Raw genomic sequence first — 72,089 nt, forward strand, 5'->3', positions numbered from 1 at the left:
TCAATTTCAAATTTCAAATTTTGTAATATGCATGTTTATATGTTATTTTAAATTTAAATTTATTATTATTTAGTATCATCAAAATTAGTTAGAATTTTACATTATATAATTTTTTTACTCAGATAAGCATTTAAGTTATCTTTAATATTTTCTAACCATGGCATTTACATAATAATATAATCGGATTGAATTTGAATCAACTTCATTTAAGAGATATGAATTGAATGAGAAATAATAATATTTCAAATCAAATTTTAACAACATATGATTAATAAAAAATATTGCATCATAGTTATTAATTTTGCAACAAGATTTATTTGATTTTTATCATATTAATGTTCTATAAATGTTTTTCATATTTTATGAATTTTATATACTTTTATATTTTACATAACTAAATTTTATTTAAACTAAAAAATGTGTGAAATTGTTACGAAAGATGTTGAAAATTTTGTCAAAAAGAATTAATGAGATTCTTTTTAGGGGTCTTTTCAAAAATATAACAAAGCGTCAAAATATTTACACTGTATAGAACATTTCCGAAAACGGAAAAAGCCCATAGGCCCACCGTGGAAAATATAAAAAATGTCTCGTCAACCATGTCGTCAACAACACGCGCGTAATATATTTGGTACACGATCGTTTAGATTTAACTATTGTTTGGTTCATGATCGTTTAGATTTGGCTACAATTTATTTTTTCAATTATATCGTTTAATTTTGTTACATGATTGTTTAATTTGGTTATGTTTAAATTTGGTTACACGATCGTTTAGATTTGGACCCAAATCTATACGATTTTTTTTCAAAATTTGATCCACGATCGTTTAGATTTATTTAAACAGTTTTTTTAAATTCTTTTTGTATACGATCGTTTTTTTTACACGATCGTTTATTGTTTCAAGCTTCTTTAGTATACAATCGTTTAGATTTGGCTAAACGATTTTTTAAATTCTTTTGATACATGATCGTTTAGATTTGTCTACATATGATTTTTTTTAACACAATTGTTTACTTTTTTTACACAATCGTGTACTTTTTTTACACGATTGTTTACATTTTGCTACTCCAATCTAAATAATTTTTTCAAGATTCTTTATACACGATCTTTTTGAATTTGCTATTTTTTGTACACGGTCGTTTAGATTTGGTTTCCCAAATTTAAACAATGTAAAAAAAAAAAGAGGAAAAGAAGAAAGTGGATGGAAAGAAACCGCAGCAAAAAAAAAAAAGAACAGGAAAAGAAGAAAGACAATGGAAAGAAATCGAAAAAAAAAAAAGAGGAAAAGAAGAAAGACGATGGAAAGATTAAACGACGTAAAAATGGAATAAAAAAAAAGAAAGACGATGAAAGAAACCGCATCGAGGAGGAGAAGAAAAATGGAAGGGCAAACCTGAAATATTTAAAAAATGGCTAACTTCATACGCTTTGTTACACGTGTTTTGTTACATAGGCGATCATTTAGATTTGGCTAAACGATTTTTTTTAATTCTTTTGGTACATGATAGTTTATTTTTTTACACGATCGTTAAGATTTGTCTACATGATCATTTATTTTTTCAAGCTTTTTAGTACACGATCATTTAGATTTGGATAAACGTCTTTTTTAATTATTTTGGTACGCGATCGTTTAGATTTATCTACACGTTTGTTTTTTTACATGATCGTTTACATTTTTTACACGATCGTTTACATTTGGCTACTTCAATCTAAATGATTTTTTTTCAAGATTCTTTATACACGATCTTTTAGATTCTGCTATTTTTTGTACACGATCGTTTAGATTTGGGTTGGTTACCCAAATTTAAACGACGTAAAAAAGAAGAAGAAAAGAAGAAAGACGATGGAAAGAAATCGCAGAGAAAAAAAACAGAAGAGAAAAAGAAGAAAGACGATGGAAAGTTTGAACGACGTAGAAGAGGAAAAGAAGAAAGACAATGGAAAGAAATCGCAACGGAAAAAAAAAAGAAGAAGAAAAGAAGAAAGACAATGGAAAGAAATCACAGCGAAAAAAAAAAAGAGGAAAAGAAGAAAGACGATGAAAGAAACCGCCGCGAGGAGGAGAATAAAGACGGAAGGGCAAACCTGGAATATTAAAAAAATGACTAATTTTATGGGCTTTGTTACACGAGCCATAAATAGTTTGGTGTTTTGTTACCTTCATGAAAATTTCCCTAATCAATTCACTATTATCTCTCAAATAAACCTCAAATTTTCCCAAAACTCTCTCAAACTCCATAAATTACTCCTCCATTCTCCCCTTTTTTTGTTTCTTCAATTAATTTTCAAAATTATTTTTTGATGGAAGGCTAATCACCAAGAGGTAAGTGGGCTTAGGACTTTTTAATTCTTGGAGAATTCTTCTCTTATTTTTCGTTATTAATTAGATATGATCAAATCTTTGAATTTCTTGTAGTTTCTGTTGAATCTCTAACTTTCTTGTAAAATAAGTCCTTTTAATTACAAGCATTCTTGTCGATTTAATTTTTGATATTGTTCTTGATTCACTATTTTGTATGCAAGATACTTTGGGTAAGAAAAACTAATGAAAGATTAATTTGATTACCTTTGTTTACACAAAAACTAAATCTAATTCTTGATCGCAACATGTCAAATCTTGAAATTGATTACTGCTAGATGAATCTTCCCTTGTTCTTCCCAATTTTTTAATTTGATTGCATCAATTTTATTGTGTCCAATTAAATCCAATTAATTCATTGATTGCAAATTATTTCAAAAAAAAAGTGTGAAAGATACTTTGATCTTCTTCAAAGAGAAAGATTAGGTTTTAGTTGTTATTGCAAGAATATACAATAAATACTTGAGGTGATTGTCTCTTTTCTTGAAATTTTGACCAAAGTTCTTACAAGATCAAGCAAGTTGATCTTGCAAGAATCTTGATCAAGAACCACTTTTAATTAAGCAAAAATCATTTCATAATCCTCTTAATTCAAATGACAACAATTAATTAGTGCCCTTTGCCCCTTCACTCATTTTTCTCATGAGAGTTCAATTTTTACTTTTTTTTTATTATTATAAATTAAGTTTACATCCTAAAGCACTCTTAATTCTTGATTCTACTTGATTTTTCCACTCTTCAATGCTTTTCTTTTGCTACAACATCATTTCTTTGAAGCTTAATTTTAAAAAACTTACTTAACCACAGTTCTCTTGGGTTTAACACCCGTACTACCCACCAAACTACGGTAAAAAGCAAGGGTAAAATTTAAATTCCTTTTGTCGAGGCAAATCTAGGTAAGTGCAACCTACCCTTACTAATAAATTTCATTTCAAAACATATTTGTGCTTGATTGTAATGACCTTAGTAATAAATTTCATTTCAAAACATAAGTACTTTGACACTTATTGATTTTCACTTGACAGGGAGCTTGAGTTTATCTTCAAGAAGATTCAATCACAACTTCAGGGGAGCCTGAAAGAGTTTAAGTTTTTGTTTTAAACTTAAGAGAGTTATTGTACAAGAAAGAATATCTTCCTTGTCTTGTTGATTTGTTCACTCTATTGAATCTTAATAATATTACTTATCTGAGCTAAAAAGCTCTCCAAACGTAAGTGGTATTCACAAACTAGGTTAACAAAGTCTTCTATGTTATTTTTCTTTATTGTATCTTTAACTATTCTTGCAGTTATTTACTTTAGAATTACCTAAAGAATATCTTGATTATCTCACTTATTTCAAAAAACAACACAAGAAACGAGAGACAATAAATGATTATCAAATAAATTTCTGTTTCTAATTCTTTTTTCAAGAAACAGGAAAGAAAATATTTATCAAACATAGTTTCGTTGATTGTTCTCAAAAATGAAGAAACGAGAAACGAGAAACAGGAAACAAGCAATAAAAAATGAGAAACGAGAACATTATCAAACGATCCCTTTCTGAACACCTCCAAGGATTCTTCATTTTTGCAAGCTTTCTTTTTCATAGGTGTCAACTTACGAGGTATGAAGCACTACAAGAGACGGAGGTACTCCCGACGCATAAAAACATCGGGAAAAGTGAAAAAATCGTCGGGGAAGGATATGCCGACCTTTTTCGCGACGTCGGGCCCTACATCACAAAAACTAAGTCGAGAGAGGCATTCCCGACGACGTCGACGGCGTCTGGAATACCTCTCTCGATGTCTTTTTTGCCGACTCATATCGTAGCGTTGGAAATGATATATTTCGACATTTTTGTGTGTCCTATTGCCCACGTTTTGTTGCATCGGGAATTCCTTTTTATATGTATTTTAAAAAATATATGTAATTTTTAATTTATTTTCCCTTAAATATTTTGCTCAAATAAGTTCTTTATTTTTGTTAACTAACGACATTCGGATTGCTCAAATATTTTTTGACGTTTTGGATTAAATTAAAATTATAAATTCAATATAAATTAATAAATTAAGAAATACAAACACAAATTTAAAAAAAAAAAGATAATTAATAAGTTAAAGAAAACATAATTGTTCATAATACAAAAAATGTAGTTCTCATAATACAAAAAACTGCAAACAAAGTCATACGTCTCCTAACGAGGCTCGTACGCGCCATTCTACACCTTGGGTCCTACAACGATACAAAAGTAAGTAAGTTTAGTACATATATTCATATGTTCATTGTATACTATCATTGCAAAAACTTAAGAATAACGAGAACATACATATGTACTGCAAAGCTAAGAATCATGTGGTGGTCCTTGCTGTGCCTGAGTCATGTCATGTATCAGCTTTCGCATTTCTTCCATTTCTAAAGCTAATGCTTGGAAATTTCTATCTTGAAATTCAATCTGTTCCAAAGTTTGATCAAGTTTAGCTTGTATTTGAATTTCTCTTTCTGTGGCCGACTGAGAACATGACATCATGGAACTGCTTGCACTCATCGTGTTGCGGGCCTTCGGCTTGGATCCCCAACCAAGGCCTTTTGAGCAGTGTACACGTTCTTCGGTAAGAATGCTTGGATACCAATGGGTAGCAGTCATGTAATAAAACATGACAATCATGCGTTTTGAGTCCTGATATTTTCCCCTCTTTAATGCACACATCTCGATATATTGGAAACAAATCCATCGGGAAACTTAACTGATTTCAGGAACTTGCAAAACTCCATTCGTTCACTATTAGTCAACGTGTAGCTCGCATGTTGCTTCACCAATCGGTTACCCACTTCTATAAGATGTAAATCCTATCTTAACTTCAGATCTTGTAGGTCCAATCGAGCATTCATGGTATCCTTCGTTTTTCCTTCGATGTTCAACAACGTACCAACCAAATTGTCACAAACATTCTTCTCAATGTGCATTACGTCAAGTTTGTGACGTAATAGTAGTCTCGACCAGTAAGAAAGTTCGAAAAAAATACTTCTCTTCGTCCAATTAAGAGCTCTATTTCTTTTTTTATCCTGTATTGAAGGATGTTTACTCATAACTAGAAACTCCAACTGATCTAGTTGTTCTAATATTTCATATCTATTCATCACCACTGGACGAGCCCTACGCTCTACCTTTCCATTGTGTAGCCTACTTCTACGCCACACATGGTTCTCTGGAAGATAGTGTCTATGTCTCATTAAAGATATTCTACCTCGTATCCCGAAGGACGATCTATCACCCATGCATATAGGACATGCCTGATACTCCTTTGTACTCCACCCTGATATACGCCAGGAAGTCATTAATCGTCTACAACAAGGCTGTATATAGCTGAAAGAACTTACCTGTAAGAGAGTCATACGTACGCACCCCAAAAGTCCATAACACTTTCAATTCCTCAATCAATGGTTGGAGATACACATCAATTTCCTTACCAGGAGATCTAGGACCGGGTATGAGTAGTGACATAAAGAAATTTATCTCTTTCATACATTTCCATGATGGCAAATTGTAAGGAAGTAACACAACAGGCCACATACTATACGACGTACTCATTTGACCAAATAGGTTAAGCCAAGCCCAAACACACGTTCCGTGGATCATAAGCAAAATTCAGATATTTAGAATCAAAGTGCTTCCACCCCTCTACATCAGCTGGATGTCTCAACAGATCATCTGTTTCAACACGTTTATCCATATGCCATCTCATGCTAGCAGACCTTTCCTGCGATATAAACAAGCCCTATAATCTCGGTACCAAAGGAAAATGGTGAAATACCTTATGCGGAATTTTTTTCCCTCTATTATGATGAACCTTGTATCTAGTCTCGCCACATATAGGACAATGTTGCAAATGAGCAAACTCTTTCCAATACAATACACAATCATACTTGCGCGCGTGAATAGTCTCGTATCCCAAGCCCAAGTCACAAAGTTTTTGTTTGGCTTCATAAAATGAACTAGGGATAGTAGTACTACACATTGGAAACGCTGCTCTTAAGAGTTCTAACAACATGTCGAACGACTTGTTACTCCAACCATTTAAAACCTTTACATGCATCAATTTAACCAAAATATTCAATGACAAAAATTCAGAACAATCGGGATACAACTCATTACGTGCTTCATTCAATAAGTCCTGAAATATATTGTTTATTCTATTTTCATCTATATCTACCCCAACATTCATCGGTATTTAATCTTCCAAACGAAGTTCCTCTGTTTCCTCTTCATGTTCAATAAGGACTTGTAAATCATTTAGCATACCAAACATATCACCTTCTTCATTAAATTAACTACTAGTTCATTCCTCAAAGTTTTCTGTACCTCTAAAGCATAATGACTTTCCATGATACACCCATTCTGTGTAGTAAGGGGATATTCCAATAGTCAGTAGAGATCGTTCCACACCCTCTAATGAGCTCCAATTTAAATTCAAAAATCTCTTGCATGGACACCTTAATCGTTCGTAGGCATCAACGTGAAACTTGGCAAATTCTAAAAATTGGGTCACTCCCTGTCTATACTCAAGGGAGAACTTACTTCTAAGCTTCATCCAACCCTTGTCCATCATTTAAGTCCCTAAAACATAAATATGTTTGATTATAAACATATCTCTCTCGCTCTCTCACATCTATAACTTACTCCCCTGAATTTTTACTATTTTTCAATAACTAACTTCAAACTACAGAGTCTACCATAACTGCAGGATATCCAACACAACCTAATTATTAACAACAAAATACTTCAAAATCTTCGCGTCTTCCAACAACGCTCCTTACAAGTTATCCTACTACCACCTCTTGAAACCATCCCAAACATAAACAAATTCAAAACAAAAAAGGCTACCATAATTGCAGGATAGCCATCTCAAATCAACAACAAAGTTATTCAACACAAACAGGCAACCATTACTGCAGGGTAGCCAAAACAAATCTTAACACATATATTACATTTTCAATTTAAAACATAAACCCCCCTTCAAATTTGAATGCAACCATAATCCCCCCCCCCCCCTTCAAATTTGAATTCAACCATAACTCCCACTACAAATTTCAATTTAGCTAGTAACCCCGCTTCAAATTTCAATTTAACTAAACCCCCCTTCAAATTTCAATTTAACTAAACCCCCCTTCAAATTTCAATTTAACTATAACCCCCCCCCTCCCCCCCCCCCCCCCCCCCGACAATTCAATTTTCAATTTAACTATAGACCCTAAACCCTAAACCCTTCAAATTTTAATTCAACCACAACAACATTACACACATTTTATACAAAAATACATTTAACAAACAAAAAATCTATTCCAAAACAAAATCCTAAAACAATTTTCTTAAAAACAAACCCTAAAACTTATATTTAAACCTAACCAAACTTATATTTAAACTTACCTAAGGTGGCATATGGCAGCGAACGACGATGGACGGCGGCGAGGGATGGCAACGGCGAAGGAACAAACGGCAACAGCGGACGACGGGGCGACGATGGATTGTTTCTCTCTAACTCTTTTCCCTTTCGATTTTAGTTTTGTGTAAAACAGAACTGAAATGAATATATAGGGGATCTCCCGACGCATCACAAAAACGTTGGGAGATCCCACTTACGGTGTCAGGAATACACTTATTCCTGACGCTTATTAAACACATTCCTGACGCACCATAAACACGTCAGGAATACCCTTTATCCCCGACGCCTTTCCCGACGCACTGTGCATGGCGTCGGCAATAAGGGGTATTCCGTATTTAATATGGCCTTATTCTCGACGTCGTTTGGCTGACGCATGCTATATGCGTCAGGAATACACTTTTTTTCCGATGCAAGGCCCGATGCATTGTGCTTGGTTTCGGGAATAGTATTTTCTCTGACACGTCTTTCACGATGTGTCTGTCCAGCGTCGGGGATACCTATTTCTCCCGACATCCTATCATGTGCGTCGAAAGATTGGCTTATTCCCGATGTCCTTTTTTTCGATGTCTGTTTTGGCGTCGGGAAAACCCCGATTCCTTGTAGTGAAGCTTTAGGTACATAATGTGAAATTGAAGGCAAGGGATTTTCACATACCTTTTGAGTTGATAGTTGGTCTTGTGTTTCATTTTTTTACATCATTCTTTACCTCAACTTGAATTTTTGAAAGAGGAGGATCGGGATTCACATTCGGCACTTGAGTGGTGGAAGTTAGGATTTTTCCACTTTTAAGTGTTATGACACTTATGTTGCATATTTCGATTGAGTTGGGAGCTTACCTCTATTTTCGAGTTTTCTCACTACCGTTGCCAACTATGTAATTTGGTTGTTGATAACTTGTAGAAATACCCAAACATATTTTAGAGTGGTTGTTGAAGAAAATTATTTTATGCTCTCTTTTTTTTTTTTTTTAGTTTATTCTTTCTCTAAGACAAATTTCAGTTTAATTAAGCTACCAAAGATAAACGGAAAAAATTAATTAAAATAATTCCAATAGATTTCATTTGTTAAGAATCTACGATAAAAAAGAATGACTTTACAACCTTTATAAGATACTTAAATAGAGGCTCTTCTTAGGTTTCTTAGGTTAATTAATTGTGTATGCTCTTCGTAGTTATTTAATTTTGCAATGAAACTCATTTTATTTAATATCCATGGAACTTAAAGAAAGTGAAAGAATAATTGTTAAACTTGACGTAAATATTCCTTTTTAATTGGTTTGAAGTCCCAATTAAAGCCTCAAACTAAAAGTGTGATAGATATTAATCTAACTATGGTAGAAAACATATGATATATGATCTTGTAACAAATGTGTGCAAGTGTGCATGTAAGGGTGTTTATGTGTCTAAAGATGGACTTAGATACAAAACGCCTTGCCATAAAAATGCTTTCAATATTCACTCTACGAGGAATGTGAGTCATATTTGAATACTTTAATTTTGGCGTCAAACTCATCACATTTAATTAAAAGTTTAATATAAAACAATAAATATATAGATTACTTATATTACTCTAAATCTAAGAGAATTGTCTAAAATGGAAAATTTGACAAAATATAACAATATTTTAGATTCTAACAATGATAGACATTATAGTCATTGATATGCTTCTATCAGTCATATTGATAGACAGTAATAATGTTGAAATTTATGTCCTAAAACTTGTATTTTGTAATCATATTCTGTTCAATAAAGTCGTTATTGAGAAATAGAATACGATAATCTTAAATACAGTAAACTAAGGTCCCAAGGTTATTTTGAGGAAATTTAAACTTTATGTAGAGACATAAACATCGATTAAGTTCGAGTATATAGCCTAAAAAGGTCTATAGTATATGAATAAAGGTTGGGCACCCTATTCTGAGACATTATGGATGCATCCCACTTTGTAGTTAGTACAAATAATGTGATCCAGAATCATTCATGTAAAGACATGAAAATGAGGGCATTCTATGAAAGGAGTTTACATAAGACTGAACCGTGAAATAGTCACTTTTACGTTATAACGTCATTTACTGTTTAAAACTGACTATTTCAATTATTAATAACCTAGGTAACTTAATTTTAATCATGAGCTAACTATGAACTCCTGTTCACACGAAATTACCTTTGGAACTATATAGGTGAGGCAAACTCTTTCACACTGGCCCAATAAGCCTCCCATTTTAGGAATAAGACCAGGTGAATAGCTCAAGACATAGGGTGCAAGACGGAATTCACTCTTGCCCGTTTTAGGGTTAGTAGATAGATTGTTCCCTTAAAGACTGAATCCAACTCTTGAACAAGGGGCCCCACCCTCTCATTGGCCCGAGAGGGATTCGATTTATAGGTTAGACCTTAAATCAATTGTTCTTAAATCAATTGTTCAATAGTGGATCAGTAGGACTTAAGGAGCAAGATGAAGTCTCGGGGGTAAAACTATAATTTTACCCAGTTGAAGTTATGAACAACCTGTGAAAGATTAACTTACTGATATCATGGTTATATCGAATGGACATAAATATATCTATAGTGAGGGAAGTGCAACTATGGGACTTTAATGGAATGACTCGTTAATCTTGGAATGTTGATTAGCTCAGTCTAAAAGAGATTAGCCAGTTAATCTTGGATCGATTGAGCCCATGATCTATAGTTCTATTAGGTTCCTCTGCTAGCTCATATCGAATAAACTTAAAATAGTATGATGGAATGAATCGAATTGTTCGATTTAGGTGATGAGAGAGAAACCGATAAGTATATGTGATATAGTCATTGGTTATCAGATTAAAGATAGAGATTTATGTTTAAATGAGATTTAAATATTAAAGATATGAATTTGGATTCATACTTGGAAGCTCAAAAATGATGGAAATAGTCAAAGTTATAAAAAGTCTAAATGTTAAATTTTGACTTTGAAAAGTCCAAATTTGACCGCAATATACTAAAATGTGATTGAATCTTTTGAAAATGAATGTAGATTCGTGCTCAGGAGGTCAAAATTAGTCAAGACAGAAAAAATTGTAAAAAGTCAAAATGTTAACTTTTTTATTTGAAAAGTCAAAGTTTGACTTTTACCAAATGACCTTTTTGCCCTTTGACTAAAGCTAGTGGAAAAATCCAATATTTACTATAGTGGATTAAGTGTTGCCATTTGATAAAGATAAAAAACCCACAAGAGAAAGTGGATTGTGAGATTTTGGACCATAATGAATTTGAGACATGCAATTTGCATGAGATTTCATTGTAAATATGGGCCTTCATTTGATAAAGAGGACTTTTGGAATTTTAATGAATTTGGACTTCTGGTTTGAAAAAAAAAAAATCCCTCTCAACCCCTAAAAGTCCAATCTCTCATATCCATTTTATTTCTTATTTTCAATCTCTTTCTCTCTCCTGGTTTCTTCCATCTAACTGGTCCCACAACCCGGTTCAAAGTCCGAAGGATAGCAGGTCAACCTTAGTGGTAGTTCAAACCACAATTGAAGTTTCAAACATAAGTATCCTGAAAGCTGTAATTTCAATTTATTTTACGGTTTAAGTATAATTAAGGTAGTATTTCGATCTAGTTTTCATCGTGACATGTTAATTTCTATCAAATATTTTAATTTATTTTACTATATTAAAAAATGTCCTAAAAGAGATCAAACAATACATTTTGTCCCATAAACAATAAATATATAGATGCACATTATTCCAAATCTATAAAATTAATATGTAAATAAAAGGAAAATTACAGGTTTTAGGTCCAATTTCATTTAGTTTGAAAATGTTACGCTTCTAGTAATTTATTTTGTAGGTTGATTCAAAATAACTCAAACTTCGAAAGGTTATAATTTTATAATTTTAATTTTAAACCGAACTCACTCGTTATCAGCCAATAAATGCAAAAATGTTTCCAACCGCTCTCCTTCCTTTGACCATGGGTTTAGATTTGGAACGGACTACCTAAATCCAAACCCCTCCAAAACAAACTTTAAGAGAGCGTATAGTACGGAGGTTCAGAATTAAATTACCTTATCTAATTGGATTATGATGCTTGGGAATCACATATATCAATATTTGGGGTGCAAGATTTGGAAATTTTGATTTTTTATGCCTGTGTTTTGGGTGTTGGTTTTGAATTCTTGAGTTTAGCTAATCTATTTAGTTTTTTTTTCCTAAATTTATCATGTATCAAATTTTCAATTGATTTTTTTTCATATTTTGTATCTCTAATTCAATTTATTGACTCTATTGATTTTTATGACAATGAGAAATTTTAATATTCAATAACAATAATTTTGACTACACTTGCATGAATGGTCTAATTAGGAATATTACAAATCATTTACAAAATATAATACGTCATATAATTATTTCCAACATTAAAAGAGGTCTAATAGGTCTGAAAATTTAGTCATAGTTATGGTTGTCCTATGATACACAACATTGTATTTTAAACTACTTTGATGAGAAGAGCTTAAATAAATAAATATATATATATATATATATTTATTTTTTTTATTTTTTTTTTACAAACACTTTTTTCTTAAGTCAATCCCAATAAGTTTTAAGTCTTATAGTTAAATTGACGAACGAAAAAAATGAAAAATGTTATTAAACTAAAAATAAACGAGGGTATATATGATATCTATTTACAATTTCTTGTATATTACCAATATATTAAAATTTGATTTATACTTGAGATCACAATAAATAGGTCATCGATTTTCAACTAAAAAAATATAACAAAATAAAGAAAATCTCCTAAAATGAGGAAAGATTAATTTTAAACAAAGAAGAAAAAAGAGGTAATTAAAAGATATGATCTAATTATAATTATTTTAAAAAAAAAGCTCGAGAAGGAAAGAAAATAGAAGGAAAAAATGCATATTATAAAAAGTATTATTGTGATTAAATCAAATGTGAATTCGGAATGACTTAGAAAATAAATTTTCAAAAATTTATTTTTGTTAATTTTCAAGGTTTGCAGCAATTGCCGGAGTTGGTGGCTGAAAGTTCGAATGGCGCAGTTGTCAAAAATGACATCCAATGATAGGCCGACAATGGTCATGGGAATGGTGTTCGGAGTTGGCCGACGAATTTCCTATATTGAATTAGGAAAAAAATGGTAATTTATGGCTTTGAATAGTGTTTTAGTATTCAAACTCGTGGGAAAGATGTTTAAGACGATTGTGTTTTTGACCATCATGACAATCGGTCGTCAAGGGTCATGACTATTTGTCATTGACCATCACTACGATCGTTTGTTAATAGGCACGACATCAATGATTAACGACAATGATTGATCACCATCGATCAAAATGTTCACTCGACAATAGTAACATCTAAAATTGTAGGTCACCATGATTGATCACCGACGATCGATAATCGACGGTCAAGAAAAGTCGAAGGCAGCGATCAAGATGATCTGGAGCCGACGGTTATGATGATCAGTTGTCGGGATTGTCGATTGATCATGTTCAATCATCATCGTCGATCGTGAAGTTGGCTAACATTTGTTGTCAATGGTCATCAATGATCGTAATAAGAGGTTGAAGTGAAAATTATTCTAAAACATCACATTCAATAAAAAGAAAAACATATCCAAAATCTATGTATTTGGTTTTTTAATCTAGAAATTTTATTCCAATAGTCCAAACATGCCAAACCTCCTAATTCCAAACCCATGAATCAAATACCTCTTAAAATTTTCCGTCTAGCCTAGCATTGCCAGCCACTAGCAACCATCCACAAATCAGATCAGACTCCAATGCTGATCCTTCGTGGTGGACTAAGTCCATGGCAACCGATAAACCCCTCTTACGAACCCCTTCTTCCTCCAATTTCTTACATTAATGGCTCCACCATCACTCACAACCATAAATTGTCCATATATCATGCAGGAATAGACGCAGAAAGTTACAAAAGAAAAAAAAAAAGAGAAAAGAAAAAAAAAAAAAAAAAAAAAAAAAAAAAAGAGGCTTTTTTGTATTTGGAAGCGTATTTCAACCTTAAGTTTCAATACTATTACATATTAGTACTGTTTTATAAACTTTATCATAAAAAAATCGTGTTCAACGTGTGTGTATTGATTGTGTCTGTCCTATATCTGTGCTTCTTTCTTAGAGTAGCAAGTTCATACCACATATCATCGATTGTTCTAGTTCTTGAAACTTCATCCCTATTGTGAATTTCCAATCAAAATAATAATCCCAACACATTAAACCGAATCAATAATAACTATAATACCCAATGTTATGGTTTTCAGTACAAGTTAGGCTTTTTTCTTATGGGTCAGCCAGCAGCTGCAGCAGCATCATTTTCACTTCCAACAACTTTGATTATCAACCCTTTCTTTATCTCTCTTTAAAGTTTCGCATTACTAGCTCAAGCAACAGCATCACTTGATGCAACACTGCCATTTGATGTTTCATGTTCATCGATTCGATTTCTTAATCTACCGCCAAACTCCAAGTTGTAGACATGCCCCATTTTGGCGCGCTTCGTCTCTAGGTATCTCTTGTTGTCCTTTGTAATTGGTGTTATCAGGGGAACTCTACCTGAGACTTCTAAGCCATACCCCTTTAGGCCTTTGTACTTCGTCGGGTTGTTTGTCATCAGCTTCATTGTTCTCACCCCAAGATCCCTTAGAATCTGCACGAAACAAAGAGATTAGATTGTTATAAAAGCCAAAAAGAATGTACTCATGTGATCTAATAAAAAGTTGTTTCGTCTTCAGGTTAAATCCATATGCACCTGTGCACCAATGCCATATTCGCGAGAATCCACAGGCAGTCCTAGATCCTCATTGGCTTCGACAGTATCCCGCCCAGCATCTTGCAAGTTATATGCACGAAGTTTGTGGCCCAAACCTATGCCTCGTCCTTCGTGACCACGAAGATAAACTAAGACTCCCCTGCCTTCAGCCTCAATCATCTGCATTGCTAGCGCAAGCTGGTTTCCGCAGTCGCATCTAGCTGATCCAAAAATATCTCCAGTGAGGCATTCTGAGTGTACCCTCACCAGAATATCTTGTCCATCACCAATATCACCCTGCCAAAAGCAAGTAGTCCGTAAATTTGTAATCAAGTCTTGATCTCATTACGACACTGATATTTCACCTAAGAGCACACCATCATGCTCAGTACTCGGCAGAATTTAGGAACTAAAAGGAAGACCATCTCAAGAGAAATTCGAATAAAATAGTTTCTTCAGACTGGGGCAGGCTCATCATGTAACACTAACGAAAGGGGCTAAATATAGTAGCACCAGTAATAGCAAATGCTTTTACAAAGCTTTGCACTATGAACAAAAGTAGTTACCTTAACCATTGCAATATGCTCAATTCCATCTAAAATAGATCTGTAGCAATATGCCTGAAATGGTCCCCATTTAGTCGGCATACGAGCAGCATCTCCAGCACATTCAACTAATCTATCCCTCTTCCTCCTATACCTGTCGTCCATACCTTCATTTGTTAGAACTAAACCATGGGGAACAAGAAATGAAATATAATAACAATACTGTCTTAAAGCTGAAATGAAGTTCTAGTCATGATACAAGCAAGAAACTCGTTTCATATAAAGGGTATTTCCAGATATAAATGAAAAATTAGTATGAAGAGCTAACACAATCAAACCTTTAACAAGAAAGATATCCACTTACCTGACTAAATCAGCAATGGAAATGATTTTTATGTTTTCCCGTTTGGCAAATTCACGGAGTTTTGGTAACCTAGCCATGGAACCATCTTCATCAACTACCTCACAAAGGATTCCAACCGGGGCTAATCCAGCAAGCACCGCAAGATCAACAGACGCTTCAGTATGTCCAGCTCTCTTCAAAACACCACCTTCCCTGTACTTGAGGGGAAAAATATGGCCTGGCCGCTTAAAATCATAAGGTTTTGAATTTCTTGACGCAAGTGCCAATACTGTTGCTGCCCTATCGCTAGCTGAGACTCCAGTGGTTGTACCTTCTCTTGCATCCTGAAGAAATAATTGTAAAAAATTGCATTATTTATCATACGAAATTGCCCTGCTACAAAGACAAACAGATTTGAAAAAAATATTAAGAAGAAAGTGTCAATAAAACTGTAATTATGAGCACTCTTACAGGATTACCGACTACATTTATTAAATTGAATAATAATCTAAAATGCCAAGTGAAGAATTCATACCACTGTCACCGTAAATGCAGTACAAAGTTTCTCCTCGTTCTCCTTTTCATTTACCATAAGTGGAATCTGTAACCTCTCCAGGTCTTCACCTTTCATGGCCACACAAACAATACCTGTTCCATGCTTTACAATAAAAGCCATGGCTTCCGGAGTTGCAGCTTGTGCAGCCATGATTAAATCTCCCTCGTTTTCTCTATCTTCATCATCAACAACAAGCACCATCTGAAACATCAAAATCCTTGTAACTAAGATGAGGTGAAATTCAGGGCAGAAAAATAGATGCTCTCATGTCAAATGACGTCCCAAAAAGTTGAAGACAGAAAAACTAGAATAATGAACCACCTTTCCTTGGCGGACATCTTCAATGGCATCTGCAACAGAAGCAAAACCTTCTGTTGGGCGATCAAAATCATATTCATCTTCATCGATGGGAAAACTTTTACTTATAGAAGCTGAATCTGGCTGATTGAAAGATGTAATATCATTCACAACTACAGCATTTCCATTGGAAGAAGACAGAATTCCTCCTTCTCCAGATATCACTGTAGCTCTTGTTTGGACTGAACCCCTGGTGCCCAAAAATAGTTTACTAGCTTTGCAGTTTGGGGGTAACTCCAAAACAAGGCCAGTTGACGTGTATGGTTTAACGTAGTTGATTCCAACAAAAGACTGCAAGTCCTTGAATCTTCTACATAAAACAAAAATTATGCAAGACGTTTAGAGATGAATGTAAAACTTAAAAGACATTACCAGGTGAGGAAAATCATAGAACACATAATAAATACTTCATTTACTTCAATCAGTGTTCTTGAACTTCACAAGTAAAACTTAATAGCTAGTTGCAGTTTATTGTAGAATGGTGATTTTTTTTTATTTTTATTATGCCAAACTGGAACGTTAAACTCTAAGAGAAGGCATAAGCCTGTTATACTCAAATAACAATCGTTAATTCAAATGGGACCAAGAGATCCAATGAATAAAACATAATTTTTTTTTTTTTTTTATCAATATAGGATATTCTGTGTCATTCATGATGTTCTGTCGTCATTTCTCCAAATACAATTGGTAGAGAAATGGATGGTGACATGTATAGCTCTCCTTGTGGACGTCTGAAAATAGCGGCTCCTCAAGCAGAGAAGTAAAGAGGGACCTCAGATGATCACAGGAGTCGTTGAAGTAACATTCAAACAAATGAAAAGAGAAATTTCATCATCAAGCATAATCCAACCTTCTAAATCACAAAGGTTACTTCAAAAAGAAATTATAAATGAATCATGCTCCAAAAAAATTAACCATGAACAAGAAGGAAAATCAAACAAACTACAGTCGAAAAAAAATGGAGAAATGAAGTTAACCCTAGATAAATCGAAGACAAAACACAAAGAATTAAAGGATTAAAGAGAAACCCAGATGCAAAAATGGGAGCTTACTGAACATGAGAAATGGGAGCTGTAGATGGGAACGAGACACTTCTAAAAGCCATTGATGCTGAAATCTCTTACCCTGTGTTAGGAACCCCTGAATTGGAAGAATTTCAAATCAGCATTTCCAATAAAATTTTATAGAATGAATTCAAAAAAACAGAATTAGAAATCTTGTTTTAAATCCAATTCAAAATTTGCCCTAATGTGTTAGAACAGAGAAGGCACTAACCCAAGTAGATTCCGACGGATTGATGCAGCAGAAAGTGAGATAAGAAGAGAAAAAAGAAAAGTAGCGGTGGGGAAGTGGCGCCGGTCGGCAACGGCAACGGAGGGAGGAAGATAAGATAGAAGAAATTGAATAATAGGTTGGGTTTGATTGGAGATCAATGGAGATAAAAGAGAAGAATTTAAAAGTACAGCAGCCGGTGGTTGGTCGGAGGTGAGCCTACGGCAATAATGGAAAATGGAGAACCAAAGATGGACAGCTTTGCTTCCTCTATTTCCTTTTCTTTATAATACAATATATAGTATAAATATTATAATTTATAAAAATAAGAAAGGATAAACGTGAATTCACTTTCCAGTTTACTTTTTTATTTTCGATACAACTACTGTTTTGTGTTATGCTCATCCTTGAAATCTAGTCTACACCATATATTTTTATTTTAATTAGTTATCTTGGGTACCATATTCTTCTTCTCTTCTCTAAACAAATCTTTTATTGAAACATAATTATCAAATGGATTTTAAATAATTTTAACACCGATTGTCAAAAGGTTGCCTGCCCAAGGCCATGTTTTATATAAATCATGGATATTAACTTATTAAACATTTAATTTTTTATTTTTGTAAAAATAGTTTTAATTATTTATTATAAATCACGTTATTTTATAAATTCATTTTTTCAAAATTTATTTTATATAGGTGTTAAATACATTAATTTTTTTTTCAAAACCAACTTATTCTCCAATTTGATCACTTGAAAATGTAATCTAGACACACTCTAAATCCATCTTTCTAAGTATTTAAAAAAGTGTTTATAAGTTAAAAATAAATGTTTACGGTTAGAAAGTCAACATATGAGAAAAAGATGTTTTAAAAGTTTGAGGTTAAAATTTAATGGGTTTTGACCTCAAAAGGGTGCCCAAGTTTTGGAGAGGGTGAGGAGATAGGCAAATGTGACTTTGTCAATATCTCGGTAATAAGAAATTATCTTTTGCTTACACATTGTCTTTTAATCTTTTGCATGCTAGCCTTTGTCATGTAAACAAAAGCAACATGAGTAGGTTAAACATGATTCCTAAATTATGTTTGCATGAATTTGACAAATGTGCATGTTGTAACCCTACTTCATACATTTGGAACTAGGATAACTGAGTGTATAAATGATTAGAAAATGGAAAAAATTCAGAGGCCCACCATATAAAATATAAAAAATGTTCTGTCAACAATGCACACAATATATTTGGTAACATGATTTTATACACGATCACGATCGTTTAGATTTGGTTAATCTAAACCATTTTTTTCAAAATTCTGTATATCGTTTAGATTTGGTTAATCTAGACGTTTATATTCGGCTATTAGATTTGGCTTCCAAATCTAAATTTTTTTTTCAAAATTTGGTATAAATGATTTTTTCAATATTTTTTATACACGATCTTTTAATTGTGGTTATTCTAATTTAAATCTCTAACCATTTTTTTCAAGATTCTTTATAGTCGGTAGAAAAAAAAAAGAAGAAAACCTATTTTCTTAATATTTTTTATACACAATATTTTAGTTTTTGGTTACTCTAATTTAAATGTCTAGTAAATTTTTTCAAGATTCTTTTTAAGTTATTTTATCAAAAACCTATTTTTAAGTTTAAGGTGTTCTGGAAAGTTAAAAAGCATTTTATAATTTAGTCCAAAAATAATAATAATAATAAAAAAAAAAAAAAAGAGTATTAGAAAATGTCAATTGGGTTGGGTACAATATGAAATTTAAAATCCGTTCTAAAATGGAGGCTTCCAGTGGGGACCAAAGGGAATGAATTCGTACTTTTTCTTTTTTCTTTTTCCTTTACGTTTTTTTTTTTTTTTTTTTTTTTTTTTTTATAATTTTTTTATTCTTTTTAATTTTATGTTTAGGAAATAGAGAAGTTATTTTGTGGTGAGAGAAAGTTGACTAAGACCCTTGTTTTTCTTTAAGATCTTATCCATTTTCTGAGGGCTAATCTGTCACCTGTCTCTTTAACACGTGTCATCATTTTATTGCTTCGGGTCATCGGTTTTGGAGTCATACCCGAGTCAAATGAGTGGAGATTAGAGGTTCAAATGTTACATCCCTTCTTATCTGTTCCACAAATGTAAAATTTATAAAATGAGTAAACGTATCAGTTTGGTTCTGTTAAATCTTATTTTCTAAATTTTTACATCTAGTTCTGTGCTAACTCCTTACTTTTTAAGGATATTTTTCTTATCTATAACATTTTCCCTATCAACTTTCAAAACAAATCACACATTCTGTTTTCTTCCCTCAAAATTGTTATTATTTTTAAATCAATTTCAACAAAAAAAAAAAAAATCTTTTAAAAACTAAAATTAGACTAAAATTAAATAAATGAAATTACATAAATAAAAACTAATCAAACTTCAAACAATAGAATTAAAAATAAGATTTTTAAAAAAATATATATAACAAAGGTAGAGTATTTACGGAAAAAACATACACACCCACAATAGAAATACCAAAAATGCCTAAGTCAACATGCGATTAATCGACCATAGACGAGCGCGACTAATTTTCTTCTAAACAATTGTATACTATAATCTAAATGAATGATCTATCATCTTTTAGGTCATGATACAAGATCGTCTAGTTTTTTTTAACGATAGAGAAAAAAGTTTCAAATTTAAACAATCTTATTGATCGTGCTAAACGACCGTGTTGACCATGACAAACGATCGTATTGATCATGGAAAATGATCGTGTTGATTATGGTAAGCAATCATATAGTCTAATGTAAATGATTGTTAAAAACTTTAAATCAAACAATCGTGTGGACTATGGTAAGCGATCATTTACATAACATGTCATCATAATCGTGTAGTTCGTTTTAAATAATGGAAAAAGTCTTTAAACTTAAAAAATCGTGTTGATAATGATAAACGAGTAAGTGATCTTTTAGATCTCATTCCAACATGATTGTGTAGTTTGTTTAAAACAATGGAAAAAATACTTCAAATTTAAACAATCGTATTGATCATAGTAAACAATTGTATTGACAATGTTAAACAATCATCTATATCATGTCAAAATGATATTTAAACGATCTCGATATTCTCGAATATGAGCAAGATGAAGTAACTACATAAAATCTTGCTAAAAATTGTGAAGATGAAATATGAGATTTAGACAGAAGAATAAATAGTTTAAAAATAGAAGAAAGAAAATCTAGAAGAGAAGACGAATAAATTGCAAAGAAGAAGAAAGAGAAATAATGAATCATCCGCAATATTCAAGGGCCGAGAATTATGAAAATATTTTACTAGTTTCATGGGTTTTTATTTTTTATTACACGGGCCGTAAATATTTTTGGGCTTTGTTACATTTATATAAATTAACTCTTCAAAACTGTATTTTAACCAAAATATATAATCCTAACTTTACAATATATATAAGTGTACAAATTGTTACTTTACTTATAAGCTGATTTTGATAACTAAAATTGGCCTGATTATAATTTTTTGGTTCAGGATCTAAAAATTATTTTGAAAAACAAAAAACTCTGTTGAAAATAAAAACAAATTCTTATTTTCTATGGTATTTAAAAATACTTTTAATTCTAATTTAAATTTAAAATTTAAAATTTGTGCTTGATTTTGAATTTGAAAATGGAACAGTGAACCTTATGCTCACAAATTTCAGAAAACAAAATGGAATAGTGAACCTGAATTTGCGTCTTCCTCCATCTATTCCTCGATCAAACTTCGTTCCTTTTTTTATTTGATGACGATTCAGAACTCTGAATAATGTTTTTAGTTAATTTTTATTTACTTATGTAAAGAAAAACGGCTTTAAGAAAATGACATAGTGGAGAACACATGTCACAATTCTCCACGTTTCTAATGCTTATTTTGCTTTTATTTTTATTGCCTTTCATTTTCTATTTCTTCAACAAGCTGATTCAAAAAGTGAAGAATGAGAGAATGAAATATATCTTGAGATGATGGTTAATACTTTCTCGTCTGTGAAGAGTTTGGGCGTTTGGACAAACAAATCTTGAAGATAAGAAGGAAGATGAAGACAACTTGAGTTATAGTGGTTCGGCCATTTAGGCTTACATCCACTCTTGAAAGACAATCAGAGGGGCTTTTATTCAACTTCAAAAACAGCACCAAGATTTGGGATCAATTACAATGCAGGAGAAAGTAGAGAGGTAAGTATTTTCTTTCTACTACTTCCTTTTACAAAAGGCTTCTGCATATTAAAGCAAAAGATTCCCTCTAACTTTTAAACTTCTCTTTAACATAATAACCATAGATTAGTTGTGTTCATCAACTACTTTCTATTTCTTGACACTTGTATAAAACCGAATTTTAATGTTGGTTGACAACCGACATCTTTGATAGTGTTATTAAAGCCCTTTAATGTCGGTTGAGCTTTGATGTTGGTTTAAAATCGACATTAAAGAGAACAACAATGTCAGTTTAAAATCGACATTATAAATCCCAATAATGTCAGTTTAAAACCGACATAAAAGCCGTGTATTAGGATCCATTTTTACAAATTTATTTTTATTAAATAGTTACATTATTGTCCATTTTTTATGAGTCCAAATAGTTAAAAACCGACAATAAAATTAATATTCTTTTAGAAATTATAATATTTCTCTTTTACATGTGTATATACAAAATGAAATCTTAATATTGTGTTTATATATACAATAACTTTTCTCCAACAACAAAAAAAGCGAGAAGTTTAACTATGTAACCTATCAACAAGTTACATTGATCATCATTTGCAAAAAAAAGTTACAAGTAACATTGAGAGAGTTGATTGTCTAATCTGCAACAACATAACATTAAGTTCCAATGTGCTAATAGAAAACTGAACATAAAGTCTTTGACAAATTACTAAAATCCAGGAAAAAGAGAATTCAAAAATCAAAATGGCTTTCAGTTAAAACTCAAAAGGTACAAGCCACTGTGTAGGTTATGTATATAAATTAATAATTTATCACATTAGGTTATTTTATTTAATTGGGCTTATTATGTGATCTATTTAATTAAGATCCAAGATTCCTAATTGAGTATGGACTAAATGGGTAGAAGTTTATTCATAGTACACGATCGTTCAGAAAAAAAAAAATAGTCATGCACGCGTGTGGTCGATTAATTGCTTGTTGATCAAGTTATTTTTGGTATTTCCACTAGAAGAAATCTGGTCTTTAATGTTGGGTGGAAAAAATGAAAAATAAGCTTTAATGTCGGTTTTCAAAAGGCGGATGTTTAATGTCGGTTTTAAACCAACATTAAAGATTTATCTTTAATGTTGGTTTAAAACCGACATTAAACATCATATTTTTTAGAACCGACATTAAAGGTCTTTTTATTTTATTTTTTATTTTTTTAATTTTGTAAAAAGTTGAATTTTTCTCTCTCTTACTTTACTCTTTTCTCCTTTCTTCTCTACCAAACCCTACACTTTACTCTTTTCTCCTTTCTTCTCTACCAAACCCTACGAAGGTTTTCTCTCAACATTTCTTCCCTTTCTTGCTTTCTCAATCTCATCACTTTCTCCGCTCTCTTCTCTGATCAGTCGCCAACGCGTGTGAACTCGTCGCCGTGCTATCATCGGAGGCAGCTTCTTCCGTTGCCGCATCGCGCTCGTGCCTCACGTGGAACACTCACCCTCCTCACCACCGGCACGTTACCGGCTCGGGATGTTCGGTAAATGAATATAGAAAATATTAAATATTATTTTATTATTATTATTATTATTTATCTGTCAAAGAAGCTGAACCGAACTCGCTGGTTTATTCCTCTTTTGTTTATTCCTCTTCCAGCAAGCAGGTGGTACAATTGCCATGGATGCTGATGCTACAGCAGCATTGCGCAAACAGGGAGTTGCTTTAACAGATGACAAATTCAAATTTATTTGCTTCAAGGTTTGTGAATCTATTTTTGTCAGCAAGTATGCCTATGTACCAATAAGTGGGATTGTAGTTCAATTTAGGTGGTTAATGGCCCTCAATGGATTTCTTGCAATATCATATTCAATGCCAATCCTCATCTTCTGTGCAACTTAAAAAGTTCTTTGGTGGCCTTCCATTTTTTTTTGTTCTAGGTGTCTCCCTCTTTTAGTTTAAATTCTAGAATGAACCTAAGTGGCATGGTATTTCTTCTCTTTTATTTTCTGTTTGCATCTCATCCTTCCTTTATAATGATCATTTTTGATTTCATGGTTGTCTAAGGGGAGGAAAAAAACTATTACCACTGTCTGGAATCAGATGCCTGTTTCTCTTCGATTTCACTCTCAGTGGTTGTGTGTCTGTCGTTTTTCTGAAACAGAAACAGATTTATTTATTAATAGATAAAAAAAGACATGAGTTCAAAGTATGAGAGGGTTATGCAAGAGCTATAAAAAAAACTAGGAATCAGCATTATGCTTGGTAGCATTATTCCTTACCATGTTTTGTTTGATGCTTTTTCCCCTCGACTTTTTGATTAGTTTTGATTATTCTTCGGTTACATTATATTTCTTGCGTATTATGTGGTTCTGGATTGAGAGAGTGGAAGAATTCAGTGTATGGGGTTGTGGAATTTAATGGGGTTTAATGGGTTTTACGAAGATTCTTTATTGAATGTATACATGAATTGATTGTTGTGCTTGAGACAGATGGGTTTCTGTTGTAGGTATGAATCAGTTCAAGCCCATTTTTTTGGGTACTGTTGATCCTAACACGTCTTTGAGCAAGCTCACCCAAGCTTGTAATACTCAGAAATGTATTCGTGCTAGTGGGAAACACAATGATCTTGATGACGTTGGAAAAGACACGTATCACCATACTTTCTTTGAGATGCTTGGAAATTGGTCATTTGGGGATTACTTTAAAAAGGAAGCCATCACATGGGCCTGGGAACTTCTTACTCAGGTTAGTCGACTTTTACACTCAGAAATAATTTTTTTTCTGAAATTGTGTAATGTTGAGAGTGATTATTTTAGCTTTATAGTTTACGAGTCATAATTTACAATTCTACTTCTTGTATCGCCTTCTCACAAACAGTGTGGTTTGATGCAGTCCATTAGTCCTTTTGTTTTGCTACTTTTCAGCTTGCGAACAGCCCTTCTACTTATTACACGTGCTAGCTACTGTAATGTAGAAATCATTTTATCTGTCTTGTACAATACAGTCCATCAGTCTTTTTGTTTGTAACAAATGTTTCTGGGGTAGGGAATGCGTGTAATGAAGCTTAAGGGCATAGATAAGAGAGAAAGGATCACCAGCTTTGCAATTGAACTTGTGTAATGTCAAATTATAAAAAGCTCCTAGATCATCCTCAATACAATGATTGTGGAAATTGCATTGCTCTGTAATTGTGGTATGATTGAATTTATATCAGTTGATTGTGTTTTCTCATAATCGTTGCGCTTGTGAACCGACAGGTTTATAAGCTTCCCACAGATCGAATTTATGCTACCTACTTCGGTGGAGATGAGAAAGCTGGTCTTGCACCTGATAATGAGGCTAGGGACATATGGCTGAAGTTTTTGCCTGCTGAACGTGTCTTACCTTTTGGCTACAAAGTAAGATTACCTAACAACTTCTCTTTCTTTTTTGGTCTTGCAAGCTACAACTACAAATGTCTTGTTATCTATCTGAAATCTGATGCTGGTATAAAAAATATGTTAAACTTCTCGTTTCTTTATGCTGCAGAAGCTTCAATTATCAAAGAAAACAAATATCAGTGAACAATTGTGTCCATCTCTGTGTGTGTGTTTGTGTGTGTGTGTGTGTGTGTGTTCAATTCATGTCAGCTCTTGGAACTTTTGTCTAATTTTATTCTTTGATTTTGAGCAGGACAATTTCTGGGAGATGGGTGATACTTGCCCTTGTGGATAGACTATTAGAAAGTAAATTATTCTTATTAGTTGCACAATTAATTATTAACAATATGGGTGATAGTTGCTTCTCTTATCATTGTTAAATATTGATATTTGGACTTATTATGTCTTTCATATTTTGTCATGTTTGGTTTTGTCATCCAACTTCACTCTTTGAACATTTAAAGCTTCAAAAAATAATTTTTCGTGCCTTAAAAAAATCCTTGATAGGTAATGAGGGGCGTGAGTATGTTTTGAGACGTATTCTTCGTCGAGCAGTTCGATATGGAAGTGAAGTTTTAAAAGCTCAAGAAGGATTTTTCAATGGGTAAGGGTTTTTAACATGAAGAGTTAGGCTGATTTTCACACTACTCTTCCCTTGTTACTTCTTTTCAAATCATAATATAACTATAAATTGTGTGTTTTAATATTTTCTAATATGGTTTCTTTCCATCGATGATGACGGTGATCCAGACTTGTGAGTATTGTGGTGAAAGTGATGGGTGATGTCTTCCCGGAGCTAAAACAACATGAACTACGAATTAGGGAGATAATTGCAGAGGAGGAAGCATCTTTTGGGAAAACTTTACTAAAGGTACTTCTTTCCTGAGGGTTTGAGAATTATGTGGATAAATGTTAACGTCTAAGGTTTGATCTTTGGTAAGTTAAAATGTTAAGAACTAAAATACCTTTGGTATCTCTCTTAAGACTTGACGAAACATTGTACATGCTTTCATAGACAAAACAATCCAAAAGTCTATGAATGACGATGAATAATTTAGTTGAATTGGAGAAAACATTTCATTAGTTTCTTTTGTTTATTCCTCTTCCAGCAAGCAGGTGGTACAATTGCCATGGATGCTGATGCTACAACAGCATTGCGCAAACAGGGAGTTGCTTCAACAGATGACAAATTCAAATTTATTTGGTTCAAGGTTTGTGAATCTATTTTTGTCAGCAAGTATGCCTATGTACCAATCAGTGGGATTGTAGTTCAATTTAGGTGGTTAATGGCCCTCAATGGATTTCTTGCAATATCATATTCAATGCCAATCCTCATCTTCTGTGCAACTTAAAAAGTTCTTTGGTGGCCTTCCATTTTTTTTTTTTGTTCTAGGTGTCTCCCTCTTTTAGTTTAAATTCTGGAATGAACCTAAGTGGCATGGTATTTCTAGAATGAACCTAAGTGGCATGATATTTTGATATTTTGATATTTCTACTAGCAACTAGGTCATAACATTGTTACTTATCAATTCAACCATCTTGATGTCTTTTACAGGGAGTTATCACTAAACAAATGACTGCAATAGAAGAAATGGTTGCAAGTGAGTACAATTAGCCAGACCCTCATCTTTGTGACAAGATCTTGAAGTTGGTCATTTGTGAAGCGTTCTACTTTGCTATTAGTTGCAGTTTTAGTTATTGTTCTTACAATATATTCTTTTTCTTTCTTTCTTTCTTTTTTTCCAAAGGATGATCAGTGTAATAATTAAGCTTCATAATTTCTGTGTTTGGATCCAAGTTGTATATAAATGTCACATTATTAAGATTTCATTTTGTATATGTACAAGTAAAAGATTTCATTTTTAACTATTTGGTGTCATACAAAATGGACAATAATGCAAGGATTTAACAAAAATAAATTTGAAAAAACGACATTAAAGACAGTTTTAATGTCGGTTAAAAAAAAATTAAAGACATCTTTAATGTCGGTGGAAAAACGACATTAAAGATGTATCATAAGTGACATTAAAGACATATTTAATGTCGGTTATCCACCGACATTAAAGATGAACCGACATTAAAGGCCTTCAATAACACCTTCAAAGATGTCGGTTTATAACCGACATTGAAGCCCACCCGACATTAAAGCCCTTTAATAACGCTCGCAAAGATGTCGGTCGCCAAGCGACATTAAAGGCCTTTAATGTCGGTTTTAAACCGACATTAAAGGCCAAATTTCTTGTAGTGTTCCCTTTGTGGGCCTATGCATTTTTTCTGTTTTAAGAATTGTTCTATTGTAAATGTTTAGAGGCTGTTTGGGGGAAGGGTTAGTACTGTGGGCTTGGGTTAGCCTAACCCTAACCCCCGTTTGGCCCACGGTTTATGGAAACCCTAGTTTTAGGATTTCCTAAACACGGTTTCCTTCTCCCCCAACCCGATATACGTTTCGTCTTCAACGCGTGTTTCGTCTTCCCCTCAATCGTCATCTTCAATCCGTGTTTCATCTTCCCTCATGAAATCCCATCAATTCTCCCTCTTTTATTGTCTGGTCTCCCTTTGTATTCATTTTAATAGTTTTGTCAAACAAATTTAAATTTTGTTATTACTCTTCAATATTAAAATTTATATGAATATTTCTAAATAATTATAAATAATTAGATGAGTTGTTTTTAATAATGACGCGTAATTAAAAAATTAAATATAAATTTAAATAATTATTGAATAATTAGGTACACGATTTGGTTACCCCAAATTTTTTTTTTCAAAATTTGGTATACGATCGTTTAGATTTGGCTAGAATATCGTTTAGATTTGGCTACATGATTGTTTAGATTTGGCTACACGATCATTTGGATTTGGGGTTCCAAATCTAGACGATTTTTTTTTTTCAAAATTTGGTATACGATCGTTTAGATTTTGCTAGAAGATCGTTTAGATTTGGCTACATGATCGTTTAGATTTGGCTACACGATCGTTTAGATTTGGGGTTCCAAATCTAAACGATTTTTTTTTCAAAATTTGGTATATGATCGTTTAGATTTGGCTAGAAGATCGTTTAGATTTGGCTACATGATCGTTTAGATTTGGCTACACGATCGTTTAGATTTGGGGTTCCAAATCTAAACGATTTCTTTTTTCAAAATCTAAACAATTGTGCGGATAAATCTAAACGATCGTGTAGCCAAATATAAACGATCGTGTAGCAAAATCTAAACGATCGTTTACCAAATTTAAAAAAAAAATCGTTTTGATTTGGAACCTCAAATCTAAACGATCTTCTAGCCAAATCTAAACGATCGTATACCAAATTTTGAAAAAAAAATGGTTTAGATTTGGGGTAGCCAAATCTAAACGATCGTATACCAAATTTTGAAAAAAAAAATGGTTTACATTTGAGGTAGCCAAATCTAAACGATCGTGTAGAAAAATCTAAATGATTGTGTAGACAAATCTAAATAATCGTGTACTCAAGTAATTAAACGATCGTGTACCAAATCGCGTTACCAAATATATTACGCGCATTGTTGACGAGGCATGTTTGGTATTTTACACAATGTCCTTTCCAAGGTCTGGTCTAACCTGTTTTCGTTCTGTCTTCTCCCTTAATCCGTCTTCTCCCTCATTCGTTCTGTGTTCTCCCTCAATCCAAACATCTCCCTCCTTCGTCTGACGACCCTTTGTTCTCACTCATCAAAATGTTTTTTTCTCCTTATTTCGTTCTTTGTTCTTTCTCGATCTGTTTTCATGAAAATTTATTTTTCGTTGCATTTCGTCGATCAGGGAGGATTTCGTGTAGCCAAATCTCTATCTACATCTCTCTCATCCGTCTCTCTCACTCCCAAAAGGATATGTCGTGTTTGTTGAAACCGACCCTTCTACGGCGTTGGCTCTAAACACGACAACCTTTTGGAGTATAGGGTTTTGCCTCCAAATAAATTTTGTTGAAGGCGACCTTAACAGAAAATCCTTGTCGTTCGAGTTTCCATTGTTGCGAGTGGATGTTTCGCTTGGCTTGGTGTCGTTCCTTCACTGATAAAGCAGATGCTTTGACACCACCATTGTCTGCCAATGGTTGTCGAGCTTGGTAGGGAGGTATTGGACTATTTTAAATCCAATTTCAAAGCCGACGATGAGTTTCATGATTGACATACACTGATTTTGTTATGTTTTTTTCCCATATATGTATGTAGCTTGATTTGTGGAATTTGTTCTACTTTAATTACTAATTGCTGATGTATATGGGATTGCATTCTATTTTTTGGTTAATTTTTTTCTTAAAAAATGTATGTTGGTCTTATTCTGTTTTCTTTCGGTTGCTTTGTTTTGGTTGCTTTGTTTCGGTTACTTTGTTTGGTTTACTCTGTTGCTTCTTGTTACCCGAGCATGGTAGAGAGTTACTTCTGAATTAGATTTGTTTCATTTCTGTTTTATCCCTTCAATTGTCTATCTTATCTTTTCTTGTGTACTTGGCTGCAGAATAGCTTCCAATATCTACTTTGGCTGTTTTTTGACTTATCTTCTAGCCTGCTTTTTCAGAGATTCCCCTGCCTTTTCTTAGTTTGGTCATTTATTTGCATTTTAACTCTCAACATACTTTATATAATCCTTCATTTTATGCTTATGTTTCATCCAAGCGTTATAACAGGTAATTATATATGTTCAAAATAGGGGGACATCGCTATCACCAATTACAAATAGGAAATAATTAATTTGTCTTCCTAAAAAATTAATTTTAATAAAATTTTCACAATATGTTCAGAAATTATTTCTAAATTGGACAATTGTCTTTACTAATTTAATAACATTACACATACAATAAATTATTTGCAATAAGACGGGTTCGACGCTTTCGTAAAAAAGTATGCAATAAGATTTTTTTTTATTATATTTACAATCTCATTTAAAAAATATTATACTACATAAAAAAAAATTTATTAACCCAACCCATATAACACTTTCCCCAAATAAATTTTATCATAAATTTCATATAAACCTACCCACCTAACCCTTCCCCCCAAATACATCTTATCATAAAATTCCCATAACCCTTCCCCCAAACACCTCTTATTATAAAACTACATTTCTAAACCCTTCCCCTAAACAAGGATTATGATAAAACTAGGTTTAACATAACACTAGTTCTATCATAACACTAACTCTTTCCTAAAGCAACCCTTCCTCCAAACACACCCTTAAGATTTGTTATAATATTTAAAAAATCCCTTATTTTTTTTTAATTTATTAACTAAGTAACTAATTAAAATATTAATAAACCATTTTATTTTAAATTTAATTGATATCTAGCATTTAGTTAATTAATTAATTAATTTTAATTTTTACAAATCGTTGAATTAAATACAAATATTAATTTTGAGAGATCCAAATGCAGATATTTAAAATCAAAATATTCAAATCACAAATATTTATTATATATACCTATGAAACAAAAACTTCCATCCAAACAATTGCCTTAAGTATTTAGCATGTCTATAGATAATCAAATGGACTACCTTTAGATTCCACATTTTTATTTTAGAATTTTATTTCTTTAAATTGTTTTTCTTTCTCTATTTTTTAAAAGGAAACTTACATAAATGTAACAAAACACCAAACTATTTATGACTCTATAACAAAGTTCATAAAGTTAACCATTTTTTAAATATTCTAGGTTTACCCTTCCATTTTTCTTTTGCGATTCATCTTTCTCCCGCTATTTCTTTTATCGTCTTCCTCCTGCGATTTCGTCATTTTTTACTTACGTCGTTTAACCTTTCCATCGTTTTTCTTCTTTTCCTCTTTTTTTTTTCCACTTTTCCATTGTCTTTCTACTTTTCCTCTTCTTTTTTTTCGCTGCGATTCCTTTCCATCGTCTTTCTTAAAACAATTGTGTCAAAAAAATGAATCTTGAAAAAAAAATCATTTAGATTAGAGTAGCCAAATGTAAATGATCATGTAAAAAATAAACGATCATGTAAAAAAAATAAAAGATTGTGTATAAAGAATCTTGTAAAAAAAACCATTTAAATTGAAGTAGGCAAATGTAAACGATCGTTTAAAAAAAAGTAAATGATCATATAAAAAAAAATATCGTGTATAAAGAATCTTGAAAAAAAATCATTTGATTGGAGTAACCAAATGTAAACGATTGTCTAAAAAAAAGTAAACTATTGTGTAAAAAAATCTAAACGATCGTGTACCAAAAGAAATAAAAAAATTGTGTACCAAATTTTGAAAAACAAAATCCCAAATCTAAATGATCAAATCTAAACAATTTTGTAACCAAATTTAAACGTAACCAAATTAAACGATCATCGTGTAACAAAATTAAACGATGGAATTGAAAAGATAAATTGTAGCCATATCTAAACGATCGTGTATAAATTGTAGCTATATCTAAACGATCGTGTGTAAATATCTAAACGATCGCGTATCAAACAATAACCTAATTTAAACGATCGCAAATATATTATGCGTGCGTTACTGACGACGTTGTTGACGGAACATTTTTGGTATTTTACACGATAGGCCTCTAGGTTTTTTTCGTTTTTGGAATTGTTGTATAGAGTAGAAATATTTTGCTGCTTTTTTATATTTTTTAAAACCCATTTTTTTAACTTTTATATTGTATATTAAAAAAAATGGAAACTTACATACACGTAACAAAATACTTGTAACAAAACCCATAAAGTTAGCCATTTTTTAAATATTTCAGGTTTGTCCTTCCATCTTTTTCTCTTCCTTGCGATCAAATCGTCTTGTTCCTTGTGATTTCTTTCATATTCTTTCTTCTGCGATTTCTTTCATCATTTTCCTTCTTTTTCTCTCCTTTTTTTCTGTGATTTCTTTCCAAAATATTTCTTATTTTTCAATTCTTTTTTTACGTCGTTAAATCATTCCATCGTCTTTATTCTTTCATCGTCTTTATTCTTTCATCGTCTTTCTTCTTTTCTGATTTTGCGATTTCTTTCAATGTCTTTTCTTCTTTTTTGATTTTTTTTACATCGTTTAATATTTTCTTTATCTTTCTTCTTTTCTGATTCTTTTTTACGTCGTTTAATCTTTCAATCGTCTTTCTTCTCACTTTTTTTCGCTGTGATTTCTTTCCATTATCTTTCTTTTTTTTCTCTTTTTTTACATCGTTTGAATTTGGATAACCAAATCTAAACGATTGTGTAAAAAAAATAGCAAATCTAAAAAATCGCGTATAAAAAATCTTGAAAAAAAATCAGTCGGATTGAAATAGCTAAATGTAAACGATCATGTAAAAAAATAAATCATCGGTAGACAAATATAAACGATCGTGTACCAAAAGAATTAAAAAAATCATTTAATCTAAACAATCGTATAAAAAAAATAAACGATCATGTGTAGTAAAAGAACCGTAAAAAATCGTTTAGCCAAATTTAAAAAAGTCGTCCAAAATCTAAACAATTAAATTTAAATGATCGTGTAACCAAATTTAAACGTAACTAAACTGTGACCATATCTAACGATCATATACAAAACAATAGCCAAATCCAAATCTAAGTGATTGTGTAATTAAATTTAAACATAACCAAATTAAACGATCGTGTAACAAAATTAAAGATAGAATTGAAAAATAAATTGTACTCATATCTAATCGATCGTGTACTAAACAATAGCAAAATCTAAACGATTGCAAATATATTATGGGTGTTGTTGATAACGTAGTTGACGAGACATTTTTTTGTATTTTACACAATGGACGTCTAGGCTTTTTCTATTTTTGAAATTTTTAAATACTTTGGTGTTTTTTTTATATTTTTGAAAAGACAAAAAAAAAAAAAAAAACCATTTATCACTATATTCACAATTTCACGTAATCACAACAATCACGTGAGTCCACTGTCAAGCAAAACTAAAATAAAATTTTCCTAATGCTGGGAAATTAAAACAAATTCAATATCTACAAAAGTTTCAATCGAGCCACCGTCCCTCTCACGGTCGTTACCACCAAATTTCTCTAACTAAACTATAAACGGCGTTAGTGCCCCAAGTTCCACAAGCCGCCACCATCGCCCGCCGTCAATTTCTCCGACCCTGAACTAGCTTTTCTAACATCGCCTACCATTATTCCGGCCGCTCCATTATCTCTAAGATACACATTTTCTACATCCTCGTAATAAACATCGACAATATTTCTGGACGGTGAATCCCACTCCACCGCCACCACCGGCGTCCGGCTCCTGCCACGCGTGTCCCAGAGCTTCAGTGACACATTCGCCGAAACACCCTCACTGGCAGCCACCACCATTCTCCTCGGCGATACTGCCACCGCTTTCAGCGAACCTCCTTCGTTGAAAATTGAACAAATCTCCGCTTCTTCATTATCATCGTACAACGAAATCATACTCCCACTCAGCTCCTCAAACTCGGAGTTCGATATCACATCACCCCATTGCCTCACTACGCTTCTGTCCAACCCAAAACATGGCCACGGAAACAAATCTCCGTTGCTTCCTCCATTGCAGTGCCGTCGCCGAAGGCGAGAATGACAGCCACCGTCAAGTTCACAAGAAAACCGACTTGAGACTTTAACCCGAAAATTGGAGTCATTGTTGCGTTCCCAACCCCTCTCATTCTCATCCTCCGATTCAGAACTTGAAAGCGGGGGAGATTTGAGATTCTTTGAAACTAAACCACCGCTGTCTCTGCAGTGGAGAGATCGATAGAGAGGTTCGGAAATCGAAGTAGTTTTAGTTCTCCGACGACAGATGATGATAAAAACCTTAACACGATTTATTATTCCGGTAAATGTGGCCAACAAAGCAATAATCAGAGCACCCCATTTCCAAAAATGTTGGGATGGGAAGAAGGAAGTGAAAATTCTAGAGAGAAAATTGGGATTGGGAAGCGAGCCCAGATGTGCTCCTAATTCAGTAATCCTGTTTAGAACAGGAACTTCCATTGATCTTAAATTCTCCAGAGGAAAAAGAAAGAGAAAAAGAAAAATACTTGAGTAATTTTCTAGGCTGCCAAACAGATTTTGGGAAGGGGAAAATAGAAAACATGACACCATGGCCAGAGTTTATAAAGGAAGAATTTTGAAGACGATAAAGTATAAGAAATAGAGACGTGGGGGATAATGATTGGGTAACTGGAATATATTATTATTATCCATGTCATTAATAGGTGGCAGTTTCGAAATTTGGAACTCACCAAGTAGATTGGGACAAATGAGTCAGCATCTAAGAGTAGAAAATTCAATTTTGAGTATTTCGGGTTCCGTGTGATTTTGTAGGAAAAATAATAATCAATCAACAACTTGCGAGTTTAATCTTAAATCTGGTCCGTAGTTTGACCCTCCTTCAACAAAAAAAATTCTACAACCTTTATGGATTTTTAATTTTATAGATTTATAAGTTTTACTAAATGTTTAAACTTCCAAATTTCTGTAAAATTAATAGAATTTCTAAACTTTTTAATTAAATTTTTTTCTAAAAAGTAAAGGTATGTGTTAACCACTAGCTTAATATCTCAAAGAAATGATAAAATAGTGTTTCTATTTGAAGTTTTGTTGATTAAAATTTCAGGCATTGGTCACAGCGAAGATGAAAGCTGGCCAGGAAATTTTGTGGTGGGAAGTTAGCGGACGGTTGGGCCATTTGGAGAGTGACACGCGTCATATTCCAGTGACTGTGACGGAGAATTCTGAAACAAGTGGGGGTGGTTAGAGTCCAAATTTGTGTGATATGGGAACTGCAGGTGGGTCTCACACTTTGTCTTGTTTTGGGACATGCAGTTAAAAAATTAAAGGTGTGTTTGGGGGAAGGAAAAAATTATGAGGGAAAAGAATTATAATAATCTAGGATTATGATAATTATGTGTTATGATAATATATGTTTGAGGTAAAGATTATTATTGATAGTGTTATGATAATATGTATTTGGGGGAAAGAATATAAAAGGTAGTGTTATGATAGTATGTGTTTGGAGGAGGGATTATGATAGTAGTGTTATAATAATATGTGTTTGAAGGAAATGTTATAATTGTAGTAATTTAAAAAATAATAATAGAATTTGGATTGTGTTAGTTGGATAGGTAATGTAGGGTTGTAAGAAAGTAAAAGAGATGATAAGATAGGTTTATTTAGGGATTAGAATAACCCTAATCCCCATTTATCATAATCCTTGGGCCAAACACGGTTTGACCCAATTTCCCAATCTTTTTCCCCCTAAAACCTCACCCCAAACACACCTTAAGAATTATCCTTGGTCGTGTGTCTGTGACTTGCCCGTGGCCTTAATTATTTCAGTAAGGTCAAGTTTTGTGACATTTGTTAGTACTTGTGTAAATGGATTAGTTGGCCGGGGACTTTTTTTTTGCAATAATCTATGTTAGGGGTGTGAGAATAATCTGAGTAATTCGAAAATTCGGACCATCCAATCCATATTATGTATGTTGAGTTGGGTTGGTTTAAAATATGAGTTGGATTTGGTTGAAAATTTTGAATTTTTTTTGAGTTGGTGGGTTAAAAATTTGGTTCAACCCAACCCGAATTAATATAATATATATATTTAAATATTTATTTATATTATATATTATATTATTTTTTAATAAAATATAAAGTTAAACCCTAGTTAACTAAAAAAGTAAAAACACGCCCCTAGCCCATGCCGCTTTGTCTTCTTCCTTCCTTCATCTCTCACTGTTCGATCGATTTCGATCTCATCTTCCCCCTCGTCCATAGACCCACATCGATCCAAATCCGATAATCTCTTCGGACTTCAAGCTCGTCTTCTCATTCTCGTCGTTGGTCTCATCCTCGCTGCGATGCCGTCGATCTCCTCCTCACCGTCAGTTCGGCTCTCGCCTTCCATCTTTGTCTTTAGTTACAAAAGGTTAGTACAAATTGATTTTATATCCTATAGATCCTATTTCAATACTTTATAAACCTCTTTTTACATTATATCTTTTTTTTAAAGAAACAAAAAACAAAAGGACAAGAAATGCATTTGCTTCTGCCTTCTAGACCAAAAGTTGTTATTTGAGTGATTATAGAACCTTGATTTTGTGATGGTGTAATTACAATTAGATTTTGTAGAACCTTGTATTTGAAATAATGTAATTACATTTTAGATTTTGTAGAACGTAGAAACAAAAGTAATTTTGAATTTGAAATAGTGTAATTTACAAAAAAAAAAAAAAAAAACAATACAACCCGACAACCCAACCCATATTTTACGAGTTGAGTTGGGTTGGGTTGAGAATTTCTCTCAACCCGATTACACCCCTAATCTATACTCCATTAGGAAGAAAAGCCTTTCTCGAAAGATTTTTTGGACTGATCCGAATTTTTTTTGGTCTAATTAGCAACCAAAATGACCCAAATATAATCTTCATCTCAACCATCCCATCCCTTAAAATTGTTGGGTTGGGTCGTGGAGTTATTTATTTTTTTCCTTTTCCTTTTTATTTTTTCATTAACTTAAATACTTAAAATTTTCTACTACACATATTAATAATTAAAATCTCATAAAACTCAAATCTTAAATATCAAAATCTAACATATCTATTACAGAATTCAAACAAATTTCATAAAAATATGTATGAATAATAATATTTATAAGTTAAAATAAATATTTTGTAATAATATTAAAATTTTTAAAATTATTACCCGAACCCAACTAAATCCGAAAAAAACATAAAAGACTCAATCCAACCAAACTCTTACAATTTAGGTTGGAGTAGTCCAGATTATTCGAGTTGTCAGGTTATTTGAACACCCATATTTGCTACTTATCTATAATCAAATTCTTTATTTTAGATTAAAATTAAGATAATTGATTTCAAACTTTATTTTTTATATTTCATATGGTTACAAGAACACTCATCCACAAAATTGAGCATGAAGGAGACATCCTTGTTAGGAGGGAACCAAGTAAAGTGGAATCTGTACAAAATAATTGTGTAATATACTCCCTCAGACTTAAAAATGGCGAAGAGTCGTGAGTTTGCAACAGTAGGAGATAAATAATTGAGAGGAGAGAGCTGTGGAGAACAAATCCACAACTTGATCCTGAGTAGAAATGAAGAAATGAAAGGAACAATAAGATCTTTTTGAAGAATCTTTTCGCAAACAATACAATAGTCAATTTCAATGTGTTTCGTACGAGCGTGAAAGACACGATTACTAGCTAAGAAAATAGCAAAAGCATTATCACACCACAATACCAGATGATCAAGAAGAAAGACATGATCACATAATAACAAATAAAGCCAATAAACCTCTCAGTGGTGGTGTTTGCGAGTGCACAATATTCATCCTTTATAAATGAGCGTGAAACAATTGTCTACTTTTTGGCAGACCAGGAATTGAGAGAAGACCCTAGAAAACAATATAACTAGTGGTGTATCGATGATTGGATGACCCGCTATCCAGTCTACAATGCAATAAGCTTGTAAAGATAACGAATAAGGTTTGACTAAGATGCCATGGTTTGGTGTGCCACACAAATAACAAAATATATGTTTTATGTCATACCCCGCCCCGCACATGTACTTGTTTGTCATGCGAGACATGGCGTAACTTAAGTATCTGACGCGTTAAATGCCAAAGAAACTTGGTCTTGATTTCCTTAAGCTTTTCTTAATTGCCTAACATTTTAAGCTTGATTTAGAAATTATGCCTTAGGCGATACAAACAACTTAACACAAAGAATAAGATGTAAACATTCCTTTTATTAATTTAAGTCACACAATTACAACACTTTTTAATACTTAGCCAAATACATAATTAATATTTAAACGTAAGGTCTAAACGCCTAGCAAGCCTTTCATCCTTACTTAGCCTTAATGCCTGATCACCTAGAAATAAAACTTTAAAACATAAGTCAACATACTTAGTGAGATTTTAAAAAATCATTTTCTCACGAAATATCTTTTGTAAACATCATTTCATTAAACATCAAAACACATAAATTCAGCTTTTCATATAAACACATAATTTCAGATAAAAACACATTAGTCAACAATGATTCCTTTCGCCAAAAATCTTGAACCATTCTCCACGTTAAGTCTCATTATTTCGCGTTTAGACTATTGTTATAACAACATATGAGAATATTGTGATTCAATCTTGTTGTTCAGGCCACTAAATACAATGTAGTTATTTTCTACATCAGCTAGTTTCACTATATTATGTAGTCCTTTTCTACATGTCTGGCCATGCCTGCAATAATTAACCCTTTTTATAATCATTCACTGTGGCATTTGACTAAAATGGACTATAAAGAAAAGGTAGGGAAACGAAAAAAAAGGGCGGAGAGCTAAATTTTCTTGGGAGACATGGAAGTGGGGATATCTTATGCAAAGAGTTTACATAAGTCTGGAATCACGAAATAGTCACTTTTAAGTTATAACACCGTTGACTATATAAAACTACCTATTTCGATCATTGATGACCTAGGTAACTTAATTTTAATCCAGAGCTAACTATGAATGTCTGTTCAAACAGAATTATCCTTAAGTATGCACAGGTGAGGGTAGCTCATCAGTGCTGGTCCAATAGGTCTCCCATTTCAAGGATAAGACCGGGTGGATGACTGTGGACATAGGGTGCAAGATAGAATTCATTCCTACCCACTTCAGGGTTAGTAGATAAGTTGTTCCCTTAGGATCGAATCCAAGTTTTGAACAAGGGACTCCACCCTCTCATTAGCCTTAGAGGAATTCGGTTTATGGGTTGGATCTTAAACTAATTGTTCAATACTGGATCAATGGGACTTAAAGAGGAAGATGTAATCTCGTAAGTAAAACGGTATTTTAACCTAGCCGAATATGTTAACTTAGAGTAATATGTTGGAATAATTTGAATTGTTCGAATTAGGTAGAGAGAGAGAAACCGAAAAATATATGTGATATGACCGTCGGTTATAGAAATTTATGTTTAAATGTGATTTAAATACTAAAAATATGAATTAGAATTCATATCCGGAAGCTTAAAATTGATGGAAATGGTCAAAGTTGTAAAAAGTCAAAATGTTGACTTTTGACTTTGAAAAGTCAAACTTTGACCAGGTGATATATTCAAATATGATTTGAATTTCAAGAAAATAAATGCAAATTCTTTCTCGGGAGGCTGAAATTAGTCAAAAAGGAAAAAATTGTAAAAGGTAAAATGTTGACTTTTGACTAGAATAGTCAATGATCATTTTACCCCTAGAAAAGTTTGACTATTTCAACATTTTTGAGTATGAACCCGTATTCATATTTTTTATGTTTAAATCATATTTAAACTTAAATCTCTATCTCTAATCTAATAACCGATGACTATGTCGCATATACTTGTCGATTTCTCCCACCTCGTCTAATTCAAACAATCCGAATCATTCCATCATACTGTTATAAGTTTATTCCATATGAGTTAGCAGGAGAACCTAATGGACCTATACATCATGGGCTCCAATGATTTTAGATTAACTGGCTAAACCTTTTTAGACCAAACTAATCAACATTTCTTAACTAACGTGTCATTCCACCAAAGTTCTATCGTTACAGTCCTTCACTATAGATATATTTGTGTCCATCTGATATAACTATAATTAGTAAGTTAATCATTCACAAGTTGCTCATAATCTCGATTGGGTCAAATTGTTGTTTTACCCCCAAGACTACATCTTGCTCCTTAAGTCTCATTGGTCCACTATTGAACAATTGATTTTAAGTTCAACCTATAAATTGAATCCTTCTCAGGCCAATAAGAGGGTGGAGCCCCTTGTTTAAGACTTAGATTTAGTTCTTAAGGGAACAACCTATCTACAAACCCTAAAGGGGGTAGAAGTGAATTCCATCTTGCACTCTATGTCTCAAGCTATTCACCCAGTTTTGCCCCTAAAATGGGAGGCTTATTTGGTTAACGCTAATGAGTTGCCCTCACCTATGCAGATCTAAAGATAATCTTGTGTTCCTCACCTATGCAGATCTAAAGATAATCTCGTGTTGAGCGAGTCCATAGTTAACTCAGAATTAAGATTAAGTTATATAAGTTATCAATAATCGAAATAGTCACACTAGAAGAATTTTGGCCTTTAATGTCGGTTTAAAACCGACATTAAAGGCCTTTAATGTCACTTGGCAACCGACATCTTTGTGAGCGTTATTAAAGGCCTTTAATGTCGGTTGGGCTTTAATGTCGGTTTAAAAACGACATTAAAGGCCTCTTTAATGTCGGTTTAAAAACGACATTAAAGGCCTTTAATGTCAGTTTTCAACCGACATCTTTGATGGTGTTATTGAAGCCCTTTAATGTCGGTTGGGCTTTAATGTCGGTTTAAAAACGACATTAAAGCCCTCTTTAATGTCGGTTTGTCAGTTTTCAACCAACATCTTTGATAGTGTTATTGAAGCCCTTTAATGTCGGTTGAACTCTGATATGTCGGTTTTATTCATTTTTACAAATTTATTTTTATTTAATTGTTACATTATTGTCCTATAGACCGACATTGGGTCAATGTAGATTTTTCACACGCCAACAAATCAATGAAATTCATATTATGTTAGAAACTATAACATTTGTCTTTTACATTTGAATACACAAAATAAAATATTAATATTATGTTTATATATACAATTCTACAATAGTACATGAAAAAAGATTCTAATACAAGAATTAAATAATTAAAAATCCTAAATGCCTTCTCAGTCTTCAATTTTCAACGGTCGCTTGACCATTTCTACACAATCGCTTAGCTTTCAACCAAAGTTGTATTCTGTCCTCCACTTCAAAGTTGCTTTCAACATTTTAGTTGCCTTCTTCACATTCCAGTTTCTTGCTCTTAGATATCTCAAAACGGATGGATCCGAACAGTAAATTGATGATTTGCCCGACAAGGGTCCTAAAAGCCTTTGCACCTCACATATCTGTAAAGGATGAAATAAAGGAAAACTGTAAGAGTCAAGCAACTAAAAAATGGCAGCATTTCAACCTTCTTCGTCTCTAGATTAGCAGCAATTAACAGTTGCACTGGTATGAAGAGGCTAAAAGAGGCTGTAACTGTCAGAAATACCTTCATATGCTGTTCTTCTGATAATATAACTTTCTCACAACCCTTTGAAGGAGGTACCTCTAAATTTAAAGACATGGTTTTTGAATTATGCACCTGGCCAAAAAACAAATTTCAGATTTAAGCAATCTCCAGAATTCCAAGACTCAATACCAGTTTGTACCACATTTTTTAATTCAAACTACCCAACAAAGAGAGCATGTATGTTGTATCTCAATAACACTTATCAATATGGCAAAAGATGATGCATGAACCGAAAATAACAAAAGAAGCATCTAAGAGGCACGCACAAGAAGGGAGATCACTACTCACCCACAAACTATAAAGCTTGAGAGATCTGATGAAAGGATTTAGAACACTTTTGATTTCTAGTTTTTTAAGCTTCAATATAAAAAATGTTAACTATCACAATTTAAACAGTTCTTGCAACTTATTATCATGATCAAGATTATAAATCATAAGGACTCAAAAACTTTCAACTACTGATATCCAATATTGCACTAAACAGTTGGAAAATTCATCAATTCCAACTTTTCTTAGAAAATTAAACTTAGATATTGACAAAGTGCCACCTCTTATGCTCCCATTCAACTGACTAATAATGCCTTCACTATCCACAACATGAAGAGGTTTTCTTTCAGTCGTTAAAAGGAGAAGTGGGTGCCCTATGTTGTCTGGTTTCCAACATCAACCTCAAAATGACATAGTTAAGTCTCCATTCTCAGTACAGGGGATGGAAAGCTAAACCATATATGAAAAAAAAAAGAAAAAAAAAAAAGAAAAGCAATCTTCCTTCAGATATTTGATCTAGCATCCAAAAATGACGAAGGAAACTTCAGAAAATTAGAGATACAAACCCATACAACCTCATAAAGCTAGGCAAAGGTATGATAAATCAAAGTTCAACAATTCAAGCAAAAAAAATTTACCAAATCAGTGAAAGGACAGAAAACAAATCCAAAATATTTGGTTCTAAAAATCCAAAATATTATTTTCATCCAAACTCTGTGGTCCCCATTCTCTATTCTTATCTTTCCTGCCCTTTCCTTTCCTTTCCTTTCCTTTCCTTTCCTAAATTAATCGCATCCCCCATCCTCATCCCCTTCTCCTTCTCCTTCTCCTTCTCCTTCTCCTTCTCCTTCCCCTAAATCATTTCTTTTCTTCACCAAATTACTTCTCTTTTCTAATCTTAATTATTTCATTACAACTACACCCTCCTACAAGATTTTGCAATATCCACCTTCTTTTTTTTTCTTTTCTTTTCTTTTCTTTATATATATATATTTTTAAAAAAGACTATACCAATTAATATGATGATATAAGAAAGGGCATAGCAACAAATGAAAGGGGACTTTTCGGTGGGAAATAAAATATTAATTCCAAGTAGAAGATTACAAAAAAAAGTTAGAAAAAGAGCATGGAAATGGATTGATTAAGTTAATTAATAAAGGATTAAGGAGTGAATGAGTTTGTTTGTTTGATTGATGATGTAATTAAGGTTTTTGGTATTAAGAGGGAAACGGCGGATGGGGCCATTGGGGAGGGGATTTGGTAAAGGGTCACAATCAAACGGCACGCCACCAACAATACGATATGATCAATGCTTTCCCTTTACAATTTACATTATATTTTCTCTCATTTTCATCCCCCCACCCCTCCATTCCTCTTATTAATTGCTCCAAATCTATATCTATCTAATGCTCTCTCTCCCTCATTCTCAATACCCACGCTCCTCCTCCAGCAAATACTTAAAACACATAACAAACGCTTTAACCCATGACATTTAAGCCATGGCATTGTCCGATGTGCACTCAAAATCAAATAACAACAAAAACTTCTATTTTAGTTGCTCTAATAATTAACAAACATCAAAGAACATTGATGGTATGGGATCCAACCCAACAAATCTTTTTAAAATAAACCCCTAATATAAAGCTTTCCCTAATAAGATGACTTTTTCTTTCCCTACACTGCTTGACTAAAACAAAATATGAAAGGATGATGAAGATATCCCAAGATTGCACTTGTTTGAAAAAATCCAAAAAAAAAAAAAACAAACCCAGTTCGTTCTATGAAGCCAACAAAAGAAAAAAAAACAAGAAAACGAAGAGAATTCTAAGCTAAAGACAGCAAAAACCCATTTCAAAGAAATTTACCTGATTGAAGGAGATGACATCCGACCGGAATCGGGTACGCTCGCCTTTATCACAGTTGATGGAAGTAGGAACATTAGGGACGACAACGCCAGCCGGAAGTACAAGGTCTCTACTTCGAATGAAGTATCAGCTTAGACCCCGATGGACCCGGCTTGCAAGAAGACAATCGCAAATCGTTACAGAGATCGTAGCCGAAGCCGATAACTGAAACCGCTTTCTCGACGGCTGATTGAGGATTGAACCGGTTGATGTTGAAAGACATTTCTCAACGACGGACAAACACCAAAATTTCGTCGAATTGGATGGAATACCTTTAGGGTTTTGATGGAAAGGGGAAAAGGTTTAGGGTTTTGATGGAAAGGGGAAAAGGCGACGACTAAAGAGGAAAAAGAAGAGAGGAGGAGAATTTATATAGAGAGAGGAAACTTGATTTTTTACCAAATTAAAAAAAATAAAAAAGAAATTACAAAGGGGCTTTAATGTCGGTTTTCAAAAGGGGGTCGTTTAATGTCGGTTTTAAACCGACATTAAAGCTCCTTCTTTAATGTCGGTTTAAAACCGACATTAAACATCCGCTTTTTGAAAACCGACATTAAAGCCCATTTTTCATTTTTTCCACCCGACATTAAAGGCCAGATTTGTTGTAGTGTCAGTTTTATAAAGTCAAGAATGTTATAACTTAAAAGTGACTATTTCATGGTTTCAATCTTATGTAAACTCTTTACATAGGATGGTCACACTTCTATGTCTCTACATGAATGATTCAGAATCACGTCGTTTGTACTAACTATAAAGTAGACCACATCTTTAGCGTTCCCAAAATAAGGTGCCCAACTGTATTCATACACATTATGGATCATTTGGGCTATATACTCGAACTGATCCATGTTTATGCCTCTACATAAATTTCAAGTCTACACTAGATAGCCTCGGGACCTTAGTTTATTAGATTCAAGATTATCGTATTATATTTTCACTAATAAGTCTTCAATAACCACTTTAATGCATATAATATGATTACAAACTACGAGTTTTGGGACATAAATTCTAAGAAAATAGACGTGTAAAAGTGAACTTGTTCTTTGTGCATTTATACAATGAATTAGAACGCACAAACAATAAATATTTTCTCTCAAAGAAATGAATGGAAACAAGAAATTTAGATAACTTTCTATCTTTGAATGAAATCAAGAAAATGAGAACAATTGCAATCCAAAACTAATTAGACAATGAAAGACTAATTATCCTACAATTAATGAATAAGAATTACTTCAAATTAATTCTAAACTCTTCCTATGCACTTTCATCTTTGCCATTTCCATGCATATTTTGAATTTGCTTTAAGTTCTTAGGATCAGTGTTGTGACAATTTTAAGAAAGCAAATGTCTTAAAAAAAAAGTTGATATTTTTTTAATTCAATAAGTGCGTGCAAAAAGGAAAGAGAAATGCTTAAAATCAATTCAAGATCCACAAGTTTTCCAACTCAATCCAATGATTATGTTTCACGCCATTAAATTTAAACAAGAAACCAAACTCAATAAATGATCTAGCCATTAAATCAAGAAAGAAATACAAGTTTTAGCATGAGATTACAAATAAGATTGCCTTTTTCATCATTCAAAGCAATAATTAAAAAAAATACATTTAAACACTTGTTTTCGGTACAAGTTACCTCTTAATTCTTTATAATTCTTTCGAAGATCTTAAGGATGGATGAACATGAAAATAAATCTTGAAAGATATCTGACAGAATTTTATTAAGTAATTTGGGATGTTTGTACAATGTGTGAAGTGTGCTAGTAAGCGGAACAACTTCTTTTACCAGTCTCAACGTAGAGCTTGAACTTGGAACTCAAGAGACCTCAAATCAACACTGCGGAAAATTAACTTAAATAACCAATTAAGAACTCGCTTAACCTCTTCTTAAGCTTTTAACCAGCCAGCAATAAACAAAGAATAATGCTGTGGAAAATACATAAACACAACATCTTTTATTACTTACACCGGCAATTTACAATTAAACTTTCCTTTCTTCCTTAGTGAAAATAGAATACTATATTTTTTAATCTAATAAACTAAGATCTCGAGGATATCTAGTGTAGACTTAAACATTATGTAGAGACATAAATGTGGATCACGTTCGAATTTATAGCCCAAACGGTCTATACTGTACGAATAAGGTTGGGCGCCTTACTCTGGAAATGCTATGGATGCAGTTCACTTTGTAGTTAGTACAAACAAAGTGATTCTAAATCGTTCATGTAGAGAAATGGAAGTGGGGACATCATATGTAAAGAATTTACATAAGACTAGAACCAAGAAATAGTAATTTTTAGTTATAACACCGTTGACTATATAAACTGACTATTTCAATTATGATGACCTAGGTAACTTAATCTTAATCCTGTGCTAAATATGAACTTCTGTTCAAATGGTATTATCCTTATATCTACATAGGTGAGGGTAGCTAAATGACACTAGTCCAATAAGCCTCCCATTTTAGGGGTAAGATCGGGTGGATGGCTAGGGACATAGGGTGCAAGATGAAATTCACTCCTACCCGTTCTAGGGTTAGTAGATAGGTTGTTCCCTTAAGAACTGAATCTAAGTCTTGAACAAGGGCCCCACCCTCTCATTGGACAAAGAGGGCTTCGGGTTTTAGGTTGGACTTAAAACCAATTGTTCAATAATGGATTAGTGGAACTTCAGGAACCAGATGTAGTATCGGGAGTAAAATGGTATTTTGACGTAGTATGGTATTTTGACGTAGTCTAGATTACGAACAACCTGTGAATGATTAACTTATTAATCAATCATTGTTATATTAGATGGACAAAAATATATATATAGTGAGGGAGTGCAACTACGAGACTTTAATGGAATGACTCGTTAGTTAATGAATGTTGATTAACTTGGTTTAAGGGTTTAGCGAGTTAATCTTGGATCGTTGGAGCCCATGATTTATAGGTCCATTCGGTTCCCTTGCTAGCTTATACGGAATTAACTTAGAACAACATGTTGGAATAATTTTAATTGTTGGAATTATGTAAAGAGAGAGAAAACGACAAGTACATGTGATATAGTCGTTCGTTATAGCTTTGAGCAAGAGCTTTATGTTTAAATGTGATTTAAATATTAAAAATATGAATAGGAAATGGTCAAAGTTGTAAAAAGTCAAATTGTTGACTTTTGACTTTGAAAAGTCAAACTTTGATCGGCTTTATATTCAAATGTGATTTGAATTTGGAAAAAATGAATGTGGATTCATGCTCAGGAGGTTGGCATTTGTCAAGACGGATAAAATGGTAAAAAGTCAAAATGTTGACTTTTGACTTTCACTAGAATTGTCAAATGACCATTTTGCTCCTTGACCAAAGTTAGTTGGAAAATCCAACATTTTGTTGGATAATTCCACTAACATTTAGAGGACTATGTGAAAGGTTATGGTGATAACATTAAGCCCACTAAGAGAAAATAGAATGGTGATTAATTCCACTATATGTTAGCGAAATGCAAGGTGTTGAGATTTTGGCCAACTAATTACATGCAAGGTTATAAATAGTCATTTTTTAAAATTGAAAAAAACTTTTTGGCCATTTTGATTTTCAAAATTTTTTTCTCTCTTAAAAATAAAACTTATTTCAACCTAATTCCTTCCAATTTTCCTCATCTCTCTCTAATTCCTTCTATTAACGGGTCCCACAACCCGGTTCTTAGTCTGGAGAATAGCGGGTAAACTCTAGTGGAGGTTTGTTTTAAGTTCGGAAGAAAATTTGGATAAGTCGAAAAAAGCTTCAAAGGTATGTTTTTTTTTGAACCCTAACTAGTGTAATTAGGGTTGTGTTTAATGCATGTTAATCTCTTAGTGTTTAGATGCAATTAGAATAAAATCCGATCCTTTTATTTGCTGCGCTTGTTTCGTTTCCATCAAAATTAATTTTCTTTTCATAAATACAGACTCGCGACGGCTAATTTCATAAATTTCATAAATCTCACATTAGCTCCTTATTCATTTTCACCAAGAACATGAATCATTCCTTATGCCAAGACTATTGAGATTCACTCTTGTTAGCACCCTGCATTTAGACTACTGTGATGTTCACTTCATCCATAGCGTCTAGGAATTTCTCTGATTCCTTTTTCGTTGCACAAGCCATCCACACGATGCCCTTACACATTATGTACACACCACGTAACAGTTGCTCACTTGATAGTAATAATGCTAATGGTTTACACACACAAGCATCACAACTATCACATAGAAATTAGTAGCTTTCTCTTTTTAAAACAACGTCAACAACAACACAACAATACATAGATATACATGACTTGTTATGCTTACTCACAGACTTAGAGAGAATACTTTAAACAAATTTCTTTAAGAAAACATACACAAAATTCTTCTTTTATTTTTGAAGGCCACTCATACAAGAATACCTAGTTTATGAAAGTGACTCACAAAATACTCAGTTTCCTTCCTTTCTGGGCACCTAGATCACTTCCTCTTCTTCCCTTGCATCTTTAGCAAAAACTCATCTTTTAGCTCTTCCTTGGCAACTTCTCCAAATAATCACTCTTTCTTTGATCCCATTGGTCTTATTTATACGAATCCTGTAGTCCGATGTAATCACCATCAAAACTCTGTTTACCTGCTTGTAGCTACTTATAACTTTACACATGTCGTCTTACTGCTTGCTGGGCCATGCAACCAGTCTAAGCTTAACGCGTAGCCAACCTTCAACTCAAGATTAGACATTCCCTTGAGATGCTAACCTATTCGTCCCCAAAATGATAAGCATATTGAGTCAGCAATTTGACCACTCTCACTCATACAAATAAAAGGACAATCCCTCATGAACAGGAGTTCATAATACACTCAGGATTAAAACCAAGTTACCCTAGGTCATCCTAATGAAATAGAAACCTAGCAAGTTAACAGAGTTACATCTAGTGGTTATTATTTTGTGGTCTAGTCTTATGCAAACTCGTTGCATAGCATACCCCACTCACATGCCACCAACACAAACATAATGGATCTTTACATTTGTATCAAATACAAAGTGGATCGTATCCACAATGTTACTAGGATAAGGTACCTGACCATATCCATATAAACCCTTTAAACTATATCTCAAATATTTATCTCTATATGTCTGTACATACAGTTTAAGACTCATTAAACAACTCAGGATATAAGTTTATTAAATTTATGTTATTATGAAAAAGCTAGTAATATAATCAATAACACTTTATTGAAATTATAATAATAATACTTTATTAATAATGGTCAACAGATAACATTTATTATATACAAATTTTAGGACATAAAACCTAACAACCTTATCTTGGTGACGCTACAAATATAGTCCGCTTTGTAGTAGTTGCAATTGTTCTCAAGTGTTACAAAAGATATGTTTCTAATAATTCATGATGAGACATTAGAGTGAGGGTATTCTATAGAAAGAGTTTGTATAAGATGAGACCATGAAATGAATAGTATCATTTATTAACAAAGTTACTAGAAGAGACTACATTTCACCAGGATGACTATAGGTGACTTGACTTGAATCATGAGTTAGTTGTGAACTTGCCCATGAAGGTGGTTATTTAATTTGCATGATTGAGTGGTACTAATAACTTTACTCTTGTGAGTTTTATGCTATGCGATATGTGCAAAGTTAGTTCATAGATGTATCATGCTTCTTTCTAATCATGTGAGTAATGACGAGCGTTTGGGTTAAAGTTAGGCGATAAAAGGTACATACCCTACCTATGCATTGATGCATGCATGAATAACGTTTGGTACAAGTTTTCTTCATGCTTGTCCAAGTCTAAGCGAAGCGAGAGGTCTTTTGGGTAAGTCGGGGTCGAACACAAGAAATTTCTATTAAAATATAGTTATAACGCTTACTTTTCAACCAGGCGGTATAAATTCTATACAGTGTGAGTATAAAACTATACTATTCTACTTATATTTACATAGAAGATTTGTAGAGGGGGATGGAATGAAATCATTGCGTAATGTAAACTAACTTACGTTTAAGAAAGATAAAGGAAAGCTTATGCACTCTAGGGAATCTAAGCCATGTAGTATGCCATTGAAGCAATATAGATCACTTGACCATCTTATATTTAAGACGAGCAACCTCTCAGCACCTAAACACCACACTTGTTCTGATTTTGGGACAGAAATTATTAGAGGCAAAATGCCAGAATGGAGTTTATTTCAAACTTCTTTCTGCGCATGTTTAGTTATGTCCTTGCTACTTACTCTCTCGAGTAGTTGGTGACAAATGCTAGCCAAGCGATTGAGTTTAGCTCAGCTAAACACGATGAGACTTATGACTAAGGAATCCCTATCAAGTACAAAATATACACTTAAACTATTTAGAACACATCAACAAGAGGGATAGTAAAAAAAGGGAAGAGAGACAATGGATAAAAGTACATTGTATTGATAATGTAGGTCTTTCGACCATGAAATGATGAACATTCATACAATACATCATAAAGTACAAAAATAAAAGGAAAAGAGATGAGTAGAGTCGCATAATGCATTTGTTTGCATTCCTTGGCTCTTTTGCAAGTTAGGGAAAATGGTAAGGAAACTTCTCTCTCTCTAAGCTCTCACTTAAACATTAATTGGAGAAGAGGTAGAGGAAGAAATATCATTACAAATGGTGAAGGACTCTAAAACTTGTCCTTTCATTACCCTCCTTAAGGGATGACCCTCTTCTATCTCTTTTTTATTCATGGTGGAGTTGGCTTCTTTTATAGGAATATTTTAAGCGAGAAATTAATTGCTCTTTGCTACACAGTCGTCTTTGCCTACATATGTCAGCGTAGAAAGTAGTTGTTCCTTGTTACAGTATCTCCAACTACCACTCTTGTCTTTTAGCGAATCATCTTGAATAATGATGTACGTGGATCTCGCCTTACGACTCATCATGCAACTTCTTAGCGTTGAGTTAAAGTGCGCGATCCTCACTTCATTTTTTATTTTCACCAACCTAAATGGAAAACACTTGAAAGCATAGTTAATTAGACATAATAACATATGTAAGATGTAGTCTTTGATCGTTATAAATTTTCACTAAAAGCTACGCATTTTAATCATTTATCTCGCAGTTTGGCTCTATTGTTTTTAAAAAGCTATAATAACTTGTATTTCTACAAGTTATCAATGAGAGGCCTATGTTGTCGACTAAATATGCCTACCATTTTGGAGATTCATTTGATTGGAAAGTTGGGAACAAGCTACACAAGAAGGAATTCACTCCTCTTTATATAGAGGAAGTAGAGAAATTGCTCTTTTGCGGGCTGATTCTAGAGGTTGAACAATGTGACGTCACACACTCTTTTTGGCCTAAGAGGAGTTAAATTATAATGGGACTATAACTTATTGTTCATTAGAGAGATTAGTGGTACTTAAGGAGTTAGATATAACTATAAAGGCAAAAGGATAATTTTGGCATAGCTGTACTTACAAGCAATTTGTGAAGGGTTATTGCATTGTTGATTGATTATATCTAATAAACACAGAAAGATGTCTACAATAAGAAGAATGCAACTGTTAGTCTTTAGCAGAATGACTAACAGTTAATGAATGAAGATTAATTTAATTAAAGAGTTTTGTCAATTAATCTTGTATCATTAGAGTTTCAATTTATAGGTCAATTAGATCCCGTTGTTAGCTCAATAAGGATTAATGGTAATCAAATTTATTTTGGTTGAATTTGAATTGTTCAAATTGATTAAAGAGAATAAATTGTATATGATACAATTAATATAATGTATTTGATATATTATAATATAAAGTTTATATGAGATAAATTAATATTTGAATATGATTCAAATGATAAAAATAAAATGAATAAGATTCATAAATAAACTATAGGTTACAATTAATATGAATTTGATTCATATTAAAACTATAAGTCAAAGGAGAGAAATAAGCTATAGGTTATAAGTTATATAATATAAAGTTTATATTATATGAGATATATAATATAGTTTAAATTTATATTAATTTTAGTTTAATTAGTAAAATAACTCAAAGGGAGTTCTTTTTCGTTCGTGGAGGGAGGAAGTTATTGGATAATTGTTTTCGCTCCATCTTTTATAAGGTGGTTAAGATATAGATAAAGATGATATTCCTATATCCCTGAATTTTAATCACTCTGTAATATCTCTCTAAAAAAGGATAAAAATTTGCATTCTTTGTATTGTTTAGTTAAACGTAGCCATTAATGTCTTGTTTTGTTCGAGAGAAAAGATAAAATATTAACTGTGTAACGCCCCAGCAAATTAGAGTTTCACCTCTAGAGTTTTTTTCTTTCTTTTCTTTTCTTCAAATTGTTATGGATTTGATTATTGTGGACCTTATGCTTAATGTAAGGGTAAAGTTTTCCTTGGTTATTTTTTTTAATTATTGAAGTTAGGGGGAAATAACTTAATTAATGATGATTAGCAAATTAATTATTTGCCTTGGAAAGGGTCAAGGGTGGTTTAATTGAAGGGAGAGAAAAGAGGGAAATTGAAGAGAGAAAAAAGAGGGTTTATTAAATTCTTTTATTATTTTAAATTCTTTTAAAAAGGAGGCATTGGGAGACGTGAGACTCCTCATCTCCCCAAAGAAGAAAAAACCCTAGCCGCCGCCACTCTCCACGCCGCCGCCGCACGCCGCCACACGCCGCCGCCGCCGCCGCCGCCAGCTTCAAGCACAAGCGCCGGAGCCGGCCGCAGTAGAAGCCGAACCACCCTCCCAGCCGCGCCGGAAATCCGTCCAAGCCGATCCGCGCACGTCGGGCATCCATTGCAAAGCCGAACCCGCAGCCGCCACCCGAAGCCGATCCACCGCGCGTCTGCAAGCCGAACCCGTAGCCGCCAGCCGAAGCCGGAACTCGCCGCGCCGCTTCGATCTAAGGAGGACAGCCGACGCCGCGCCGCTTCGATCTAAGGAGGATAGCCGAGCCGCGTCGCGTCGCTCCGACCAAGCCGAAAGGAGCCGCTTAGATCTGACGCAGCCGGAACGTCCATCAGCCAGCCGTCGCGCCGTCGCGCCGACTGAAGCCCAGCAGCCAACGCCGAGCGTGCCTCCAGCCGTCGAAACCGAACCCGGAGCCGCTCCACATCCGCGCGCCCGAACCCGGAGCCGAATCCGCGTGTGAGCCGCGTCCGCGCGTGAAGCCGCGCCGCGCGCTTCTGCGTAGCCGAGCCGCGTCTCCCTCCTGTTGCAAGCCGAGCCGCACGCGTAAATCCCTGTACCGAGCCGAGCCGCGCCTACGCCAAGCCGAGCCGGTCCCTGTCCTCTTCCAGCCGAGCCGCCAAGACCAATTTGGCTCCATCCACCTAAATTTTGGTAATTTAATTAATTATTGTGGCATTTCCCAGTAAGACTCCATGTTTCGGACGTTAATTAAATTAATTTATGACTAAATTAAGTTATTTTCCTTAAGGGACGTCTTGGACCAAGCAATCGCAGCAGCGCGGGATTTCTTCAGTAGGGGCTCGAGCACTGCAACCTCCCTCTAGGGTAAGTCATTTCAAATGAGTCTTGAACCGTTAGTCGTTGGTGACCTAATTACGAATCTAGGCATATTACACAGTTAGGACCTCGTCGCTTGGAAAGCGTACTGCCTCGCGGTTAGGACTCGTCAAGTAAATCTCCAGGTAAGAGATTCTACTACTAGCTCCATGCTTAGAAATATGAGACGATGTATACACCAATTTTGCATGTTGAGGACTAGACGGTACGATGCCTGAAATCAATGTTAGTATGATGTAAATAACGATATGGTTATACTATAGCCTGTTATGTGTGGCGAGAGCTGTTATAGCTATACGACGAATGTCGAGACGGAGAGGGCAGAGATGATTTATGTGATATGTTATATGCTGATGCCATGTGTATGTATACTGCAATTAGGGTACCTGTTAGCTTAATCTGTTAGAGTCGTACCTGCATGGGTGTCCTTCGGGATCACCACCTATTGAGGACTGTGTGGTCCGACGGGACGCCAGTCTAGCATGGATATAGATATGACTCGAGTGACTCGACGGGGTCCTCGCATCCCGACTGTCCTAGGGGTCCCCCGGGGCTCCGAAGACCAGAGATACGTTCCTACGGGAGCGCAGGTTGCACGTGTTCGGGAACGTACCAGAGATTGGGTACCAGTTACAGGACTCTGACAGGAAGTTAACAGGCACCTAGTGGGACTAGTAGTGGGTCCCTTACTGAGTATTTTATACTCACTCTCTTCATTTTATGTTTTCAGGTAGAGGACGTGGCAAGGGCAAGGGCAAGCTGGCGAGCGACCCGAAGTGACCGTGGAGGGCCATAGGGACTACTGCTTCCGCTTATCCTTATTTTAGACTTTCGTATTTGAGTTTGAGTACTTTTCATTACTTATCGTCTTTTTATGTAGACAGGGCCCGAGTAGGACTTTAGAATGCATTACATTTTTTTTTGCATAACTATCTTGTTTAAATTTTCATAAATAAAATTTCTTAAACCTTATGCGTCTTTAATAAATTTCATGACTTAAACCACTTGTTCTATATTTAGTAATGACTTCGATTCAGTATAAGGAGTTGGGTCGTTACAGTTGGTATCAGAGCACAGTGTTTTAGGTTCTGTAGACTGACCTACGATGTAAGTCATTTTTGTTTTGGTTTTACTTCACCCTATGGCTATACGGTCCTTCGGCACTCGCCAGGTATGTCTAAAGCCTTGCTAATGTTAAGATTACGATTTTGCCTGAATAGTCTAAGACCTAGAGATAGGGTGTTAAGTTCTTGTGGTGAAAAGTTTTGTTGGTGAATTTTAGGGAGAATGCCGCCACGTAGAGGTGCACGCCGAGGAGGTGGTAGGGGAGGCAGAGGAGCCGGTCGTGGCCAGCCGGAGGCGCCCCCTGCTGCACCGGCAGTCGACCCAAACGCACCGGTCACCCAGGCAGATCTCGCCGCGATGGAGCAGCGTTATCAGGACATGCTGCAAGCTGCTTTGGTGCCTTTCCTTGCCGCCCAGCAGAACCAGGCCGCCCCTGTTCAGGCCCAGGCCGTCGCTCCTCCAGCCCCTGAGGAAGCTCCACCAGTACCAGTTCAACTGTCGGCCGAGGCGAAACACTTACGGGACTTTAGGAAGTATAATCCTAAGACCTTTGACGGATCCATGGACAACCCCACAAAGGCCCAAATGTGGTTAACGTCCATAGAGACTATTTTCCGGTACATGAAGTGTCCAGAAGACCAGAAGGTGCAGTGTGCCGTCTTCTTCTTGGAGGACAGGGGCACCGCCTGGTGGGAGACCGCTGAGAGAATGCTGGGGGGCGATGTCAGCAAGATAACTTGGGAGCAGTTCAAGGAGAACTTCTATGCTAAGTTCTTCTCTGCCAATGTGAAGCACGCCAAGCTGCAAGAGTTCCTAAACTTGGAGCAAGGCGACATGACGGTGGAGCAGTACGACGCCGAGTTCGATATGCTGTCCCGCTTTGCTCCCGATATGGTAAGGGATGAGGCTGCCAGGACGGAGAAATTCGTTAGAGGACTCAGGCTAGACCTTCAGGGCATTGTCAGAGCTCTCCGGCCAGCCACGCATGCTGATGCACTACGTATAGCACTGGATTTGAGCCTACCTGAGAGAGCCGATTCGTCTAAGGCTGCCGGCAGAGGGTCAGCCTTGGGGCAGAAGAGAAAGGTGGAGACGCAGCCTGACGTAGTACCGCAGCGAACACTGAGGTCAGGAGGTGTCTTTCAGAGACACCGACGGGAGCTTGCAGCAGCCGGGAGGACTCTAAGAGAGCTACCCACTTGTACTACCTGTGGGAGAGTCCACGGAGGTCGTTGCTTGGCTGGAAGTGGAGTCTGCTTCAGATGCAGACAGCCGAGGCAAACTGCTGATGTGTGTCCTCGGAAACCCTTTGAGACGACACCGCCCCAGCCTTCGGCGTCCCAGCAGGGGAGAGTTTACGCCACTACCCGGCAGGAGGCCGAGCGAGCTGGCACAGTGGTGACAGGTACGCTCCCAATTTTGGGGCATTATGCTTTTGTGCTATTTGACTCTGGGTCATCCCACTCGTTTATATCCTCCGTTTTCGTTCAGCATGTGGGTTTGGAAGTAGAACCCTTGGGTAGTGTTTTGTCGGTTTCTACTCCATCTGGGGAGGTTCTGTTGTCCAAAGAACAAATAAAGGCATGTCGGGTAGAGATAGCGAATCGTATGTTAGACGTGACCTTGCTAGTGTTAGACATGCAGGATTTTGATGTGATACTAGGCATGGATTCGCTGTCAGCCAACCATGCAAATATAGATTGTTTTGGCAAGGAAGTTGTCTTTAACCCTCCCTCCGGGGCTAGTTTCAAATTCAGGGGGGCAGGCATGGTATGTATACCCAAGGTCATCTCAGCCATGAAGGCTAGTAAACTACTCAGCCAGGGTACTTGGGGCATCTTGGCAAGCGTAGTGGATATTAGAGAGCCAGAAGTTTCCCTATCTTCCGAACCAGTAGTAAGGGAGTACCCTGACGTTTTCCCAGACGAACTCCCAGGACTTCCGCCTCCCAGAGAGGTAGACTTCGCCATCGAGTTAGAGCCGGGCACTGCCCCTATCTCGAGGGCCCCTTACAGAATGGCTCCAGCCGAGCTAAAGGAGTTGAAGGTCCAGTTACAGGAGTTGCTGGACAAAGGCTTCATCCGGCCCAGCGTGTCGCCTTGGGGAGCCCCAGTATTGTTCGTGAAGAAGAAGGATGGGTCGATGCGCCTTTGTATTGACTACCGAGAGCTGAACAAGGTGACGGTCAAAAACCGCTACCCCTTGCCCAGGATTGATGACCTGTTCGATCAGTTGTAGGGAGCCACTGTCTTTTCCAAGATCGACCTGCGATCAGGCTATCACCAGTTGAGGATTAGGGACGGTGACATCCCCAAGACGGCCTTTCGTTCGAGGTACGGACATTACGAGTTCGTGGTGATGTCTTTCGGCTTGACTAACGCTCCTGCAGTGTTCATGGATTTGATGAACAGGGTGTTTAAGGACTTTCTAGACTCGTTCATCATAGTCTTCATTGACGACATCCTGATTTACTCAAAAACTGAGGTTGAGCACGAGGAGCACTTGCACCAGGTTTTGGAGACTCTTCGAGCCAACAAGCTGTATGCCAAGTTCTCCAAGTGTGAATTCTGGTTAAGGAAGGTGACGTTTCTTGGCCACGTGGTTTCCAGTGAGGGAGTTTCAGTGGATCCCGCAAAGATTGAAGCGGTGACCAATTGGCCTCGACCGTCCACGGTTAGTGAAATTCGAAGTTTTCTGGGCTTGGCAGGTTACTACAGGAGGTTCGTGGAAGACTTCTCACGTATAGCCAGCCCGTTGACCCAGTTGACCAGGAAGGGAACCCCTTTTGTATGGAGCCCAGCATGCGAGCGTAGCTTTCAGGAGCTTAAACAGAAGCTAGTAACTGCACCGGTCCTGACAGTGCCCGATGGTTCGGGAAACTTTGTGATCTATAGTGATGCCTCCAAGAAGGGACTGGGCTGTGTCCTGATGCAGCAAGGTAAGGTAGTTGCTTATGCCTCCCGCCAGTTGAAGATTCATGAGCAGAACTACCCTACCCACGACTTTGAGTTGGCAGCTGTAGTCTTTGCACTGAAGATATGGAGGCACTATCTGTACGGTGAGAAGATTCAGATTTACACCGACCACAAGAGCCTGAAGTACTTCTTCACTCAGAAGGAGTTGAACATGAGGCAGAGGAGGTGGCTCGAGTTGGTGAAAGACTACGACTGCGAGATCCTATACCACCCAGGTAAAGCAAATGTAGTGGCTGACGCGCTGAGTAGGAAGGTTGCACATTCAGCAGCGCTAATCACCAAGCAGACCCCCTTACTCAGGGATTTTGAGAGAGCCGAGATTGCAGTATCAGTGGGTGAGGTTACCGCACAGTTGGCTCAGTTGTCAGTTCAGCCAACCTTGAGGCAAAAGATCATCGCTGCTCAGTGGAATGATCCTTACTTGGCCGAGAAGCGTCGTATGGTGGAGACAGGGCAAGGCGAAGACTTCTCCATATCCGCTGACGATGGCCTTATGTTTGAGGGACGCCTGTGTGTGCCGGAAGACACCGCAGTTAAGACGGAGCTTTTGACTGAGGCTCACAGTTCTCCGTTTACCATGCACCCTGGGAGTACGAAGATGTACCAGGACTTAAGGAGTGTCTATTGGTGGAGGGGCATGAAGAGGGAAGTGGCAGACTTTGTCAGTAGGTGTTTGGTGTGCCAGCAGGTGAAGGCACCTAGGCAGCGTCCAGCAGGGTTTTTGCAACCCTTGAGTGTGCCAGGGTGGAAGTGGGAGAGTGTGTCGATGGATTTTATTACGGGACTGCCCAAGACCCTAAAGGGCTACACGGTGATCTGGGTTGTGGTCGACAGACTCACGAAGTCGGCCCATTTCGTGCCAGGGAAATCCACTTACACTGCCAGTAAGTGGGGGCAGTTATATATGACAGAGATTGTGAGACTACATGGAGTACCCGTATCCATCATTTCAGACAGAGACGCTCGCTTCACATCGAAGTTCTGGAAAGGACTTCAACTTGCTTTAGGTACGAGGTTGGACTTCAGCACAGCATTCCACCCTCAGACCGATGGTCAGACAGAGAGATTAAACCAGATTTTGGAAGACATGCTGCGAGCCTGCGTACTAGAGTTTTCAGGAAGTTGGGACTCCCATCTGCATCTGATGGAGTTTGCCTATAACAACAGCTACCAGGCTACTATCGGTATGGCACCGTTCGAGGCTCTGTATGGCAAGTGCTGTAGATCCCCTGTCTGCTGGGGCGAGGTCGGAGAGCAGAGGATGCTAGGCCCCGAGTTAGTGCAGACTACCAACGCAGCCATACAGAAGATCCGAGCTCGTATGCTGACAGCACAGAGCAGACAGAAGAGTTATGCTGATGTACGACGTAAGGACCTCGAGTTTGAAGTGGGAGATATGGTCTTCCTGAAGATAGCACCCATGAAGGGTGTTCTGAGGTTCGCGAAGAAGGGGAAGCTGAGTCCACGCTTCGTAGGGCCGTTCGAGATACTGGAGCGGATTGGCCCCGTGGCTTATCGCTTGGCGCTACCCCCATCTTTTGTGGCAGTGCATGACGTATTCCATATCTCCATGCTGAGGAAATATGTCGCAGACCCAACACATGTGGTGGACTTCGAGCCACTACAGATTAGCGAGAACTTGAGCTACGAGGAGCAGCCTGTCGAGGTCCTGGCGAGGGAGATCAAGAAGCTTCGCAGTCGAGAAATTCCACTGGTCAAAATCCTTTGGCAGAACCATGGAGTGGAAGAGGCCACGTGGGAGAAAGAAGAGGACATGAGAGCTCAGTACCCCGAGCTGTTCGAGGATTAGAACTTTCGAGGACGAAAGTTTCCTAAGGGGGGAAGGTTGTAACGCCCCAGCAAATTAGAGTTTCACCTCTAGAGTTTTTTTCTTTCTTTTCTTTTCTTCAAATTGTTATGGATTTGATTATTGTGGACCTTATGCTTAATGTAAGGGTAAAGTTTTCCTTGGTTATTTTTTTTAATTATTGAAGTTAGGGGGAAATAACTTAATTAATGATGATTAGCAAATTAATTATTTGCCTTGGAAAGGGTCAAGGGTGGTTTAATTGAAGGGAGAGAAAAGAGGGAAATTGAAGAGAGAAAAAAGAGGGTTTATTAAATTCTTTTATTATTTTAAATTCTTTTAAAAAGGAGGCATTGGGAGACGTGAGACTCCTCATCTCCCCAAAGAAGAAAAAACCCTAGCCGCCGCCACTCTCCACGCCGCCGCCGCACGCCGCCACACGCCGCCGCCGCCGCCGCCGCCAGCTTCAAGCACAAGCGCCGGAGCCGGCTGCAGTAGAAGCCGAACCACCCTCCCAGCCGCGCCGGAAATCCGTCCAAGCCGATCCGCGCACGCCGGGCATCCATTGCAAAGCCGAACCCGCAGCCGCCACCCGAAGCCGATCCACCGCGCGTCTGCAAGCCGAACCCGTAGCCGCCAGCCGAAGCCGGAACTTGCCGCGTCGCTTCGATCTAAGGAGGACAGCCGACGCCGGGCCGCTTCGATCTAAGGAGGATAGCCGAGCCGCGTCGCGCCGCTCCGACCAAGCCGAAAGGAGCCGCTTAGATCTGACGCAGCCGGAACGTCCATCAGCCAGCCGTCGCGCCGTCGCGCCGACTGAAGCCCAGCAGCCAACGCCGAGCGTGCCTCCAGCCGTCGAACCCGAACCCGGAGCCTCTCCACATCCGCGCGCCCGAACCCGGAGCCGAATCCGCGTGTGAGCCGCGTCCGCGCGTGAAGCTGCGCCGCGTGCTTCTGCGTAGCCGAGCCGCGTCTCCCTCCTGTTGCAAGCCGAGCCGCACGCGTAAATCCCTGTACCGAGCCGAGCCGCGCCTGCGCCAAGCCGAGCCGGTCCCTGTCCTCTTCCAGCCGAGCCCCAAGACCAATTTGGCTCCATCCACCTAAATTTTGGTAATTTAATTAATTATTGTGGCATTTCCCAGTAAGACTCCATGTTTCGGACGTTAATTAAATTAATTTGGGACTAAATTAAGTTATTTTCCTTAAGGGACGTCTTGGACCAAGCAATCGCAGCAGCGCGGGATTTCTTCAGTAGGGGCTCGAGCACTGCAACCTCCCTCTAGGGTAAGTCATTTCAAATGAGTCTTGAACCGTTAGTCGTTTGTGACCTAATTAGGAATCTTGGCATATTACACAGTTAGGACCTCGTCGCTTGGAAAGCGTACTACCCCGCGGTTAGGACTCGTCAAGTAAATCTCCAGGTAAGAGATTCTACTACTAGCTCCATGCTTAGAAATATGAGACGATGTATACACCAATTTTGCATGTTGAGGACTAGATGGTACGATGCCTGAAATCAATGTTAGTATGATGTAAATAACGATATGGTTATACTATAGCCTGTTATGTGTGGCGAGAGCTGTTATGGCTATACGACGAATGTCGAGACGGAGAGGGCAGAGATGATTTATGTGATATGTTATATGCTGATGCCATGTGTATGTATACTGCAATTAGGGTACCTGTTAGCTTAATCTGTTAGAGTCGTACCTGCATGGGTGTCCTTCGGGATCACCACCTATTGAGGACTGTGTGGTCCGACGGGACGCCAGTCTAGCATGGATATAGATATGACTCGAGTGACTCGACGGGGTCCTCGCATCCCGACTGTCCTAGGGGTCCCCCGGGGCTCCGAAGACCAGAGATACGTTCCTACGGGAGCGCATGTTGCACGTGTTCGGGAACGTGCCAGAGATTGGGTACTAGTTACAGGACTCTGACAGGAAGTTAACAGGCACCTAGTGGGACTAGTAGTGGGTCCCTTACTGAGTATTTTATACTCACTCTCTTCATTTTATGTTTTCAGGTAGAGGACGTGGCAAGGGCAAGGGCAAGCTGGCGAGCGACCAGAAGTGACCGTGGAGGGCCATAGGGACTACTGCTTCCGCTTATCCTTATTTTAGACTTTCGTATTTGAGTTTGAGTACTTTTCATTACTTATCGTCTTTTTATGTAGACAGGGCCCGAGTAGGACTTTAGAATGCATTACATTTTTTTTTTGCATAACTATCTTGTTTAAATTTTCATAAATAAAATTTCTTAAACCTTATGCGTCTTTAATAAATTTCATGACTTAAACCACTTGTTCTATATTTAGTAATGACTTCGATTCAGTATAAGGAGTTGGGTCGTTACAAACTGTTGTCACTTGACACATGATGACCCTGATTTAGCTAAACAGACGATGAAAAGGTTGTACCAATGTTCTATTGCGAACTTATGCTTAGTATATATATCAGAAATGCGAGTTTGTACGATGAAAGCATCGAGAGCTTGCTCGCCTTAATTTAGGATAGGTTGCTTATAATTCATTAAAAAAAATAATAGATACAAATCTTCTCTTAACTTTAATTATTTGGATTCTGAATGGCGAGCAAGTATGACAAAAGCTTCGAGAGGTTGCTCGTCTTAAATCTAAAGTTAATAAATGTTTTGTATTGCCTTGACGTGTTAAATATTATCTTTGCTTTACACTTAGCTAAATATTCCTTAATCTCATCGCTAATACCCAAGTTTACATTTCATGTCATGTCATTGCCATTTCCATCTTGCTGCTCCCTCCCACGTAGTATAAATACTTGGGATAAAAATATATTTTGCATATCAATATATTGTATTGACACCGCATGTGTTTAAAACGCATTATTAGCCCATTAGGATCGTCAATTACCCGTGTTCAACACTAGCTTACCCAGGAAACCTCTCTCTTTACCTACACTTGGGGAAGAGAAAGGAGAACTTATACTCAAACACTGAATTAATGGAGTTAACAATGCGTACATAGGATTGTGTTTCTTTTATCGCATGTGACTAAACTAGTCACCTTTTAGAGTCGCATACTTAGAGCCTAACATGGCATATTCATGAATCGATATTGTATTTGCAAAATGAGAACAACCAAGTTATTGGCGTTGTTGTTGGGGAATTAGTAGATTTTACTGTGGATTTAATTTATACACTAATCTTATGTAGAAGTTCCATTTTAACTGAATTGCATGTTTAAGTTGAAGAGCATGTGATGAAGTTTATGAGTAAAACTGAACAACCAAAGTTCATACTTGACCCTGAGATAGAGCAAACCTTTCGGCGAAATAGAAGAAGAATACAGATGGGACAAGTAGCCGAGATAATGGTGAACAATAATAATAACAACGAAGTCCTCTACATCAAGCTCCCTAAGAATAGGGAAATCCCGCTTACGTAGCACATGATTTTGTCACACCCCTTCTCGGATCACATGCTCTGGACCCGAAAAGTGACGTGATGTCAATTGAAACCATCCACCTTTGAGACAGAGTGGTCAAGGTGAATATTGTTGAAATCTTGTTCTAGAACTCGTAGTTTGTAGTTTAAAATTATATTCTATTTAATAAAGTGGTTGTTGAGGACTTATTTGTGAAAATTGAATACTAAATTCTTAAATCCAATAAAATAAGATCTCGAAGCTATCTAATTTATACTTGAACTTTATATAGAGACATAAACATGGATAAAGTTTGAGTATATAGCCTTAACAGTCTATAGTGTATGAAAAAGGTTGGGTGCCTTATTTTGGGACACTATGAATTTAACCCGCTTTATAGTTAGTGAAACAATGTGATCATAAACAATGGAGGCATCCTATGTAAAGAGTTTACATAAGACTGTAACTATGAAATAATCATTTTTACGTTATAACACCATTTACTGTTTAAAACTGAATATTTCGATTATTGATGACCTAGGTAATCTTAATCTTAAGCTAACTATGAACTTCTTTTCACACAGAATTATTCTTAGATCTACATGGGTGAGGGCAGCTCAACAGCGTTGACCCAATAAGCATTCCATTTTAGGGGTAAGATAGGGTGAATATATAGCTAGAGACATAGGGTACAAGGCAGAATTCACTTCTACCCACTTTATGGTTAGTAGATAGGTTGTTTTTTTAAGGACTGAACCCAAGTCTTGAACAAGAGGCTCCACCCACTCATTGACTTGAGAGGGATTCTATTTATATGTTGGATCTCAAACAAATTGTTTAATAGTGGATTAGTGACACTTAAGGAGTAAAATGTAGTCTCAGGGGTAAAATGGTATTTTCACCTAGTCGAGGTTACAAACAACTTGTGAAGGCCGAACCCTCTCGTTGTCTCGAGAGGAAGTCTATTTATAGGTTGGATCTTAAACATATTGTACAATAGTGGATTAGTGGTACTTAAGGAACAAGATGCAGTCTTGGCGGTAAAATGGTATTTTGACCCAATTGAGGTTATAAACAACCTGGAAAGGCCCCACCCTCTAATTGTCCCAAGAGGGATTCTATTTATAGGTTAGACCTCAAAAAAATTATTCAATAGTGGATCAGTGACACTTAAAAAGCAAGACGTAGTCTCTGTGGTAAAATGGTATTTTGACCGAGTCGAGGTTACGAACAACCTAGCAAGGCCCCACTCTCTCATTGTCCTAAGAGGGATTCTATTTATAGGTTGGACCTTAAATAAATTGTTCAATAGTGGATCAGTGGCACTTAAAGAACAAGATGTAATCTCAAGGGTAAAATGGTATTTTGACCCAACCAAGGTTACGAACAACCTATAAAGGATTAATTTACTAATCACAGTTATATTAGATCCACACAATTATATCTATAATGAGAGGAGTGCAACTACGAGACTTTAGTGGAATGACCCATTAGTTAACGAATGTTGATTAGATTGACATAAAAGATTTTAGTCAGTTAATTTTGGATGATTGGAGCTTGATTTATTAGGTTCCCTAGCTATCTTATATGGAATTAACTTAACACAATATGTTGGAATAATTCGAATTTTTCGAATCAGGTAAAGAGAGAGAAACTGACAATTATATGTTATATAACCGTCGATTATCTGATTGAGATAGAGTTTTATATTTAAATGTGATTTAAATGTTTAAAATACAAATGCAAATTTATATTTCGAAGCTAAAATATGATGGAAATAGTCGAAGTTGAAAAAAGTCAAAATATTGACTTTTAACTTTGAAAAGCCAAATTTTGATCTGTTTTATATTCCAATATGATTTAATTTTGGGAAAAATGAATCTAATTTCATACATGGAAGGCTTGAATTAGTCTAGACAAACAAAATGGTAAAAAGTCAAAATTTTGACATTTGACTTGAAAAAGTGAAAGTTTAACTTTCACTTGAATGGTTTAATGACCATATTTGCATGTTAATTCACTTAACCCTAATTTCAAAGATTGTTTTTTTCTTAATCTTAATTTCAATTAATTATGATAGTGATAGCATGTTAACTTTTAAATAGTTTAAATGTAATTAGGGTAAAATTGATCATGTTTCCTGTTGCGCATATTTACTGCTTTCCATAATGTTGTATCAGAGCATGATAATTACTCAATTGCATATGGTGGGTGTCCAATTTATTTGATAAATTTTGGTTTGAACTAAAATGGATAGATTATGTTTCTTGCCTAAATTAAGTTTTTAATAATTATTATAATTGGCTCGAGTTTTAAGGCTGTAATTATTTTTCGAGGGTCTGTATTTTTTTATAAAGTCCTTAAAGTCCAAATTAGGTTGTATTTGATTCGACCAGAAGAGAGAAAAGCTGAAATTTTGAGAAAATTCAAGCCCAGAATCGAGGAGAAGCTCTCAAACCTAGAAACGTAGACTGACCCATCTGCACTCCTTGTTCGTGACTTGAAAGTCGTAAGCTCGCTACGCGCTTATCCCCAGCGTGTGCCTGCTATGCAACACGATACCTGATCTGTATGCTCTAACCTGGAACCTGACCTGCTTAGCTCTACACGCTAGTGAGCTTGCCATGCGTCTCATCCGTTCAAGTGTCCGACCTGCTCTACATCTACACGCCAGACTCGATTTTCTATTCGGCCCATTCACTCCATTGATCCATGCCCAGTGGTATGATTTAGTGGGATGGGCTAGTTCAAGCCCAATAGTTACGTCTTGGGTTTATCCAACCTATTTTTGTGTCGGCTTAGCTAAATTTTGATGTTTCTCTAGTTGATTCGAGAGGTTTGGGAGCTTTTATGTACAAACAAAATTATTAATCTAATAATTAAACTTTTTAGCTTAACTTAGGAGCCAAAACACCCAATTGTAGGGTGTTTTAATTATTTATGCATATGATGTATTTGTTAATTAAAATTTTAATTGTAAATGATGCAGACTAAAAAACGATTTAAGGTGGCATTGTCCACGGAGAAACCACCCCAAAGCCAAGTCACTATGGTATCTCCTACTACGGGTATGGCGCTAGCTAAGCTTGTAATTACAGTTGCTCCCCAAAAGCTCATCTGACCCCAAGGTAGTACGTATCCTGTAAAAGCTGTCACAATCATGAATAGGAAGATGAGAACTCCGAGACACCGAACAAATTCCCTAGGACTGCTATAACTCGCATGATATAGACCATGAAAAATATGAAGGTGAACCGCAATGAGAAACATACTTGCCCCATTAGCATGCATATAACGGAGCAACCAGCTCCCTGAAACATCTCTCATAATGTGTTCTACGCTGTTGAAAGCTAGATCCACATGAGGTGTGTAATGCATAGCTTAAAAAAGGCCAGTCACTATCTGAATGACTAAACAAAGACCTGCTAACGGACCGAACCCCCACCAATAACTAAGATTATGTATACCATATAGATTTAAAATCCTACCATAGGTTAACATATTCATTCATTGCAAGTATGTTATAATAGTTATAATGTATAATATGAATGTTAACTAATTAATATGATTAATTAATTTTGATTAAATATAATTTAATAAAATTAACTATTTAACTTAATTAAATATGATTTAATTAAAAGTTAAATAAATTAAAATCCAAATTAATTGATTTTTTTTATATAATGATTATATAGTGTTAGATGAATGTTATAAGATTGTGTAGTTCTTTTATAAGTTTTATAAAATGAATTAGATATTTAAAATCTTTAACAATGATAAGTTGCATGCTCACTTAAGTTAAAATCATATCAACTAACTTCAATAGAATTAGGTTGATATGTTGTAAAACTGGTTACAAGAGGCTCACCTGATTCGATCTTGTTAACAAGTCAGATAAGATGACTAAGGTTGGAGGTTCTTAAGTTGACGGTTTATGGAACACATGCTACCTAAAGATTATAATCAGTTCTTGAGCCTAGTAAATCTTGTTTTATGAGTATGAGCAAGAGATATAAGGTAATAAATCTAGTTTATCACCTAAACATCGTAGGTTAAAATTCGGTATAATGGTTATGCTTGGATGTTTCATCTAAACTTAGGATATCTGTTTAAGTTACCTTAAATATGATCCTAACTTTATGTTTACCCTTAACAACCATCATAGAACACTTTAGTGAGTTTCATGCAGGGCTTTGGGTCGAGCGTAGGAGCGGACTCCAATCAGAGAGTGTTTGCATGGAACTTTGACTAGGTGAATAGAGGAAGTAGTTGATAGTAAGTGGGTGAGGGATATGTTACAACACATCCCACGGTCTCTTTTATTAGGTCACATCATACAATTCCTATAATACGCCTGCATGTCTGTCACAGAGGAACCTTACCAATCGGAGGGTTGTATTATAAGATTCAGAATATTGCTAACTCCATATATGGATATGGTCTCTTTGATCAGTTTTCATATTGACTTTTCATTTTTGAGGCATAATGATACTTGTCTTATGGATCTAAAATTTGTGGTTATACTTACAAAAATTACTGAGGAGTTAGTATATTTTCGACTAAAGTAGCGATAATTAAGTGCTATACGAATATGAGATATTCAGAAGTTAGCATCTAGTCAAGATTGTCTTGGTTCAAAGAAGGAATAATCGACTACACCTCGGTAGAGTTTATTCTAAACCTTTGAAATATCATTGCAAAATATAATATGATGGGTACATTATTAATATTTGCTAAACTCAATTGGTTTTTAAGGGATTGTAGCCTTTTCACTAAATAGAATATGTTTTATTTTTTCATCATAAATTGCTCTATAGTACAACTCTTACCTTTCAAGAAACTTAATGGTGACAATTGTTTAACGTGGAAACCAAACCTAAATACAATACTAGTCATTGATGATTTATGGGTTGTCTCAACTGAGGAACATCCTTAAGCCCTAGCCTCAAATACTAAGTGAAGTGTTCGATAATAATATATGATCGATGGGTCAAGGCTAATAAAAAGGGTCGCATCTATAAATGTTTAATGTTTTGACAAAGAAACATGAATCCTTAGCCACACCTAAAGAGAGTATGGATTCATTGAGGGAGATGTTTGGTCAACCATCATGGTCCCTCAAACACAAAGCAATTAAGCAGATTTACACCAAGCGAATGAAGGAAGGGACCTCTGTTAGAGAACATGTCCTAGACATGATGATGCACTTCAATATGCACTTCAATGGCGGTCCCATCGATGAGGCATAACAAGTGAGCTTTATTTTACAATCTTTTTTAAAGAGTTTTATACCATTTGAGACGAACACATCTCTAAATAAGATATAGTTTACTCTAACCATCCTTTCGAATGAGCTCTAGTGATTCTAGAACCTTACTGTGGGTAAGGGCCAAGAAGGAAGTATAAGCAAATGTTGCTACCACATAGAAAAAGTTATAGTTGAGAAAAGGAACAGATTCATAGAATAGCAATGATTTCCCAATAAACACAAAATGTAAATAAGTAATAAATTGTATCGCCAAAAGAAACCAAGATTTTCGAAACAAAAGCCATTTGTAAAAAGTGAAGATAAGATTTTCTTGAATTGAACAAGGGTGTTTTGCGAAATAAGCTTGCTGCATTTAGAAAGTAGTAATATTTTCACAAGTGAGAAGTTTGCGAGAAAAGTATAGGTTGTTTGGAAGGCAAAGTGAATTAGAATTGCATTATGAGAAGTTTAGCAAAGCTTGTGAAAGGAAGGTATTCTTAGGACTATGGAGTGATGCTTGAGGACAAACATTATTCTAAACTTAGGGGTGTGATATCCTGTAGAAATACAAGCTATTGTAGCCTTTTAGGTAGAATAATGAAGCCTTAATGCATGAAATAGAAAAAAATATCTAGTAAAAAAAATAAAACTAGGTTACGCGTTATGAATTGCGAAAGAGTTGTATGCCTATTTATCACATGTTTCATGTTCTTATGTAGGTTTTCAGGTGAAAAATAGAAGATTAGCTAGGTAACAAAATGTCAAGTGAGGAGACAATGCGAACAACAAGGCGACCAGAGAATGAAGCTAGGTGTTCTGAAGCTTTAGTAGACAAAAATGGTTGGCGCGAATGTTAGAAAAGGACAAAAAAGACGTCTGCGGCATAGAGCAACTTTGTTAGAAAATTAATAAAGCCTAAACTATGTTACTTCTTGTCAATCCTCACCTATAAATTAATTATTTTGTGTCTTTAAGAGGAAATGTGCGTGCAAAATTTCATCAGAGAGGAAGCTTCTTCATCCTTCTTTCTCGTTTTAAGTGAGAGCTTAGAATAGACAGAGAGAGTTTTCCCCTCCGTTTCCCTCCAGTGCAAGAGGAAAAAATCAGAGTCAAAGAGTATGAGAAATCATACTAAACGACTCGTCTCATTTTTTTGTACTTTCATTTGTAATTTCTTTGTGTATGCTTGTAATGAAAACTTCATCGACGAAAGACCTAAAGATTTATTTATAAATATTATGCATTTCTACTTTTATTCTCACATGTTCTTATCTCACCATCTCAATTATGTTTAAGTAATCATGTGTGATTAATGTAAGGTGTAGTTAATGGTAAAAAATTTGAATGTTTGCATTTTTTGTATTGTTTAGTTAAATGCGGCCTAAATGTCTTGTCTTATTCGAGTGAAAAGACAATGTGTTTACTTTTGTCACTTGACGTGTGATGACTCAGATTTAGCTAAACAGGTAGCAAAATGGTTGTGTAGCAATGCAATCCTATCGTCGAGCTTATCTTTAGAATACATATTAGAAATGCAAGTGTTTGCAACGAAAGCATCGAGAGGTTGCTCGCCTTAATAGAGGATAGGTCACTTATAATTAATCCAGAAAGGATAGATACAAATAATCTCTTTACTTTAAGTACGTGGATTCTGAAAGACGAGCAAGTATAGAGAAAGCATAGAGAGGTTGCTCACCTTAAATCTGATGTTAATAAATGCTTTGTATCACCTAGACGCGTTAATTATCTTTGCTTTATACTTAATTAGTTAAATATTTCTTCATCTCACCGCCTAATACATGAGTTCACATTTCATATCATGTCATCACTATTTCCATCTTGTTGTACATGTAATGTACATACTTAGAATAAAAATATACTACTGTGCATATCAATATACTGTATAGGCACCACACAAGTTTAAAATGCATGATTATCCCGTTAGGATCGCCAATTTCTTGTGTTGGACCCTAGCTTACTCAGAAAACCTCACTCTTCACTTACACTTGGGAAAGAGAGAGAAAACTTGAACTTAAACACTAAATTAATGTAGTTAGCAACATGTAGGTAGAATTGTATCCCATGACCCTAACGTACTCGCCTATTAGAGTTGCGTACTTAGAGCCTAACATGACATATTCACAAATTGATGTTGTATTCGTAAAATGAGAACAACCAATCCTACACCTTTTTGAAGAGTTTTGCTTCTATAAAATATGTGACAAAAGGGGTAAAGTTTAGTCTGTTAAGCGAGAAATTTTGGACAGCCACAAATTGCCACGTTATTTACCAAATTAATGATAAAATACAGATAATTGAATTTGTGACTAATTAAAAGTTAACTTGTATTCCAAGTTGAAATTGAAGACATAAATTAGCAAATATTGATGACACCATGTCTTTTCATTATGATCGTGGCATTAAGTTAATTATTTTGGTAAAATAAATATAAAGTATTTGGATTAAAATTCAATTGAGTCTAGAAATAAAAATAATTTAGTCCAAACGCTATATAAGGCTCAAATCTATATGGTTCGGCCTAAGGGATGCGATCCATGGACCAACCAAGCCCAAGGTCATAATGTCCATCAAACAACTCTATAAATAGAGGAGTTGTCTTTGTTTGTAAGGTTTATAAATTTTTACTTTAGAGAGATTAGAGAGAATTCTCCCAACAATAAGAAGACTCTGTAGCTCTGAAGACTGAATCGCTCCTTGAAGCTCAAGTTCTTTTAAGATACAAATATTTTTTCAAGACTCAAACTTCAAGAAAATTAAGTGTTTCGCTTTCATACATCAAGCGTACTCATTTAATCGAGAGAGAATCAGAGGATCATTTGTTAGAGACCGAACCACATGTCGCATTAAATCAACCCAAAATACAACATAGACATAAATTCAACTCCACGAAACACGTTTCTCCGAAAACGTTGTGTTAAAGCAGCCATTGACTTTGTGATGTTGAATGATTAAATATATGACCTATAAATAAAATTTATCTACCAAAAACAAGCTTGGCTCAGTTATAATTAGTATGACCTTCCATCCTAGTTGTAAAAGAGGTTTGAATCCTCGACCGTAATTGTAAATTTAAAAGAAGTTTATCTCATTATTCTTCTAGAAATTTATTAAAAGGGTAAAATTAAAACTTAAACAACATATATAAATTTGAAATAACTGTATAGTAGTGAGTTTTAATAGGAAGAAATAAAAACATGATAAGTTGAATAAAAGTTTTATTTTGTACTGAAGTTAGAGAGAGGTGGCAAATTAGAGTGATGGTAAGAGGGCCCTCCATGCCCTTCTTCTCTAAGCACAATATCTTGCATATCACCACAGCCCTTTGTCGCCTACAAAAATAAAATGAAAATAAGAATCTCAACCCTATAGAAGATTCCCATTAATCATTCATTATTAATATTATAGAAGATTATTTTTAAGATTAATTAGGAGAAAGTTCTAAAGAAAGTGTGAGGCCATATATCTTAAATTTACCGGTCATATTTATTAATAACGATTTTTTCTTATAAAATATTTAAATCACAAAACTGAATAGATATCGGTAGACTATTATTTGTATCTAATTCAAACATCTGTGAAAATTTGTAAATATTTTTGTTCATTTTGTTATAGTTTGAAACAACTTTTTTTTTTCTAGATAAAAATATGTTTACATTATCAAAGTTTCGTAGGGAAAAAAGTTTTAGGGAAAAGAGGTGGGTGACAATTTAAGAATGTGATATTTAAAGGAAAAAATTACGAAATATTTAAAATTTATAGAAAAATCAAGTGTAATCCATTTTGTTTTTTAGTGGGTTTAAATAAGGGTAAGTAGTTTGTTTTTTTTTCTATTTTTGAAAACAACTACTATTTAAAGTGTGTCGTAGGCTTTTCTTACTTTGTAAATATGACACTATGTAGTGTATTAAGCGTATTAGTGTGCATGGTTTGGCTCAGTCTACTTTTTGGTAAAATCGAGAATTGAACCAAAGTGTTCGATTTACAACAAGGAGGAACTGTTAAAAACTGGAATATATCGATTTAATTTTAGTTTTCCAAACCATACTAATTTGATTCGATTAATTTCTGTTCTGCTTAAATTTAAACCATTTTTCCCTTTTTTCAAACACTAAATCTGTCAAGTGTGCTTAGGATAAGTTTTTGGTCTAGACCTTTCGCGCAATAACAACAATAATAACAATATTGACTCGGTTTTGTTCCACATGGTTTTTGGAGCTTTTGAACGAAAGCTAAACCAAAGGGTATGCTTTTCACTTCTAGTAAAGCCAAGGTATAAAACTTTTTAGGAAAACCAACTTAACTTGCTGGTTGGGTTCGGTTCTGCCCGATTTGTTTATTTCGTCCAATATTTGCACACCCCTAATCAAATTTGTTAAAGTTATCAAGTATATATGAGTACTGTAGCATGTATATAAGTTTTTATAACGTATATATATTGTAATGCCCCAAGCCCAGAATTTAGAACAGGATTTGGAATTTGGATCCTTGACATTCTCTTAAATCCTCTACGACCTGACAACACCATCCTGACTTAAAGGCTTATTAGAGCAAAAGTCGTACTCACAAACCAACATGAGTTCTTTCAACATGCTTTGTCCTCACTCACATGCTTCCTATAATTGTTC

At 35.3% G+C, this 72,089-nt stretch overlaps 3 protein-coding genes and 1 long non-coding RNA gene across 8 annotated transcripts; 1 reads left to right on the top strand and 3 right to left on the bottom strand.

Annotated features, from left to right (window-relative positions):
• Positions 1 to 14,018: 14,018 nt before the first annotated feature.
• LOC103488598 (bifunctional riboflavin biosynthesis protein RIBA 1, chloroplastic-like) lies at positions 14,019 to 17,912 on the bottom strand. Its single transcript, XM_008447417.3, has 8 exons — positions 17,631 to 17,912; positions 17,408 to 17,495; positions 16,320 to 16,665; positions 15,978 to 16,199; positions 15,464 to 15,786; positions 15,121 to 15,253; positions 14,555 to 14,851; positions 14,019 to 14,452 (listed from the first exon to the last, which is right to left on the bottom strand). The coding sequence occupies exons 2-8, from the start codon at positions 17,458 to 17,460 to the stop codon at positions 14,186 to 14,188; spliced, it is 1,641 nt and encodes a 546-aa protein (XP_008445639.2). The 5' UTR covers positions 17,461 to 17,495; positions 17,631 to 17,912; the 3' UTR covers positions 14,019 to 14,185.
• Positions 17,913 to 23,075: 5,163 nt separating this feature from the next.
• On the top strand, positions 23,076 to 27,082 carry LOC103504296 (alanine--tRNA ligase-like). 5 transcript variants are annotated; one of them, XR_007819564.1, is made up of 9 exons: positions 23,078 to 23,337; positions 23,454 to 23,555; positions 24,304 to 24,542; positions 25,055 to 25,195; positions 25,470 to 25,522; positions 25,724 to 25,820; positions 25,967 to 26,087; positions 26,326 to 26,427; positions 26,772 to 27,082. XR_007819564.1 is itself a non-coding variant. In XM_051082592.1 (8 exons), exons 5-8 carry the CDS (start codon positions 25,618 to 25,620, stop codon positions 26,829 to 26,831), a joined length of 486 nt encoding a protein of 161 aa, XP_050938549.1. In that variant the 5' UTR covers positions 23,076 to 23,337; positions 23,454 to 23,555; positions 24,304 to 24,542; positions 25,055 to 25,195; positions 25,470 to 25,617; the 3' UTR covers positions 26,832 to 27,082. The 5 variants fall into 5 exon arrangements, 1 of the variants encoding a protein (XP_050938549.1); XR_007819566.1 differs by having other exon boundaries at positions 23,076 to 23,337; positions 25,326 to 25,820; XM_051082592.1 differs by having other exon boundaries at positions 23,076 to 23,337; positions 25,470 to 25,820.
• A 5,937-nt stretch (positions 27,083 to 33,019) lies between these two features.
• LOC103488596 (uncharacterized) lies at positions 33,020 to 34,249 on the bottom strand. The gene has a single exon (XM_008447416.3). It carries the CDS (start codon positions 34,143 to 34,145, stop codon positions 33,222 to 33,224), a length of 924 nt encoding a protein of 307 aa, XP_008445638.3. The 5' UTR covers positions 34,146 to 34,249; the 3' UTR covers positions 33,020 to 33,221.
• Positions 34,250 to 40,714: 6,465 nt separating this feature from the next.
• LOC127148533 (uncharacterized) lies at positions 40,715 to 43,923 on the bottom strand. Its single transcript, XR_007819568.1, has 2 exons — positions 43,398 to 43,923; positions 40,715 to 41,098 (listed from the first exon to the last, which is right to left on the bottom strand). It is a non-coding gene; the product is annotated as an uncharacterized LOC127148533 (long non-coding RNA).
• Positions 43,924 to 72,089: the final 28,166 nt, after the last annotated feature.

The sequence above is a fragment of the Cucumis melo genome, chromosome 3, assembly GCF_025177605.1.
Source record: "Cucumis melo cultivar AY chromosome 3, USDA_Cmelo_AY_1.0, whole genome shotgun sequence".
Lineage (NCBI taxonomy): Eukaryota > Viridiplantae > Streptophyta > Magnoliopsida > Cucurbitales > Cucurbitaceae > Cucumis > Cucumis melo.

Coding starts and splice junctions, on each gene's coding strand:
- LOC103488598 (XM_008447417.3), bottom strand. CDS start 17,460: ATGGCTTTTAGAAGTGTCTCGTTCCCATCTACAGCTCCCATTTCTCAT. Junction 16,666..17,407: donor GCTCCCATTTCTCATGTTCA/GTAAGCTCCCAT, acceptor TGTTTTATGTAG/AAGATTCAAGGACTTGCAGT. Junction 14,453..14,554: donor AATATGGCATTGGTGCACAG/GTGCATATGGAT, acceptor TGTTTCGTGCAG/ATTCTAAGGGATCTTGGGGT.
- LOC103488596 (XM_008447416.3), bottom strand. CDS start 34,145: ATGGAAGTTCCTGTTCTAAACAGGATTACTGAATTAGGAGCACATCTG.
- LOC103504296 (XM_051082592.1), top strand. CDS start 25,618: ATGTCTTTCATATTTTGTCATGTTTGGTTTTGTCATCCAACTTCACTC. Junction 25,821..25,966: donor CAAGAAGGATTTTTCAATGG/GTAAGGGTTTTT, acceptor ACGGTGATCCAG/ACTTGTGAGTATTGTGGTGA. Junction 26,428..26,771: donor TCAAATTTATTTGGTTCAAG/GTTTGTGAATCT, acceptor TGTCTTTTACAG/GGAGTTATCACTAAACAAAT.